At 46.6% G+C, this 72,089-nt stretch overlaps 1 protein-coding gene and 1 pseudogene across 1 annotated transcript; one reads left to right on the top strand and one right to left on the bottom strand.

Annotated features, from left to right (window-relative positions):
- The first annotated feature begins 32,143 nt into the window (after positions 1–32,143).
- On the top strand, positions 32,144–35,987 carry LOC136543799 (uncharacterized; annotated as a pseudogene).
- LOC136543798 (uncharacterized) lies at positions 35,709–59,840 on the bottom strand. The gene is made up of 8 exons (XM_066536151.1): positions 59,650–59,840; positions 58,681–59,005; positions 58,221–58,419; positions 58,047–58,146; positions 47,487–47,811; positions 47,027–47,225; positions 46,864–46,952; positions 35,709–35,753 (listed from the first exon to the last, which is right to left on the bottom strand). The coding sequence occupies exons 1-8, from the start codon at positions 59,838–59,840 to the stop codon at positions 35,709–35,711; spliced, it is 1,473 nt and encodes a 490-aa protein (XP_066392248.1).
- Between the last annotated feature and the right edge of the window lie 12,249 nt (positions 59,841–72,089).

Genomic DNA, 72,089 nt, shown 5'->3' with positions numbered 1-72,089 from the left:
GGACTTTCCAGACTGGGGTTCACATCTAATGACTTGGCCTGATGGGTGGGTCACTTGGACGTATCTAGGTGAACATGATATGATACCTTGGTGAATAGTTAACCAATCCATACCTAGGATCACACCTAGGCTAGTGGAAGGTAAAAGGGTTAGGTTGGCTTTAAAGACAAGACCCTCAATGGTAAGACTCACTCCCTTACAGATGTGGGTGCATTTTAGGTCTCCTAACGGTGAACTAGTGATGATAGGCTTTTCACGTGGGGTTATAGGTAGGTCTTGATCTTGTGCAAACTTGGATGATATGTATGAACAAGTTGCTCCAGAGTCAAATAGAACTGATGCAGTGTTGCCATTAACTAAAAACATATTGTACACCACGTCAGGGGTAGCTTGTGCTTCCTCGGCGTCCAGATGGTTGAGACGTCCACAAGTAGCAGATCCCTTGAGCTGAGACTTCTGAGCAGCTGAGTTCTGAGGGCATTCAGTGGCCTTGTGACCTGGTTGGCCATAAGCAAAGTAGGTGAAGGGCATACCGCCTATAGGGGTTGGCGCGGGTGCCTTCTAGTTTCCAGTGCCTAGTGCGGAGCAGTTCTGTGCTGGGCATTCATTTGCTGAGCGGGGACGGTTGAAATGGTCCTGAGCATAATGGTCCTGGGTGTAACGATCCTGAGCAGGGCAGGAGTATTTGGTGGTGTAGCCTCCACTACCCCTACTCGATCTAGGGTTGTCATCCCTGTTGTGGTGAGAGTGTTCCCTGGATGGTGTAGCTCTGCGGAACCTCTTGCGATCACGACCGCAGAGAGACTTAGGCTTACGCTTCCTCTCCCTATACTCTTCTCCAGCTTCAGCATGGTCCTTCTCAATCTAGATGCAGCGATCCACCAGAGCATGCAACGTGTTACTCTCAATACCGCCAAACTTCAGCTTGATGTGCGGGTTAAGTCCCTTGTGATAATAGTACAACTTCTCTTTCTCAGAGTTTACAACATAGGGAGGTGCATAGCAAAGAAGGTTGGTGAAACGAGTAGTGTACTCAGTCACCCTGTCCTTTCCCATCTTGATGTTGCGGAACTCCTCAGCTTTGGCCTCCATGACACCCTTGGGAATGTGATACTTAGTGAATGCTTCAGCGAACTCATCCCATGAGATGTTGGTAGGGTCCTCATGGGAGTCACTGAAACTGTCCTGTCGCAGAACCAACCAATTTATAAGAGTACAAGTACAATGGTAGCCCGCAAGCGGTCGCACTATCATACTTGAACCCATATAAACCCGATAGTCCGTCGAGTACCACGACTGGTCTCGATAAACGATTTACAACAACCAAGATCGTACAGGATTCAACATACATGCCACATATATAAAGTTCACAGATACATTTCATCATCAGAGTGTGAATAAAAGTTATTACAAACCAAATTTGATAGATAAAGCGGAAGCAATTCAGTTTGAAAATAAAATTTCCAACATAGTTTAATACAGTGCCAGGTAGGATCACGGTCCACAAAAGCAAGGATAGGAATTAATAAAGAAGCCTGCCCAAGGCTTACTCCTCATCCATAGCGGGATAGAAGCAACTCTTGCAATAACCATGATACACAGTGCCATCTGCAACAATGGGAAAATAAACCCTGAGTACGAGAAGGTACTCAGCTAGACTTACCCGTCATGAACCAGAAATAAATGACTCCAAGGATTATGCAAGGCTGTATAAGTGGATGTAACTTGACAACATTTTTGCGTAAAAGGCAATTGACTCATTGTACAATTATGATTCCTTTATCAAGTTAATTATAACTATCCATTTCTAGATTAGCAACTATCCTGTGCCAAACATGTAGTATATCAATTTTAAAAGCATACAATAGTAACCATAGCAGGTATTGTAATTCCATATTCATCCGAACCATCATATTTCATAACACAGTTACTACGATGTTGGGACTAGCCAAGTTTCTCACTATCCGGGAGAGACGGTGATTCGAATCGATTTTCAACCAGCTGGGAATTTATTCCTAACATAAACCCAGGTCTACCAGCGACGATAGCCTTAGGTCACCTTTGGTACAACTCAGGTACATATTTCGCAGGTCCGTACCACGCCGCACAATCTAGAACACCAGATGCCAGGATGTTTAGGCCTAGCCTGCCCTTGGGCTCAGTCTGATCGTTCCCCGGAAGGAGCGCACAACAGAACGGTTCCCGGACTGAGTTGAATTACTCGGCTTCGTGGTCGGAACGAGTTATCCGGCTAGCTAAGTGAGAGGCATGCATTCAATCTTGTTAGAAGCGCCAACAATAGTATGGTCCTTAATCGACACAGACGGGGATAGATCCACACCCAAGACCTCCATGTCTTGTTGCTTCTCTATCGACTTCCCGTTCGGTCTCGATTTTCTTTTACCCCATGGTTCTGTTCCACGATAGCAAATATAGCCAACCGTGCTCTGGTATCCACCTATATCTCGCAGGTGACAGGACATCACCCGACTTCTACCGGTCTAAGCATTGCTAAGCATTTATTCAATCCTGGACCTATACCGGTTAAAGGTTTAATATCTAGACAAGGAATTTATATGCATCAAGTGGTTCCATTCAACTCTTATAACCTAATGCATCAATCATAAGTACTTAAGTAAACATTTGTAAATTACTAGGAGACTTAGAATGCTTTGGGGCTTGCCTCGCAGAAAGGAAGTAGGGCAGTGGTCAGGACACTCTGGAAGCTCTTCAAGGTTTTGCTCTACGCCTTCGAGAGCTGCGGCTTGCGGATTCTCCTGCTGGTCCCCTTCCTCTGCTTCTTCGAATTCCAGCAACGTGATCTCTCCCTCCGATCCTAGATGCATGAATATGGCATAAGTATTATGAATGCATATATGTTAACAAGTGCATCATGTTTATTGAGTAGGTGCATATCTCTTCTCGATTATTTAATTAACTACTTCCATAATGCATCGACTATACCACAAAACAACAGCTACTTGTTTCACTCATAACTCGAGTTCTACTAATCCAAATACAGTGATCCTAGACTTTCTGGAAAGCTTATCAAATTCTCTACAACTTTGTTATTAACCATTTTTACAGTACACATCATTTTTAACATACAACTCATCAAACTCCAGAATCTGTCCGGAAACTATTCAATTTGCAATACAAAGTAACAATACTTCTACTTCATGTAATCAGTCAAAATTTGACAACATAAAACTTACCAATAGTTTAAGCATACCAAATACATTTAAGATAATATAATGGTGAAGCCCAAACTATTTATTTAAATGCCTTTATTATTTTACTGAGATATTTAGGTTAAATAATAAACATATACCAGATGTGCTTCATAAATCCTGAAACATTTACAGTGCCTTCCTAATGCTATCAAAGGTCTACTGTAAAAGTTTCATGCCATTTTGCCAAGTAGAACATCCTATACAAAAATGACAAGGCAGCAATGCTTGAAATAGCATAATTAGAAACCCCTATTGAAAAGTGTCAAGCAACAGATTTCCTATTTTTCTTAGCATCCATATACTACTAGTATACCCTCCAACAAATTTCATGAGTATTGGATTCCTAAATAATTTATAAACATTTACACAAGGATCTCCTAATTATAAAAGAAAAATCTATAACTACAAATCTACACATGCACTCATCTTCCAATTTTTACCAGCGCTCATATATGCTAAGACTAGCTTACCACAAAAATTTCATAATTTTTGGAGCAAAGGAACTCTAGATATAAAATAAACAAATTTGAATGCATTCAAAAGCACCTTTCAAATCTCTATTTAAATCTCCAACAAATTCTACTGTAAATATTAAGAACATATTTTCCCTAAATACTACACTTCCTAAGGAACACTAACAAATTTATTTCACAATTTTTGAAGCTGCCAAACTGAAGATACAAAAATTACAAAACATATGAAATCTGCATTCAAAATGAACTAGCTTTAATACATGGAGTCGCTGACACGCGGGACCTACTGGTCAGTTGACCCCACCTATCATTGAGACGAAAACAGGGCCGGCGGCGCTACTCTACGGATGCGGCCAGAGCTCACCGACGGTGAACTTGCCGGCGGTAACATCTTCATGGCGTGACCTACTTGACCTAGCGCATCTATCGAACCACTTGGCTGGCCCTATCGTCGATGCTAGTGACGACGGCGGCGGCCATGGTGGAGCGGAGGTGCGAGCCAACGGCGAGACACCGGTGGAAGCTACGGTGGCTCAATCAAACGCTACACCGAGCATCACCAAGCTACGGTGGACCTAGCTAGCGCCTTATCGTGGCTTGGGATGGTCGGTGGCGATGTGGCCACGGCGATGGGGCTAGCGGCAGAGCTCCGGTGAGGCTTTGCACGGCGCGGTGGCTTACCAAGTGCTATCAGCGGGCATGGGAGGAGGCAGTGGGTTGCTGGGGAGCTGGTGGTGCTGTTGCGGTGATGATTGGGTGGCTCGGCGCGAGCTTGCGCACAGCTATGGCGACGGTGGAGGCGAGGAGATGCTCGACTATTGCTGCGGGCGCTGCCAGTGACAAAGGAGAGCCGAGAAATGTGAAATGAGGGCGCAGACAGGAGCGGGCGGGTGCTGGCGTGATAATGCCGCGCTCAGGCGTGTCATGGCCTACGCGGTCAGGGCAACGGTGACGCGCGGCCATCGTGACCTCCACGCAACGTGCGGTTCCTACCGGTGTCGGCCACTGAAGATTTCGATTCAGTCGGTTCAGTTAAGCAAGGCCGAGCCTAACGACGAGTTTTGCAATAGAGTTAACTGAGAATCCGTGGCTCCGTTGTGCAAACATCCTAAACCGAATTGGTAGACCTATGTACCAGCTTCAACTATTGTTCAATAATCATGTTCTAATTCCCAACCAACATCGAGTAAAATCAATCCAAAGTCGGGCTGACAGCACTGTCAGTGATCAAGACTTAGAAAAATTTTGTTAAGTGTTGAAATCTTGATTCTTCTAACTTTTGTGGGACCAATTCAAGCATGTTAGAAGCTAAATCAGTCAATGACCCAAAAATAAAAGTGGTTCCTTATGTCAAATACTACAACTTTGCTTTAGTGATCTCCTCCATGCAAGGTCTCTAACACCTAGTTCAAACTTGGTCAAACAAGCTACATTCAAAAGATGGTACATACTTAAACTATGACATAATGACCTAATTAGCCCTAGCCATAAATACCAAAGTTGTTCATGATGATATACTAAACATGTTTAAGCAATTTGCAAGGTCATTCCATCATTTCATGTAGTAGTCACTCATAGGGCTAGTTAGTGTAATCACATAAAGCTTAAGTGTTGGTTCATGAAATGTGACCATGAACAAGGTCCTATTTGCTAACCTAGGTGTTGCTACATGTTTGTGTAACTCACATCCACCAAGTACATGTGTCCACTCATGATCATAGGCATAGCTACATGGAGACATGAAATAACAAGAAAAGTTGCATATGTTTAAGAAACATGCGATAATAAGCAAATGTTGCAGATGTTTCAATCCAATGTTTCAAGTGTCAAAGCTTATATATGAATGCTTTATGATCATGCTCATGCTATGCAAGTCAAGTTATGCAAGGCTAACACCTGAGGTGTTACAGCCCCTCCCCCTTATAAAAATCTCATCCCGAGATTTACAAGACCTACCATTCTTGGAAAAAGGCGGGATAAACTTCTCGTAGATAATCTTCTCTTTCCCACGTAGCATCTTGTTCACTGTGATTGTTCCATACCACCTTATAGAACTTAATAATCTTACTCCTTGTCACTCTCTCCATCTCCTCTAATACTCGAATTGGCTTTTCTTCATAGGTTAAATCCGATTGAAGCTGCACGTTGGTGGGTGCAATAGCTTCTTCAGGTACTCGAAGACATTTCTTCAACTGAGAAACATGGAACACATCAAATATTGCACTCATCTCTAGTGGAAGTTGTAACTTATACGCAACATTTCCTTTTCATTCCAAAATTTTGTATGGCCCTACATATCTTGGTGAAAGCTTCTTTTTCATCCCAAATCTCTTCACACCTTTCATGGGTGATACTCTCAAGTATACATAGTCACTCACTTCAAAAGTCAGTGGTCTTCTTCTTCTGTCAGCATAACTCTTCTGTCTTGATTGAGCTTCCTTCATATGTTGTTGGATGATACGTACTTGCTCTTCGGCTTCATTGACAAAATCAATACCAAAGTATCTCCTTTCACTGAGCTCAATCCAATTCAATGGAGTTCTGCATTTTCTGCCATACAAGGCTTCAAATGGAGCCATTTTGATACTCGCTTGATAACTGTTGTTATAGGAGAACTCAGCTAAAGGTAACCATTTCTCCCATGAACCTTTTGAAGATATGACACAAGCTCTAAGTAAATCTTCTAGGATTTGGTTCACTCGCTCTGTCTGTCCTAAAGTTTGCGGATGATAAGCTGAACTTCTGATTAGCTTGGTTCCTAAAGCCTGGTGTAAGTGCTCCTAGAAATGAGCTATGAATTGTGGTCCTCGATCTGAGATTATAGTTCTAGGTACTCCATGCAGTCTCATGATTTGGGAAACATATATCTCAGCGTATTTTCCAACTATATACCGTGTGTTCACAGGTATAAAGTGTGCTGACTTGGTGAGACAATCAACAATAACCCATATTCAATCATGACCTTGTGGCGTCATTGGAAGGCCTATGATAAAGTCCATGCTGATTTCCTCCCATTTCCATCCTAGAATAGGCAATGGCTGAAGTAGTCTGGTAGATTTCATATGGACAGCTTTTACTCTACTGCAGTTATCACACCTAGCAACATAGGCTGCGATCTCTTTCTTCATCTTAGTCCACCAAAAATGGGTTTTCAAATCTTGATACATCTTACTACTACCCGGATGGATGGACAATTTGGACGAGTGAGCTTCATCTAAAATTTGATTCCTCAGCTCATGGTCTTTTGGTACCACTAGTCGGTCCTCAAACCATAATACACCTCTTTCGTCCAATCTAAAATGTTTGTTTTCTTGCTCTTGCATTTTTCTCTTGATGTGACTTATTCCTACATCAGTCTGCTGTAGCTCTATGATTTTGCTCTCAAGTGAACAACTAAAATTGATATTGTGTAGTACAGCAGGATGTAACAAGTTGAATCCATCTTCCAACAATGCTTCCACAGTGTTGCAATGGGACTTTTGACTAAGTGCATCGGCTACTACATTTGCTTTACCCGGATGGTAATGCACTTCTAAATTGTAGTCCTTAATCAATTCCAACCATCTTCATTGTCTCATGTTCAGTTCTGGCTGGGTAAAGATATAGACTTTTGTGGTCAATATAGATATGACATACATTGCCCAACAAGTAATGTCTCCATATCTTTAATGCATGAACAACGGCTGCAAGTTCCAAATCATGTGTAGGGTAGTTGACTTCATGTTTTCTCAATTGCCAAGAAGCATATGCAATAACTCTCCCTTCTTGCATAAGCACACATCCCAAACCTATGCCTGATGCATCACAAAATACATCGAAAGGCTTTTCAATGTCTGGTTGTGCTAGCACAGGTGTTGTAGTCAACAAAGTTCTGAGGGTGTGAAAAGCTACTTCACATTCTGGTGTCCAATTGTACTTCTCATCTTTCTAAAGTAGTCTGGTCATAGGCTTAGCTATTTTTGAGAAATCTAGAATGAAACGACGATAATATCCTGCTAACCCTAGAAAACTTCGAACTTCATGAACCAAAGTTGGGGCTTTCCAATCTATGACCTCTTGTACTTTTGATGGGTCTACTAAGATTCCATCTCTTGATAAAATGTGACCTAAGAAAGGTACTTTGCTCAACCAAAATTCACATTTGCTAAACTTGGCATATAGCTTATGCTCCCTCAATCTAGATAGGACTATCCTCAGATGCTCTTCATGGTCCGACTCATTTTCCGAATAAATCAATATGTCATCGATAAACACGACCACGAACTTGTCGAGTTCGAGCATGAATACCGAGTTCATCAGGTACATGAAGTAGGCTAGAGCATTTGTTAGTCCGAAAGACATAACCAAATACTCGTATAAGCCATACCTAGTAGAGAAAGCAGTTTTAGGTATATCCTCCGGTCTGATCTTTATCTGATGGTAGCCTGATCTCAAGTCAATTTTGGAGAATACCTTTGCCTTCGCTAGCTGATCGAACGAGATGTCGATGCAGGGCAACGGATATTTGTTCTTGATTGTCACAGCATTGAGTGGTCTATAATCTACACACATTCTCAGTGACTTGTCCTTCTTTTTCACAAACAAGGCTGGACATCCCCATGGAGATGAGCTAGGTTGGATAAGACCCTTGTCCAACAGATCTTGCAATTGAACCTTAAGTTCTACTACCTCATTGGGTGGCATTCTATAGGGCCTTCTTGATATGGGTGCCATACCTGGCACTAACTCATTCTTAAATTCCACATCCCTATCCGGTGGTAGACCTGGTAATTCCTCTGGAAACACATCCGGAAACTCACAAACCACTGGGATATCACAAAGTGTGGTGGTTTGGATAGCACAAGCTAAATGTTGGAGTTCAAAATTGCGAGAGAGTGGTACTAGAAAAGCATTCCCTCTCGTAGGTTCTCTCAACATAATAGTACGGGTGCTAGTGTCAATAAGAACACCATGATCCTTCATCCAATTCATGCCTAAGATTACACTTATCGATAACCCGGGCAATATTATCAAATCCGTTGTGTACTCCCTCCCTTGTATAGAGATGAGTACATTTTTTACTATCTTTTTGGTAGTAACAGTACCCCCTGCTGAACTTATGTTATAACCCCCTTTACTTACTTTAATTATTTCTTAATCATGTCTAGATGCAAATGCTTGACTCATAAATGAATGAGAAGCTCCTGAATCAAATAAAACAACAGCGGGATGCTTGTTGACGAGAAACATACCAGCCGTGACAACTTCTCTGGTGGGCACTTCTTCAATAGCGGTATAATGCACGTGTCCCTAACGTGCCCTGGCATTCGCCTACCTCTGATTGTTCTGATTCTAGTTGCCATTCTTCTTGGGGTGGGGGCATTCCTTGGACCAATGACCCAGTTGGTTGCAGTTGAAACATGGTTGATTACTTCTGAATCTGGTGGAGCTGTCCTGACTACCATTTCCTTTTGGTAAGGCAATAGTGAATGCCTCACAGAATGGTTTCTGTGGCCTATTATTCTGAGCTTTAGGTGGTGGAGGCCTAAACTTGGGTGCAGGTGGACGGAATTGTGGCCTAGCTGTGATAGGCGCTTTTGACAGGAAAGATCCGGATGCACCGGCCTCATATGCCCTCTTGTGACCCTTGCCAACTGCATGCATGTTGTTGTGGTTTTCTTGGGTCAAGGCATCACTAATAAACTCATTGTACATGGCACACTTAGAATTTGCCATAGTCTTCAATAGTTTAGTACCCAGACCTTGCTTGAAACTCTCTATCTTTTTCTCTTCAGTATCCACGAAACTTGGAGCATATCTGGACAAGTTGTTGAATGCATGCATATATTCTATGAGTGACTTTGTTCCTTGAGTGAGCCTCATAAATTTGGCCACTTTCATGCGCATCAGGCCCAGGGGAATATAATGTCCCCTAAAAGCTAGCTTGAACTATTCCTAGGTAACTCGTGCGTTAGCAGGCAAAGATGATAGGAAATGTGTCTACCAGATCCCTGCTGGTCCTTGCAACTGATGAGAAGCATACTCAGCTTTCAGATGCTTGGTGACCCTTAGCAGACAAAATTTCTGCTCAATGGTATTTAGCCACTCATCAGCCTACAGTGGTTCCTTAGCCACCTTGAAGATTGGAGGCTTCGTGTCTAGAAACTCCTTGAATGTACTGTGCTGATTTAGCTCAGCCCCTGGTTGATGTGGGTGGCCACGAGCGGTGTTTTGTGCGATGAGGCGCAAAGCTTCCTCCATTGTCCTTTAGCTCCCCAGGAACTAGGTAAAGAACTCCTGAGCAGACGGTGGTGGTGGGGGTGGCAAGTCATCATGGTTGCCATCCTAGCTGCCACTAGCTCCAGCACGGGTGCACGTCATCTGTGAAGTTGCAACAATAAGCGATTATTGGTTGATGCCAAGAGATTGCAGATGAACCATAATCATGCCAAACTGAAATTACTGGGGAAAATTTCTCAAAATCACAATAAAAACAGAGGCATAACAATTCATTCTCGCAACATGACATCACCAATTTGACCACTTATTGCGCTCACAATGCATGCAAATTTAAATCGTGATTACCAACAAAGGACTGGAATTGCATTGATGTTCAACCAAACGTGCGATAGTCGTACGATTAACAACATTACATGATAGTCGGATTACTATTACCAAATTTGAACTATAGGTCCATTACATGAATAAAGGTGATACATTGGCCTTCCACTAAGTACTAAGCGATCTAATCCTCATCATGATCACTATCGAGGTCAGACATAGGATCATCTCCTTCCTCAGGCTCCGCTTCCTCTTCAGGCTCCACTTCTTCTTACCTGCTGCCATGAGTCAGTGGAGGGGTTGCCCCTCGGAAAGACTCCAACCAAAGCGGCTGCCAGCTCCTGAGGAAAACGATCCATGATATCCCTCAGGATCCCAAAGGCTGCCCTACCAGCTGCTTCTTCAGCAGTCTTGCCAGTTGACTCATAACACCAACTTGTCCACTCAGAATCATCACCTCGGGAACAAACAACGGCCTCCACAGTAACTAAGAGACCTTCTCCCAACTGCTCATTCGCCTAGAAGTAGCGGGGTTCCATTCCATTAGGATAGCCTACATAGCTGAGCACTCTCCACAAGAGTGTAGGCATCCCAAACTCTCCAAGAAATGTATGACGTTGACGGGTACATGGAGCAAGCTGACGGCTGGGAGCTCTGCCTCCGGTGGACTTGCGAGCGGTCTGCTTTGTGCGTGCCATCTGCACCATTAACATGTACCACTTGGTGAGACAATGCCAAAATGGATAAGAGTTACTTAACCAAGTAAGAATTTTATAAGGGGAGGAACAATGTAGTTATGTGAATGGTAATTATCATGATGCATGCTCGTTCCGTACGTCCTCACAAACTTAGGAAAAATTTGTTTCTAACTGGTAGACACGGTGGCATACATTCGTTCTCTCATATATAGCGTAACTAGTCGAGCTACATGTTTCGTTGTCAGTGTACCTGCACAAAATTCCATTTCAGCCCTAAACCCATAATGAAATATGCAGAATGTAATTGTAAATACTTCCATATATGTATACCCATACATATACTTCCAGTATCAATCTACCCGACTAATAATTTAAACCCACAATTAAATACGTACCATATACACATGCAAGCATGCATTCATAGCCATACCAAGGCTAACTCTCCCTGATCGCACGCTCACATCTTGCGGTCATACACTCATCATATTACCTTGGCGTAGAGGCATTTGATCCATACATTACCACTCAAGTGAATGGTATCCATACAATAGCACGCCGTATGGACGATGAAGTAAAAACCCCCATGTTAGTACTTAAATAGCCACCTAATAGTCCATTAATTTGGGCATAAGGAAAGTGATCATTGGCACACTTTAGGTTTCAAATACCTATTATATAACTATTAGTTGCTAGAGAAGGGTTTTTGGAAAACAAAAAATTTTGTTTTAAATACACTTGTGACAATTAACGTTGAATCTTGCTCCGATACCAGCTGTCGTAGAACCGACCAATTTATAAGAGTACAAGTACAATGGCAGCCCGCAAGCGGTCGCACTGTCATACTTGAACCCATATAAACCCGGTAGTCCGTCGAGTACCACGACTGGTCTCGATAAACGATTTACAACAACCAAGATCAGTACAGGATTCAACATACATGCCACATACATAAAGTTCACAGATACATTTCATCATCAGAGTATGAATAAAAGTTATTACAAACCGAGTTTGATAGATAAAGCGGAAGCAATTCAGTTTGAAAATAAAATTTCCAACATAGTTTAATACAGTGCTAGGTAGGATCACGGTCCACAAAAGCAAGGATAGGAATTAATAAAGAAGCCTGCCCAAGGCTTACTCCTCATCCACAACGGGATAGAAGCAACTCTTGCAATAACCATGATACACAATGCCATCTGCAACAATGGGAAAATAAACCCTGAGTACGAGAAGGTACTCAGCTAGACTTACCCATCATGAACTAGAAATAAATGACTCCAAGGATTATACAAGGTTGTATAAGTGGACGTAACTTGACAACATTTTTGCGTAAAAGGCAATTGACTCATTGTATAATTATGATTCCTTTATCAAGTTAATTATAACTATCCATTTCTAGATTAGCAACTATCCTGTGCCAAACATGTAGTATATCAATTTTAAAAGCATACAATAGTAACCATAGCAGGTATTGTAATTCCATATTCATCCGAACCATCATATTTCATAACACAGTTACTATGATGTTGGGACTAGGCAAGTTTCTCACTATCCAGGAGAGACGGTGATTCGAATCGATTTTCAACCAGCTAGGAATTTATTCCTAACACAAACCCAGGTCTACCAGCCATGATAGCCTTAGGTCACCTTTGGTACAACTCAGGTACACATTTCACGGGTCTGTTCCATGCCGCACAATCTGGAACACCAGATGCCAGGACGTTCAGGCCTAGCCTGCCCTTGGGCTCAGTCTGATCGTTCCTCGGAAGGAGCGCACAACAGAACGGTTCCCGGCCTGAGTTGAATTACTTGGCTTCGCAGTCGGAACGAGTTATCCGGCCAGCTAAGTGAGAGACATGCATTCAATCTTGTCAGAAGCACCAACAATGGTACGGTCCTTAATCGACACAGATGGGGATAGATCCACACCCAAGACCTCCATGTCTTGTTGCTTCTCTATCGACTTCCTGTCCGGTCTTGATTTTCTTTTACCCCATGGTTCTGTTCTACGATAGCAAATATAGCCAACCGTGCTCCGGTATCCACCTATATCTCACAGGTGATAGGACATCACCCGACTTCTACCGGTCTAAGCATGGCTAAGCATTTATTCGATCTTGGACCTATACCGGTTAAAGGTTTAATATCTGGACAAGGAATTTATATGCATCAAGTGGTTCCATTCAACTCTTATAACCTAATGCATCAATCATAAGTACTTAAGTAAACATTTGTAAATTACTGGGAGACTTAGAATGCTTTGGGGCTTGCCTCGCAGAAAGGAAGTAGGGCGATGGTCAGGACACTCTGGAAGCTCTTCAGGGTTCTGCTCCATGCCTTCGGGAGCTGCGGCTTGCGGATTCTCCTACTGGTCCCCATCCTCTACTTCTTTGAATTCCAGCAACGTGATCTCTCCCTCCGATCCTAGATGCATGAATATGGCATAAGTATTATGAATGCATATATGTTAACAAGTGCATCATGTTTATTGAGTAGGTGCATATCTCTTCTCGATTATTTAATTAACTACTTCCACAATGCATCGACTATACCACAAAACAACAGCTACTTGTTTCGCTCATAACTGGAGTTCTACTAATCCAAATACAGTGATCCTAGACTTTCTGGAAAGCTTATCAAATTCTCTACAACTTTGTTATTAACCATTTTTACAGTACACATCATTTTTAACATACAACTCATCAAACTCCAGAATCTGTCCGGAAACTATTCAATTTGCAATACAAAGTAACAATACTTCTACTTCATGTAATCAGTCAAAATTTGACAACATAAAACTTACCAATAGTTTAAGCATACCAAATACATTTAAGATAATATAATGGTGAAGCCCAAACTATTTATTTAAATGCCTTTATTATTTTACTGAGATATTTAGGTTAAATAATAAACATATACCAGATGTGCTTCATAAATCCTCAAAAATTTACAGTTCCTTCCTAATGCTATCAAAGGACTACTGTAAAAGTTTTATGCCATTTTGCCAAGTAGAAAATCCTATACAAAAATGACAAGGCAGCAATGCTTGAAATAGCATAATTAGAAAACCCTATTGAAAAGTGTCAAGCAACATATTTCCTATTTTTCTTAGCATCCATATACTACTAGTATACCCTCCAACAAATTTCATGAGTATTGGATTCCTAAATAATTTATAAACATTTACACAAGGATCTCCTAATTATAAAAGAAAAATCTATAACTACAAATCTACACATGCACTCATCTTCAAATTTTTACCAGAGCTCATATATGCTAAGACTAGCTTACCACAAAAATTTCATAATTTTTGGAGCACAAGAACTCTAGATATAAAATAAACAAATTTGAATGCATTCAAAAGCACCTTTCAAATCTCTATTTAAATCTCCAAAAATTTCTACTATAAATGTCAAGAACATATTTTCCCTAAATACTACACTTTCTAAGGAACACTAATAAATTTATTTCACAATTTTTGAAGCTACCAAACTGAAGATACAAAAATTACAAAACATATGAAATCTGCATTCAAAATGAACTAGCTTTAATACATGGAGTCGCTGACACGCGGGACCCACTGGTCAGTTGACCCCACCTGTCATCGAGACGAAAACAAGGCCGGCGGTGCTACTCTACGGATGCGGCTAGAGCTCACCAACGGTGAACTTGCCGGCGGTAACATCTTCACGGCGTGACCTACTCGACCTAGCGCATCTATCAAACCACTTGGCTGGTCCTATCGTCGACGCTAGTGACGACGGTGGCGGCCATGGCGGAGCAGAGGTGTGAGCCAACGGCAAGACGCCGGTGGAAGCTACGGTGGCTCAATCAAACATTACGCCGAGCATCACCAAGCTACGGTGGACCTAGCTAGCGCCCTATCATGGCTTGGGATGGTCGGTGGCGACATGGCCACGGTGATGGGGCTAGCGGCGGAGCTCTGGCGAGGCTTTGCACGGCACGGTGGCTTACCAAGTGCTATCAGCGGGCACGGGAGGAGGCAGTGGGTTGCTTGGGAGCTGGTGGTGCTGCTACGGTGACGAATGGGCAGCTCGGCACGAGCTTGTGCATGGCTATGGCGATGGCGGAGGTGAGGAGATGCTCGGCTATTGCTGCGAGCACTACCAGTGACGAAGGAGAGCTGAGAAATGTGAAATGAGGGCACGGACAGGAGCGGGCGGGTGCTGGCGTGATAATGCCATGCTCAGGCGCGTCGTGGCCTGCGCGGTCAGGGCAATGGCGATGCGCGGCCATCGCGACCTCCACGTGGTGCGCGGTTCCTGCCGGTGTTGGCCACTGAAGATTTTGATTCAGTCGGTTCAGTTAAGCAAGGCCGAGCCTGACGACGAGTTTTGCAATAGAGTTAACTAAGAATCTGTGGCTCCGTTGTGCAAACATCCTAAACCGAATTGGTAGACCTATGTACCAGCTTCAACTATTGTTCAATAATCATGTTCTAATTCCCAACCAACATCGAGTAAAATCAATCCAAAGTCGGGCTGACGGCACTATCAGTGATCAAGACTTAGAAAATTTTTGTTAAGTGTTGAAATCTTGATTCTTTTGACTTTTGTGGGACCAATTCAAGCATGTTAGAAGCTAAATCAGTCAATGACCCAAAAATAAAAGTGGTTCCTTATGTCAAATACTACAACTTTGCTTTAGTGATCTCCTCCATGCAAGGTCTCTAACACCTAGTTCAAACTTGGTCAAACAAGCTACATTCAAAAGATGGTACATACTTAAACTATGACATAATGACCTAATTAGCCCTAGCCATAAATACCAAAGTTGTTCATGATGATATACTAAACATATTTAAGCAATTTGCAAGGTCATTCCATCATTTCATGTAGTAGTCACTCATAGGGCTAGTTAGTGTAATCACATAAAGCTTAAGTGTTGGTTCATGAAATGTGACCATGAACAAGGTCCTATTTGCTAACCTAGGTGTTGCTACATGTTTGTGTAACTCACATCCACCAAGTACATGTGTCCACTCATGATCATAGGCATAGCTACATGGAGACATGAAATAACGAGAAAAGTTGCATATGTTTAAGAAACATGCGATAATAAGCAAACGTTGTAGATGTTTCAATCCAATGTTTCAAGTGTCAAAGCTTATATATGAATGCTTTATGATCATGCTCATGCTATGCAAGTCAAGTTATGCAAGGCTAACACTCGAGGTGTTACATGTCCCACTAGGTGCGTGCTGCACCTATGAGCTGGTGTGTGGCAGCTCCAACACACTCATCATCGGTGAAAGTAGTGAGGTCAAGCTTCTTCTCCATTTCCTTGAGCCAGTCATCAGCTACAAGTGGGTTAGGGTCGGTGCCATCATAGGTAGGTGGCCTTAGCTTCAGGAATCCCTCCAGCTTCCTTTGGAAGTCATTCTGTTGACCTCCCTAGCGACGGTTTGCTCCTTCAATAAGAGCTGCAAGAAGCTGGGTCTGCTATGCCATCACTTCTTCCAGGTTTGGTGGTGGTGGTGGAGGAATGTTCTCCTCAGGTGGCAGAGTATTCTCTAGGTGGAAGGGTATCCCTCCACATCCACGGCCATAGCCACGGCCACGGTTGTTGCCACCACATCCCCCATTTGGTTCAACTGGTTTAGGGGTGGGCACACGTCCACGGTTCATTAGGCGATTAGATCAGTGGTTCAGCATCTGCAACACGGATCATAGAGAATTTAGTGCTTGTGCCATTAGTGCTTATAATTTCATATGATTACATGATTTTGATGATTTAAAGAAAAACATTTATGCTATCCAACACTCATTACAAAGAAGCAATAAGATTCATAAAGATGCAATAAGATCCGAAACATTCATTACATGGGTTTTATTACATAGCATCATCTCTAGTAGCTACACTTGAAGACGTGCGAGAATCATTCTATGCATAGTGTCTCATAATACATCTCATAAGGGGTACATCATGGGGTACAACTTACGGAAGCTACTGACGTGACTCATGACCACGCAGGGTCATTCTACTCTAACTCGTATACCGCAGCTGGGAAATGACTGTTCTCGATCTCGATCTCCTCGATAGACTTGTGAAGTCAAGATACGTACTTTAAGGCCTCGGCGAGCTCCTCAATAGGCTTGGCTCTAGGTAGGGTAGGGCAGGTGTCTAGGTTGAGGTGAGTCAGGGCTAACTCAAACTCCTCTATCCTAGGCTTCGTCTTGCTGTGAATCTCCTTGGGTAGCTGATCCCACATACCCTTCATCTCCCTGAGGCGCTTCCTATCTGACTTCTACAAGGCCTATCGAGTCCTCTCACATTTGTCCTGTAGGTACTCATTCTGCCTGAGTGCCTCGATCAGGTGACCTTGGTTGTGAATGGCCTTCTTTCTGAACTCTTCTAGATCTTGAGTCATGGTCTTGTTTTGAGACTGGATCTTCAACATGTCAATCCCCTTGGATCTCTCTCTGTCTCCTCTATGGTTGAACTCGGCCTTCTTGTCATCCAACTCTCTCTGCAACTCCAAGACCTTACTGTCGAGGTAGCAGTTCCTGTTGCCTAGGTTAGCGTCTTTGTCCTGTAAGTCGTTGACCTCAGCTCTGTGGATTTCTTCATGGTAGTTGAGCTCGTCCTACAACTTGGCAACTGTCTCAAGTAGACTAGCTCGCTCCTATGCTCTCTGTGAGTCTCACTCTTGTTACTCCCATCGGAGGGCCTGGTCCTAACGTCTCCTCTGCTCTAGCTAGGTCACGTACCTATCCTGCTCCAGCAGGTGGATAGCTGAGACGCGAAGGCATCTGTCCTCCTCAGCAAGGATAACTCTGCTGGCTGCAAAACTCTGCTCACTAGGGGTAAGGCTGAGGTTCGAGGGCCTAGGGAAGTAGACTGGAACTCTATCGTCTTTCAGGTGCTCGTAGTGGTCCCTCATCACTCTGTGAAGTGCCTTGTATGGAGATAGCTCGCAGTCCCTCCTCGACGGTGTCCTCTATAGTCAACTCGGTGGAAGCTGGGACAGAAGGTAAGGTAGTGCTAGCTAGGGAACTTCGACTGAGGTGACAATCAGGTCCTTCGATTCCTCCTTCTTGAGCTGGCTTCCTAGTGCAGGTGACCTTGGCAAGCTCATCGGGGACACCTAACATGATGAGAACTCAGCAGAGGGTCTGTGTAAAACCCCCGAGCTCACGTAAGTCGAAGGTAAGCTTGGCATGGTCCAGAGGTAGTGGTCCTAGAGGTAGCCAGTCGACGTTCGTTACCATCTGCATGTTTTTAAGGAATAGGTGTTAGCAGGTCATTAATAGATAAGCCTTGCATAAAAGTAAATGCAGGGTCGGTATATAACCAAAAGAAGGGATGTTCACGTCCTATTCTATCAGTCCATTTCTAAGGGTTTCGTCCTATGGTCAAGTATGGCTCTGATACCAACTAAAACAACCCCAATTTCCACGGAAGGGAAAACCACAGAGTTGAAGTGTAATAAGACCAGTGGTAGATTCATGTTACCCAAATTCTAGTCGAATATCACATCCATACAACGATATTATCAGAGTATAAATAGTGCAGAATTATATAAATTATTACATCACCGCATTGGCGGAATCAAAAGTAGCATTCATTCAGAACAGCTTGAAGATAAGATCGCCAAACTCGAGCATAGGAACGAACCCCTCAACCGTCAAACTCCTCGGAGCTATACTCCTCAGCAGAACCTGTGTGCCAAAATTTATCAGTATGATTTGTACTGGCCACTCCCAACCCTATGAGCATTGCTTTGTGGAAATTGGATGCAAGTTGGATATAATCAAAAGGAACCTATAAGGCTGGGGTTTCCTATGTATTAGCATATTAGTATTTATTAATAGTTGGTCAAGTTTTAACACCATTCACACACCCATCCCACCCCATTTCCATTCCAGAGCCAGGTTTCGATCCCTGGGGATCGATATACCACCATCTCCACACCATCACCATACCATCGCTCAGTTGACAGACCAACTCCCTCTCGGCACTGTCTCAAGGCCCATAGCCCCTGGCTATGACCGAACACTCACTTCTAGGGGGAAGAAAAGGACTCATCTCTCTATCTAGTTTAAGCGAAACCTAGGAAAGGTCCATTGTCGACGAGTCAGCATATGTATCGATCGATCAACCATACACTCTGTAGAGGTTTTACATAACCACAAGATCTGCCTTCCTCGCTGACCGTCGTCAACTAGGCTGATTCCGGCCGCTTGCTAGCCTAGGATAATGCCACTCTACCATTCAGCCCTGGTACACCCCAAGTCTAGTCCGGGGTGGCTAAAACTGTGAGTCATGAGCTGGGTCCACAAGGTCTCCATGAAGTCTCGGAAGGGTGTGGGGGAAATCCTCCGCGCCCCGTACCTCCTTACACTATTCGCTATCAACCTAGCAGTAGTGGCAATATCCTACCAAGTAGTCCGGCTGTCCCGCACCATATAGGGCGAGTGGTACGTAAGGCTTCTCGGTGAATCTGAGTACTAGTAAGTCCTTAGGGGTGACCAAGCCAGAAGGTCTCCATCAGGGTTTCCATTTACCGTGCCACCACAGCACCTCCACCCTGGGCTCCTCCCATCATAGGTTCACACCTAGGGCCACCTCATATACCATTTACCCACCATAGGTATCCATTCCTAGGGGTGCCCAGGTAGCACCCCACTGGCAAGACTTGCCCTAGGCTTGTCAGTATACTCCAACTTGGTCGACACAACCCTCACCCTCCATGCACCCAAGTCACACACGTAGCACTCTCCCCATAGTTCAATTATCACTAGTTTCCAACACGCATCAATGTAGTGTAAGCGTAGTAGAAGTAATAAGCATTGAAATATAATAGCAAGCGTGTGACTAGCCTAACCGTAGGGTGAGCAGGGGTAAGGTTGCATCAAGGTAAAGGCCATCAAGAAAGCATACTACCCTGCAATTCCTATCATAATATAACTGTAGCAGTAAAGTAAAGCAATAGCAGTTCTATATTAGCCATGCGTAATAGGTACTACGAGATTGGGTGAGATGTGGCACCTTCGGTGTAGTTGTCTCTGTACTCCTCACGGTACTCATGATCCTCGTCCGTTCGGTTCTCCTCCGAGTCTGCAAACGATCGCATTATAGTCACGTTAGCGACGTCTATAGAGTAGCACAAAGAAGCAATGAAAATTCAAAAGAGCCAAATGCACTCAAACATGGGTTCATTGCATAGAGCTTGATTTTAGATGAATTTTGGTCCTAGTTTCATATTTTTCTAAGGTCGTATGATTTAGTTATGAATTTCCGAAGTTTAAATTATTTCTAAAAATGGAAAAAGGCTGAATTAATCCTGGGCTGACACGTGTCATGCTGTGGTTGGTCCACGTGGCTTACTGACATTGGCATGACATCAACATCACGGTTCCAAGCTGATAGGTGGGGGTCTAGCTGATGTCAGCATGACATCAGCATGACATCATCAACGTCATCCACACCGACAGGTGGGGCCAAAGGCTATTGGGTCTCTAACAGGTGGGTCTAGTCAAAGTCAACATCGGTCAACGGTGAGTCAACGGTCAATGGTCAACAGTCAGGGTCACTGACAAGTGGGGCCTAGGCTGCTGATGTCAGCAGCTGATGTCAGTGTGACGTCAGCATGACGTCACCTTGGCTGTGCTGGCTTTTGACATGTGGGTCCCGCATGACGTCATCATGACATCAGCATCTGATGTGTGGGTCCAGAGTGTCTGTGCTACTGACAGGTGGGTCTAGGTCAATGGTCAATGTTGACCAGTCAACGGTCAATATGGTTGGGTCCAAACTAGGCATGGACAGGGCTCGGGTTGGGCCGGACTGACCCGGACACGTGGCACGCTGTGGTACAGCCACGTCACGTCCATGGGCTCTTATTGGGCTGTGGTCTATGGCTTGCGATCTACGGTGGACCGAGTGATGCTGGTCCATGGATCGCAGACTGGTCTATGGTGGACCGAGTCCACCCTTCGTCTCCCAGGCGTGGTCCATGTACTCCGGGTGCACACGTAGGTGGCCGGTGAGGGGGGGGTGTTCCCCTATTTTTCTCGTGGTGGTGCTCCTACCGACGGCGAGCTCACTGTGAGCCCCTGTGGTGGCGCTGGTGTCCGTTTGGGGAGGGGAATAGTTCCCTCACACCGTGGCGACTACGACGGTGGGGTCAAAGTGGCGGCCAAGGCTTCCCAAGGTGCTGGCCATGGCAAATGGTGGCTCAAGCTCCACTGGCGTGCGGGAATGGTGCGGTGCTACGGCATAGGCCGATTCTGTGGTGTGCATGGGTGACACAATGCTCCAACGGGCATGTTGGGCATGTCGTGGGGTCCTCCAGGGCCTCCGGTGGCTTTGGCCACGGCGGTGGCTTCCTAAGCACGACGGCGGCGTCGATGAGGCAGCTACGACCCCGGAGAAGTGTTGCGGTGGGGGCGTGTAAGTTTCTACGGGTTCATGGGGCCATGGCGAGGACATTTAGGCTCAAAGGCGAGGCTCGGATTCTCATGTGGCTGGTAGGGGCTTCCCGGTGGCCACACGGTCATGAAGACGACGGCGAGGTGCACGGGTGAACCACGGGGCTCCAACAAGGTGATCACGGTGCGGTCACGGATGTGTGCGTGGGTGCGTGTGTTCCCAGCGGCCGAAGATGACCCTAGCCTACACGCTCCCGGTGTGGAGTGTCATGGCAGGTGTGACAGAGTCCAGCGGCGAGCAGGGGAAGAACTGGGTGCTCATCGATGCTGTTGTGGAAGAGGGGATGGTGATGTAGTGGTGAGTCATGGTAGTGTAGCTCCGAAAGCCATGCAGTGCAGTGTTGCCCGCGTCAGTGATGAAGATGACGACGTCGTCTTCAGCTCTGATGACCTCCTCCTCCGCGACGGCTTTGGCGTTTTCTCCCCTTCCCTTTCTTCCCCTTCTCCCCCTTCTCTCTTGGTTCGGATGCGCTGTGGACAGCCACCAGGTGGTGGTGGGCAATGGGACGAGCGCTAGGGCTCTAGGGCTGGGGCTTTTATAGCCAAGCTTAGCCATGGAGCTTGGTGATCAACAGATGGAGGCCGAGAGGTGATCAGAGGCGCACGCTTGCATCCAACGGCGCACGCGTGGTTGCGTGGGCGTGGCGCAAAGGAGACAGGGGCATGCCTCGGGCGTGACTCCCTGGCCCGCCCCCTGCCAGTGCTGTCGGTGTTTGGTCACGCGGTGGTTGAGCACGACGTGGGGAAGAAGAACAGTAGGGCTGACATGCGGGGTCCAGCGGGCAGCGGCTACAAGCGGAGGTGGGGAGACGTGCGGGCATGGGCAACGTGCTGGGCCACGAGCTGGGCTGTTGCGCGTGAGTTGGGGCCAGCCTGCTACTACGCACATGTGGGCCAGCAGAGAGGAGATGTAAAAGGGCTAGGCCAGTCGGTTGGGCTGGTTGGCGCAGGCCGAGCCTGCGAGGCCTTCTTCTTCTTTTCTTCTTTCTTTTTTCATTTCTTCTTCATTGTTTGATTTCAAGTTTGGTTTAGGATTTGAATTCAAAACTAAGGTAACTTATTCGTTGGAGTTTAGGGAATTTTGTTTAATAATAACTTTATGGTTTATTACTTTAATGGATTTGTTAAGCATAACATAAAGCAAATGGAAGTCCAAATCACAACTTGAATTAACAATGTATGTAACACTTTATTTGTTAGAAATTAAATAACATAATCAACAAATGGCATGCCATGCTTATGTGTTGTCTTGGTTGGGTCAGACCTAATGCATCTCTTAGGTTGGGTTTCTATACATGACACTCATCATCACATGGGAGTTCTTGAGAAATTTTTTTTTGTAGTTGGTATTTTTGGTGTGTGGATTTTTGGGTTGTTACACATAATGTCCAAGGTAACATATGAATATTTATTTGGTGATGAACCTTTGTTCCCTACATACATGCAATTGTAGATGGTGGACCAATCAATTCGATTTCTGGAGGGAATAGCTAAAGATGTCATAGTGAGAATACATGATCACTATGCCCCTGCCGACTTCATGGTTCTGGACATGGGTGAAGAAGAAGATGATACACCTATCATCCTTGGAAGACCATTCCTCAACACTACCAATGCGATCATCTACATCAGATCTAGACAAGTCCACTTTCAATTCTCTAGAGAAAAGGTACACTACTATTTCAATAGTTATACCACTTATGAGCAGCCCAAGAAGTCCCGCTCTAGGAGGAGACGTCGATCATCCCAACGCTAGAGGAATCCACTCCCCAAGAGTGAAGAAGATGAGGAAGCTGTGAAAGATGAACCTACTCCATCAAAGTCAAGTCCACAGATCATGCAGGTATGAAAAGAAAAGGTGACATCATCAGAGTCACCATCACAAGAGGTGTAACCATCAAGGTCTTCATCTCTAGGACCGGATGATGCACCCGAAGAATAAAGGACTTTTCTCCAGTCAAGTCCTGTCCAGAGGACTTAAAAATCTGAACCCTCATCGGGAGGTAACATCGGTAGTTATCCATATTTACTTTTAGCATTGCATGAATTATCTTTCCTTTAGCATAGTTACTTTTTTGCATTCACATTGCATTTAGAAAAAAAATAAAATTTTTCATTACTGCATTATAAACTATAAGACCCATGTGAATACTTCCTAGGGTGAATAAAACCCCAGCAAGGAATATTTACTGTGGTGGCATAAAAATAAAAATACCATGCATACATTATATTTGGAAAATCCAAAAAATAGGTAAATATCCTGCTAAAATTCTGCCATTCCAAAGAAAAATATTCCCAACTTCAAGAACAACTGGTCTTCGGACAGCTGACCGCTAACCCCTTATCCTAATCCATTCCATGAGTTTCTGTTGTCCTTGTTGAAGTTTTTGCAGGATGGTCATGAGCAAGTTCACCCGGTCGTCTTGATCTCATCCCACTAGGAGTGCATCCTCTAGAGAAACTCAATTTGCTGATGAATGAGAAGGACATCCGCTGGGGAACCCACTCTAAAATGTACAAGTTGAACAACCACACCAACAACTAGTTTAGGGGAAGGGCATCCCCCATGTATCTAGATAAGTATTTCTTTCCCTTTTGATTTACTATTCCTAAGTCATAAAAAGATGCATAACTAGAAACAAAATAAAAATTTATCTTTGTCTTAGATATATATTAGTAAAGTGTGATCTAAAAAATGAAAACAAAATAAAAAGTGTGTCTAGTTTTCTTTATGTTTAATTTTAAGAGCTGAATAAATAAAAAGGACTAAGAAGGTAATCTCTTGAATGGAAATGATGAATAGTTCCTCTATTGTAATTCCTTTTAAGTACCTAGTTTTCAGCATTGAATTCTCCTGAGTTTTAGGATAAGACTATTTTGATATAAGAATTTACTCTGAATTTGAAACTCGTGGATAGCATATGCTTGATCTAAGTCTAGGTAATTGATGGATATGATATGAGAAGGTCTGAGCTATTGTTTATCTTGTTCCAAGTGATACTAAAGTTCTAGGAGATTTCTTTTGAAAAACATAAAAAATCTGCATGATGAGTTCCTGTATGACAAATCTTGAATTCATACCAAAGCCATATATGATATTTAGAATAGAAAAACTTCCACTCATATATGCTGCTTGTTTGCATTGAGTTTAGTCAAGCTTTGTTGACCCTTATGAGAGGTTTGTCATGCTCTTAAAATCAATATCACATACACACCACCCACATATGCACTACTCCTACACTGGGGGTAGGCACAAAAACATGCCATTCCCTCTAGATCCACCCAAAATATTTTACTCCTACACTGGGAGTGAGCATCAAAAATATGCTTGATAGGATATCACCAAATAAATGCTCTAAGTTCTTGTTGCTATCTCTCAAAAGTTTATTGTAGAAAAGAGGCATGTGCTATGCAAAAGTTATTCATAAAAAAAGAGTTGAGAAAAATATAGAAGTGCCCGAGATATTGAAGGCAATGGGTACTCAGATGCCCGCCTAAAAGAGAGAGAGAAAAAGAAATGAATAAGATAGCCCATGTTTTCTTGCAAAGTTATTTCTCAGTTCCAAAACTAGAGATAAGTTTTCAAGGAGCATAGTAGAATTAGGTTAGCCATCATATATATATCCACCATACATCCATACACATGCATATCTTGATTTGATTATATGACTCAACTCTATTTGGATCCGAAGTTTGACTAAGGTGGAGAAGATCAAGACAAGACTGGGCTTGATGGATTAGGTTGCAAGCATGAAGGGCAAGTTGGAGGCTTTGGACCAATGGACCGCGTGGTGGTGAAGCTTGAGCAAGACTTGGCGCCGATGGACAAAAGCAATGGTGAAAAGCAAGTGAGGTCAAGATCAATGAACCAACAAGGTCACGTGATGATATGAAGTGTATCATATTATTTGTGATATGATTGGTGCATGTGTTGCATCAACTTCGAAGGAGATCAAATGGAATGCGCAAGGCAAAGGTATAACCTATAGGGTATTTGATTTCACTAGTCATAGGTACATAGAGAAGTTTATGACTAGGTTTAGGATAGATGGCCGTACTAACAAGAGGGGCAAACTTGTTTGCATATCAATCATCTAGTGCCACTCGAGTGATCTAACTTTGCATCGTTGCTAGGATCGAGTGGGGTGGTGATTTGAGTGACTAATCCTTTGGAAAACATTTGTGAAAAGCTAACACACATGCACAAGATGGTGAACATATGGTGGGGTTGGCATATTTGCAAAGGAGAAGTTGAAGAAGTTGACTTGGATCAAGTTGCAAAGGAGAAGTTGAAGAAGTTGATTTGGACCAAGTTTGGGTTGTCTGAGGGTTCGAAAAAATGCAACCAAACTTGTACCCAATGTGTAGCCCTTCCTGGGAGTGGTACCACCCTTTCTGGTGTGCACCAGACAGCCTAGGGCGGTGGCACCACCACCCTAGGCAAGGTGCATCGTAGCACCCTAGTAGCGTGTCCAAATCAGCATAGCCACCCTTTCGTATTTCGGGCATAACTCTTGGCTCCGAACTCCGATTTGGATGATCTAGAACTTTTCAGAAAGCTAATGAAATGCTCTACAAGATTAAAGTTTTGGAAATTTATTTGGAGAAAGTTTTGGTTACCAGACTATCCGGTGACCATGGTAGTGTGGCACCGCCACTTTTTCTAGAGATGGGGAACTTCGTCAGAGCGCACTGATACCCCTAGGGTGGTGCACCGCCCCCCTATGTCTGGTGCCAAGGTTCCAATAGCTAGATTGAAATAGCCATTACAATTTGACCATTTGGCACCACCACCCTATGTCCAGTGCCCGCACAGTTGCTATCCGGTGACCACACAGAATTGTGCTACTTGGCTCCAATGGCTCTATTTGACTTGGGGCTATAAGTAGAGGTGGAGCTCGGGCTTGGCTTAGGTTGAGAACCTTGGGGATGTGTTGCCCTTGTGTTTGCTTGGTTTGAGAAGCCTCTAACCCACTTGTGTTTGCTGAGAAGTGTAAATCCATTGCAAGTGAGTGGTTATAATGCATTGCATTGCATCGAGTGGCACTAGGTGATCGAGTTGCAAGCCGATGTTGCTTATTACTCTTGGAGGTTGCCACCTCCTAGATGGCTTGGTGGTGGTCTCTATTGAAGCACAGCAAAGAAGATTGTGCGATGCTCTAGAGAAGTGATTGTGAGGGGGATTGTGGTCACCCTGCGGGAGCCACGAAGAGCAACTCTAGTAGAGCAAGATGCGAAGGGCAACAAGTGGTCTGATCGGGTCAAGTGCTAGAGCTTGTGGTAAGCACTCCATGTGGGAGAGTGTGACTTGTGGGTCACCACTAGCAAGATGATCGGCTGGCAACTTTGGAGCTTGTCTCAACGAGGATAGCATGTTGGTAAGCACGTGAACCTCAGAATAAAAATTATCCGTGTCATCCTTGTCTTCCTGTTGGTTTGCATCCTCGTTACACAAGATTGTATTTACTTCATTTACATTGTGCTTGTGTTGTTGCTCTTGTAATTAGTTAGCTTGAGTAGCTTGCTAGTTACCTTCTTGCTTGTGTAGCATAGAAGTAGCTCCCTTGGGTGACTAATTCAGTTTGAGTAACCTTGTTAATCACATTCTTAGTTTGTGTAGCTAAGTGTTGATGGTAGTTAACAAACATTATAAACCATCAATATAACATGTATAAGGGTATGAAAGTAATCACCAATATAGGTTTAGGGGTTTAAACTAGCAAATTCCACAAGTTTTAGTGAATCTGTGTTTTCTATAGGGTTTATCTAGAAAACCGGCAAGGTGGACCTATATGTCAGAATTAATCTCACTTAATTACAGCATAAACAACTCTTGAAGGTTTTAGAGGACATAAGAAGACACCACACCATGGCGGAGGGCGAGAGGCCGCCAGGTAGGGCCGACTGGCCCCACTTGTAGGGCGACAGGCCCCTAGGGTCCACCTGTCAGCCCCCTGTTGTTATGTTAGTTCTCCGCCGCCTCCTAGATTGCATCTACGCCATCCATTCAAGTCGGTTTGATCCGAGGGCTCTGGATTGATGCTCCAGCCAATATATACCAGTCCCTGCCACCCCCTAGAGATATCAAACCCTAATCAAGTCAGTTGAGAAGACAGAAACCCTAATCATTCTTAGAGCTCCACCATATTTTAGGGCATAGCTAGCTAGGCTAGGTCTAGAGGTAGGTAAGCTTTGCTTGGATTCCCGATCTTGTCAAGAGCGTGGCTTGTTATAGTCTTTGTACCCCTCTCTATTTTGTATCTCTTATTACTTTTATATGTTTGCTACAATTTTATAACAATGTTCTCCATATCATTCATGTTCCTAGTTATAATGTTCATTGTTTACTTTGATTATATGCTTAGTATAGTTAGATTAGCATTATGTTTGTGTGACCTTGCTCTAGAATTGTTATGACAATGTTCCCCGTGCTTGAAGTACTAGTTGCATAGGTTTGTGTGACCTTGCTCTAGAATTCATTAGGTGAGCTCTAGCTAGCCCGACACCTCTGTTGCCTAACTAGGATCTTTATAAGGTGCTTCTGAACTTAAATAGAGGGGTATAGTCTTGCCTAGATTGATAGTTATAATTCTGCTTTTGTTTCGGTTAGCCGGCGCGGTTAATTTTAGAAAGGACTATTCACCACCTGTAGTCTGCCATCTCGACCCTATAGTTTGAAGCTCTTATATTTTAAAATTCATTTTTTCAAATTATACAAACAATCTCAGATGAAAAAATGATTAAAAGAAATGTTATAGATCTTATTATGATCTACAACTTTGTAGTTGACAACTTTTTCATTAGAAATTATTTAGGGTCTTAAATTTGTATCTAAAGTTCAAAAATTTTGAAATTCAAATTTTGCAAATGACCTCGGATGGAAAATCAACCAAAACCAAAGTTGTAGATCTCAATGAGAAATACTACTTTGTAGTTGATGACTTTTTCATTTGAAATCATTTGATGTCCCAACAACATGGCTGAAATTTTAACTGATTTAAAATTCAAATTTTGCAAACGACCTCGGATGGCAAAACCACCAACATCAAAGTTGTAGATCTTGATCAGAACAACAACTTTGTAGTTGATGACTTTTTTATCTGAAGTCATTTAGGGTTCTAAATATTTATTTTGAAATTATGAAAAGTTAGTACAAAAGGAATATACATGCTGTATGCACACAAGTGACTTAGGGGCGGAGTGGTTAGAGTAGCTACACAGTGAGGGCATAGGTCTCAGGTTTGAATACTTGTGACTTGGGAGTGCAGCTGGCTGGTGGGGCCTTCCCGGGATTTAAAAAAAATACTATTTTTTTACTCGATTTTGGAATTTCTAAAAATCCTTATAACCACCTGGTTGGTAACACGAACTGGTGGTGTCGGGTTCATAAACCCAGGGTCCCTAATGGGCCTACTTCCCAGCAAAAAGCTTGGTCTAGCAAACAACGTTGCGAACGATACGCAACTTCTGGGCCAGCCTAGATACCTAACGATAGGCTGGAAGAGTGATCCAGTCTCCAACCGGAAGGCCTGGCCAAAGAGGGGCGATGCTCGCCTCTGACTCAGACCCGCCTCTCCGACCAGAAGGCCTGGCCAAGGATGAGCGATGCTTGTTTCCGACTCTGATCCGCCTCTCTGACCGAAAGGCCTAGCCAAAGAGGGGTGACACTCGCTTCTAACTCCGACCCGCGTCTCCGACCGAGAACACCAAACCTCTACCTGTGGCTCTTCTTCAGAGCGGCACGGTCAGAGCCAACTAGGAACGATCGAACGGGCACTGCCCGCTCGGTGAGGACCTAAGAAATCAGGCAGAGCAGATAAGGTAAGGCGCACAAATCAACCGCAATATAGCGGACCATACCCTGCACACCTACAGGACAATACTATCAGGCCATGTCAGAAGGGTACTTTGCAACCTTCCAGACATGTTAGGACATGAACAGTGTTGTGGGCGCTGACATTTGTCCTACAGTATGGTAGGCACCGACATTTGCCCTACCATAGAACACTGATAGAACCAACCACATGCATCAGGGCATCAACAGTATTGTAGGTGCCGACAAACCGTCTTGCACTCAATGGCATAGGCAATAAGACTAGGTAACACACACACACTCTCTCTCACACACTTGTAAGGCCGTCCCCTTCATCTATAAAAGGGGACGCGCTCTCTCCTAAAAGGGGAGATTCAGACAACGAACAACAAACAACAGATGGATCATTCCGACTCACTCTCTGCTAGCTTTAGACTTTCTAAAGCTACATAGAGCATACATTCCAATACTTAGCACACGTAGGACCTCCCATCACTCTCAGCCCTTTGGTCCAAAGTCCGACCAAACCTTTGACACCCCCATCTTACTCCCTCTCGTTTATAACCTCACAACAAACTTCGAGCACCTAGGCTCAGGAATAAAGTCACCAACTGACTCAAACTGGACTGTAGGGCATGTTGCCTTAACTAGTATAAACCCTATGTCATCAAGTCCTAGGCCACATCTAATCACAACGTACGGCAAAACAACAAATATTTACTAGTTGGTCAATTTTCGCACCGAACAGGTTGGCGTCGTCGGTGGGGAGAACGCTGTACGTTCATGCTTTTGGTCATCGGATGGCCCACCTTTCTACCATCTTTGGCATGGCAGCCTCAAGCGATATGACTCACTTCGACTTGCTAGGAGTTTCCTACACTCCCACATATTGGGATGTGGGTTCCTCCCATCTTTGAGCCGTCCCAGACCTTCCTCTTCGAAAGCCTAGACTTCGTCGTCGACTAGCTCGGTGTGCTTCGCCTTTGCGAGGAGGCACTTGTCCTAACAGCTCGTTGGAGGAGGAGTGCCCTCCTGTCAGCTCTAGAACACCCAGCGACCTCAACAACGAGGTGCCTACGCTTCGCCCCGAGCCTACGCTAGGCTCAAACCCCACAGTAAGTAACGTACATACTATTATTTACTCGCTATTTACTATCTTCCACCGATTCTCTAGAGGGACCTCGTTGTCCTCACCGCAACCGCCATGCAATAGGTTCCCCTATGGCCTCATGTCCCCCATGGATGCGTACGCATGGGGGCTCTAAAAGATGCTGACACTGCCCCCTCTCACATCTGAATTTGTGGGGATGGCAGGCTATGCTACCACCTCTTTCCATGACCTCATGGATGACAAGGTTGAGAGCGATGGCTCCAGCATCAGCGACATCATGGCACTTGGCCACCCTCTATCCTAGGAGTGCACTATGGTAGACACCTCAGGATAGCCACCAGTGGTAGCAATGTCCCTATAGACTCACACCCCTCTGGAGCCTCATGCGGAGGCCCTTGCAAGTGCGTAGGAGCACGATGAGGAGCTACAACAAAGGCGACAGAGCCAGCCACCACCTATGCCAGTGCACTCGACATAGCACTCTACACACCGCGTGCGTAACTCGGCAAGTGGTGCCTAGGGTCATGCCCGCTAGGTCCAGCGCAACATCATGGACGAGGGGAACGATCCCCCATAGTTCGCTTAGGTCGGCCAAAACATCGCCACTGTAGTGATGCTTCTACATGGCCTTCTAGAGCCTGTCGACCCCTAGGAGCAAGCGGTTCACTAGAACCTCTGAGCACTGGTGGAAACTACCACCATTCAATAGGCGGAGAGCTCCATGTCGTGACACTAATTCTTGGCCCCTCTCCCCACCGAGGGAATAGGGGCGCACCAGTCACACCGCTCCATTCGCTCACCTCTATAGTCACTAGGCATGAAATAGGAGGCCACAGCCGCACCATGGCCTGACCCCACACTCGCTCCACACCGACCACCTATGCGCGAACACCTTCGACCAAACCAAGATGCTTGCAGCATCATCAACAATCGGTGCCAGGCCTAGCATGATGATGACATCCATCAGGGGGCAGTGAGAGCAGGCAGCACGAGCCCCGGCCGGAACCATCGAGGGGAGCGGTGAAATGCACCCTAGGCATGGTCGCTGACCCGACGACCAAGGGACTAGCCCAGATGGCCCGGGACCATAGGGCCATTGGCCAACACATCTAGAGAGCGTCGTTCCCATAGTGCTTCCGACCACCTACCAACATCGCCAAATATACTAGGGGAGACAAATCCTGGTATATGGCTTGAAGACTTTCAGCTCGCCTGCCGAGCCAAAGGAGTGGATGATGATCACTTCATCATTCAATACCTCCCCATCTACATGGGGGAACATGTTTGAGCATGGCTCCAATTCCTTTCACATGACAGCATCCACGACTAGGTGGATCTCAAGAGGATCTTCATCGGGAACTTCTAGGGGATGTATGTTCATCCTAGGAATTCTTGGGACCTCAAGAGCTACCAACAGGAGCCCAATGAGTGCCTATGGGATTACTATTCGTAGGTTCTCAAAATGATGCAACTCCCTTCCTGATGTCATCGATGCAATGTCATTAGCACATTCCTCTCCAGGATAACCTACGAGTCCTTGATCCACAAACTCAGTTGTCTGAAGGCCCATACCACCCGTGACCTGCTCGACATCACCACGAACCACACCTCTAGTGAGGAGGCGATCAGAGCGATCTTTAGTGGAGGCCTAGGACAAGGGCAAGGCCAAGCATGAGGACCAAGATGAGGGCCCCTCCACACAGAGGGGCAAAAAGAACAAGAAGGATCGGCGCCGACTGGCCAACTCCACATTGGTCGCCGCGGCTGATCGCTGTAGGCAAGTAGCCCTAGCAGGGCTAGCCTGACTAGTTCAACAAGCTCATGGAGAGCCCATGCACCAACCATGCCAACCCCATTAAGCACCTCTACAAGGACTGTGAACTCCTCAAGCACTTTCTGCGACATGCCGGTGGGCCAAAAGAGGGAAAGGGCAAGGAGGCAGCAGCCAAGAAAGGAGGTGCGACGGGCAAGAATGGGGACGACTTTCCTAATCCTAAGGAATGCCTCATGATCTTCAAGGGATCTGATGCCTGTTGTTGCTTGTCTACTTTCTTCCTCTCCTGGTGCTTTGTTTTATAGATGCTATCCTCTCCTATGGTTCTTTCTCTGCCTCTCCTCTGTTTGTGATTTATCTATGGATATAGATGTGGAGTGAAAGTGCTATTGAGAGATGAGTGATTTCAGATTTGCTATTTTAGATGCATAGTGAAAGTGCTATTGAGAGATGAGAGATTCCAGATTTGCTATTTTGCTATTTTATGTGGTGCACTAGTACTCAAGTAGCACTACTTACTATGGTATCACATGCTAAGAATTGACCATATTAAGGTATGATTTGCTTCTAAATTTTAGTGGTGTTATATAGAGATTTTTATATTGCATCGCCTAGGTGATTGCCTTATTCCCCTAGGTGGCTGGAACGGGGCGATCACCTCGCCTCACCTTATTGCCTTTGAAACATTGCTAATCATGATGTTTAAATAGACTATTCACGGAAATGGCAGCGAGAGTGCACATCCCATTTTGGTTATGTTTAATTTATCCCTCTGAAAGTTTGTTGAATATGATGTATCCATTTCTCTCTGAGTGCTCAACTGGAACAGCTTCAAATTATGTATAAGCAATTTGGTGAATAGTCTTGACTATATTTTTCTTCACTGGTACAAGCCTACAAGGCTTGCATTTTTCCTACTATTTATCCATTGTGATTTTCCTACTATATCTCCATTTTCCTGCCAAACTATTTGAAGTAATATTTCCTTTTCATTGTGAATTTGCTATTGTAATGCATGCTCGTATCCATATATAATGAATATGCCTACATTGGTTTGTTTACTAAATGATTAGGTAACATTTATTTACTGGACATAAATTTCCAGATTAAGGGAAAAGCTTGTGGAATATGCAAGAACAGTGAAAACGAGACTCTTCATGTCCGAAATATATGCTTTGATTGGTCAAAGGATGATGTAAGGTTTCTTGCTTATTTGGTATAATGTATGTTATAAGTATGATTTTGGTTTATATAACAGGCGATCCCTTTTTGTTCAGTTAGCTGAGAAACTGGAACCTTTCAAGTTGGAAACTTGGATAGAATTAATCTAATTGAGCACCAGAAAAAAAAGGTAAAAACAGAGGCTATGCGTTTCTTGACTTCAGGACTCATGTAGATGCTGTGGCGGCTTTTGTGAAACTACAGAAAAGAGATCTGTATCAACTGATTTTAGAGCGCACATATCATTTTCAAACACTCTTTCACAAGATGATGAGATCATGGAAAAGGTACAGTAACAAAACATCTATACCTTGTAAGAACTTGTTGCCGGCACAGCATATATTGCATTATCCTTCTTTCCTTTTACAATGTCTTCAATTTTGTCATGCAATGCAGGTGAAATCTTTTCTTGGATGGCTTACCACCTCATTGGGATGAAGACAAAGTGAGAAATGTTCGGGAAATTTGGTGAAATTGATAGCATACAACTCGCTAGAAATATGTTCACAGCAAAACGAAAAGATTTTGGTTTCATTGGCTTTACAACAAGACAGTCAGCTTTAGACTGCATTAAGATGGTCAATAAAGATGGTGTTGGCGAAGGTAGTGGAAAGGTAACCACTTTAGTGAGCCATTTATTTGGTGTGTTGCCGTTTCTTACCATTTGATCCAAATGTCTAACCAGTAACCACTATGTTTGAATTTACAGGTTCTCATAAAAGCTAGTTTGCAAAGGCCAAGGCATGCTTTCAAAAAGAATTCCTGGCAAGGCTCTAGTTCCTTGTTAGGCGTCAGAAGAGGATTTGTGGAAAAAAGTTATAGTGGTAGAGGACACCACTCAGACAGATATAGGCATTATAGTCCTGAAAGGCGTTCGTATTCAGATAATCATTCTCGCCGTCACCGCTCTATTGATGTTGAAGAAAGGCATACTTCTGTGCGAGGATACGAGCTTACTATAGAAGGGATTCTCCAGTGCATGGTTCGTTTCCAAAGTATACAATCAAATTAACTTGTTTCCATCTCCTTTCTATCTCTGCATGAATTAACAGTTATTTTGTATGACTGGTGTAGCCCCAAACTATAAATATGGAAGAATCAGGGAAGAATATGCTGAGAGACGATACACTAGTAAATATCCAAACACAGGCAGGCAATGCATGAAACCATGGAGCGGGATGATGCATACCGCAGGAACAAATATGGACATTCATACCAGGAGAGGGCACATAGAACTTGCCCTTGCCCAGAATGTAACTTGAGTGGTCAAAATCGCAATTACCCCAATGGCGAGGAATTTTCCGCAATCAGCGGTTGTGAGCAGGCATACTACAAGACAGTAAGCGCAAAAGTTCCGTTGCTAGTATTTATTACCATCGGCTTGATGTTTATTGTAATATCGTTGCTGCTTCTGTTTCTTAGGACCGTGATCTGACGCCTTCAACTTCTCAAGTAGCATCTCATTGTGAGGATTCTTGCTGCAAGGTGGTATATAAGCATTACATCCTATAATTTCTACTTTGTTTTGGCTTATGCTAACTATTGGAGCTTACATTTCTTAGGGCCAGCAGTTGATGCCTAAAAGTTCTTCTGTGATGTGTGATTGTGATGAATGCTATATTGTAAGTTGGATATGGGCTCATCATTTTCTTTGACATTGAGTTTTGTTGAAGCATGGCATCTCAGCTTATAATCGAAACTTGAATTCTTCAGAATCAAGAGTCAACACCTAGTCCAAGTGAGCATGCCAGAACAAGATCCAATCTTCCAGTGCCGCTTCATCATCGGCTTGGTCAAACATTCTAATGAGCATGGGAAGGTATGTATCATGAAAGAAAGTGTGCATCTTTCCCTGCCGCTCTCTCCAATTCCTTCTAATTACCAAGCTGTAACAGTATTTCATGTTTGCTGGCAGGCATGTGGATGATGCACATTCTGCTTTTGAGGTGGAGTACACCATCAGGAAAGCGAAGCCGGTATCTCTCTTCCAAAGATGCTCAAGTACTCACTCCAGGAAGCACCATAGGTCAGCAAGATAAGCTGCTAGTCTCACAAAATAGAGAAAATCTAGTAGCGGCTCGCTTCTGATACTTCTTAGTATGATCGATAGCATTTTGTTACCGGCCCCGCTTGCGTGGCTGACACCCTGTTGCGGGGAGGAATCTGCTTGAAGGACAGCAGGATACCGTCCCAAGTTATAACCAGATATTTTGCCTTGTCTCGGTTCTATGTATTCGCGTTTCGATGCCTCGAAATGTGATGCTGAACTGGTTTTGGGTGACAAGCCTAGAAATTGATCTTACAGTAGACAAGTCTGGTTGTCTGGATATTTTAAAGCTCGGAGAGCAGCTGGCCTAACAAAACATGTGATGGAAACGTACCGAGCGGAGCTCATAAACAACCTTGCTCGAGCAGCGAAAATGTATCCTGAACAACCTGCAAAGAGTCGTTTAAACTTGGGAACAAGAACTTCCTACCCTTTGTTTAATGAGACAAATGTTGGTTTTTTGTTTTGAGGGGTGGGTGCTAGCAAGAGAGAATTGTTATAACCAGGAAAGTGTCTGGTCCAACTAGGGGTCGTGAAACATGGCGACAATTAGCCGCCGAGATGGATCAACGACGCGCATCTCCCTGCCGAGAGTCCAACACGTCCCTGTACTTGATAGTGGCTTCCTTAAATATGGAAAGTGATCCGGGATGCGACATCTAACCCCCATTTTTCTACTATCATCCAAATCCACCGAGAAGCAAACGGACCGATAGGAGAATGACGATCACATCCTGGATTAGTGATTAGGCTTAATATTAACCGTAGATCTAATTCTACGATTACTGTTTACTCATGTAAAACACTGACTGCCGTTGAAGAGGAGAGAATGGACTCGTCGTTGAACATGACCACCATCCTCTCCGGCGAACCGCGTACCGCAGCGGCCCTACTTCTTGTCGACGCTGTATGCCTAGCTGAGAACCGTGAGCAGTACCGGCACATCTTCAGTCGTCGTCTTATTCGTCGCGGCTGTCGTAACCGTGCCCAGTGCCTCATCGTCGCCGGTAGCCGCCAGGCCAGGCTTCTGGATCGGCCCTCGCACCACTAGCGACAGCCACGCCAATACGCCACTCGCTCCTCACTCCGCTGCCCACTTCGCCGCTTGCTGCCCGTCCGCCAGCAGTCGCCGACCCCGGGTCCTTCACCCTAGCGGCCGGACCACGTGAAGACTCACGCCATATAGGCTCCGTTTACGTGCCCTTAAATCCGTTTTGATTTCGTTTTTTTTTTCACCTGGAACAATATTTTTCCTCCTACAAATTTCTCCAGATGCCTCCAAAATTTCTCTAAGCGAACGGGGCCATAACTTATCGTAGCTGGCCAGACCTTGGTGGACCTCAACATCATCGAATCCGGCACCACCGCAGCAAACATGGCGGTATTGACCCTGACGGCCAACACAACTAGATCACACGTCATAAGGGAGGCTAACAGTACAGCCGGTTGCATAGCTGCAAGTTGCAAGAAACTTTCAGCCAATCTATCAGCCCACTTGTATAATAGTTAGCTAACTTATAGTCCACTTGTCTGTCTCACAGAAACTTCTAGGTTCTTGTGCATAATGTAGCTGTAAGCTTACGTCCGCTTCTCTTCTCTCTTTCCTCCATGTCAGCATATAGCTCACTTACAACCCCTTATTATACTTGCTCTAAGTGTAGCAACAATTCCTCCACGGCTTGGGGACGCCACGTGCTCCGCTGGACCACCACTGCAGTGATAAATCGTCACTCTGGTCTTCAACCCGTCGCCTCGATCTCTACGCTCCACACATTTGAAAACTCTAATTTAGTTTTTGTCAGGATCACCTCCCTCTTGTTGTTAATTACCTAACTAAATAGTCGTTCGTTGACTATAATTAGTTAGATAACCAACTCAATCAGTCTTCTCCATGCACTATCCATATAGTGTACTATACATCCGACATTTATCTAGGACCATTGAAAGGTACTTGTTTGGTTTTGGTAAATGAGTGATAATTTTAGGTGGACTAATATGTGTTTAATGTGAGGTACATAGGTGATTAGTCCATAGGTACACTTGTGTGAGCAACTCATGTCATAGAGGTGAAATGGCTTGGATATGTTGCAAAGCTCACACATATAATGAAGGAGCTAATTGCATATGAGACATGACATTGACTCATGTGACTAAGGTGGAGAAGATCAAGACAAGACTTGGCTCGACGGACTGGTTGCAAGTGTGAAGGGCAAGTTGAGTGATGACTGGCGCCAATGGACCGAAGAACGATGAAGAGCAAGTGAAGTCAAGATCGATGAAACAATACAGTCACGTGATGATATGAAGTGGGTCATATCATTTGTGATTGGTTGGTGCATGTGTTGCCATCAACACCGAAGGAGATGGATAGAATGCACAAGATAAGGTATATTTGTAGGGGCATTTCATTCCACCGATTATAGGTGCGTAGAGAAGTTTATGACCGAATTTAGGATAGATGGTCATACTATCAAAATGAGCAAACTTGTTTGCATACCGATCATCTATTGCCACTTAAGCGATCTAACTTTGCATATATGTTAGGATCGAGTGGCGTGGTGAAAAGAGTGCAAATCCTTTGGAAAATGTTTGTGAAAAGCTAACACACGTGCACAAGATGGTGAACACTTGGATGCGTTAGCACATTTGCAAAGGTAAAGTCGAAAGGTGAAGAAGGAGGCGAAACCGGACTCGGGGTGTGTTGGTATATTTTAAACGCATACAGATAAATCCGTAAGCTCACAGATATCGCTGTAGCTTTCACCCGAGAGTATTCCAAAGTATCGTATTTATCCACAGGGAAACAATGGTTAAAGAAGTTGATAGTTCACCATCATGTATCAACTAACTAGTATACCAACTAAACTAAAGTGAGAGTGAGTGATGATAATGATAAGAGTTATGAATAATGACTCACACTTAAGAGAATTACATAATGTGGGGGTATTAACCCCTATACCCTTACGGCTAAGCTTGGGCTGGCCTGGATCAATGGGTTCAGTCCACCCGAAAAACGACGTGTGGCTCCGGTCCATCTGATTGGAGTCCCGCACAAGGAATCAAGACGGATTTGGCGACCAAGCAGGATCCTGGTCGGTTAGAATAGGAATCCTTGTCCGGCCACATATGGCAATTATAACTGACTAGGATTAGTTTCCTAGATCTGTAACCCTGCCCCCCGGACTATATAAGGCGGGCAGGGGACCCCTCTAAAAAACATCTCTCATTGACATACAGCAATACAAATCAGACGCACGATGTAGGTATTACGCCTTCTTGGCGGCCGAACCTGGATAAAACCTCGTGTCTGTCTTGCGTCACCGTCTTGTTTGGGGCTTGCGCATCTGTCTGCCGATAATCTACTACCTTGGGCATACCCCTAGGTAGACTGCCGACCATATTTCGTCGACAGTGGCGCGCCAGGTAGGGGGTGTGCGTACTGCTCTCCAAGCAAACAAGATGGTCATCATCTCCGGCTCCATGGCTACGCCCAACGGCCTCACGTTCACCGTCGGCCAGATCACTTGGACTACCGGCCCTGGCGTCTCCATCGCCATGACCGCGGAGGAGGCGTGGATTCAACCCGCGTCGACGACTACTTCACCTGCATCGGCTACGGCTCCGACCACGGTGAACACGGCTCCGACCATGGTGAACACGGCTCCGACCACGACGAACACGGCTCCGACCACGATGGATCTGGCTCTGACCACGGTACATCTAGCTCCGACCACGCCCACAGCCACGCCGACAACCCGTCATCCGCTTCCCCGCTACAGAGGAAAGCAGATCGACGACACCAACCTGCACGACTCCATCGATCGGGTCGGCATCAAACTCGCTGAAACCCTAGCTCTGGTAAGTACGATTCAAAGCCAACCTAATGAGTAGGTAACAGCTCCCCACAACAGATCTATCCGACCAGCTCGGGCCAGTCGTCCTGCATGGCTTGGAATAGATCTTGTGGTCGTATCTACTCCTGAGGGGCGCTCCACTCGTCGCCAGCCAGCCTTCGCGACGGGTCTCCGACTCTGCGAGTACGAAGTCCCGACGGAGAACCACCAGGTCCAGCCCTACGGCCTGCGAAACGCTGCCTCCAGCTACGCGTACAACCTACGACGCCGCTCGGACTCTATGTTCTATCCACCGATCTCAGCCAAAGCCATGCAACATCGTAAACATGGTCTGGATTGAAGATTATCAAGAAGGATCCAGTCCACACAGTCCGAGAGGGTGACTCCAGCTCCTCATCCGGCATCGCATCCAACGCATCTGTCCACACCGAGCTTCAGCGTCACGAAGATGAAGGCGTCAAATACGATCTGGATCTACCAGACCACGCCCCGGGTTTCCCCCAATTTCCGTCTTTCCCGCCAAGACGAGGGGATTTGATCCATGTTGTCAGCAACGACGAGCCGCCAGCAGTTGGTGAAACAGAACAAGAAAAGACTGCACGCGAAGCACGCAATATCGACCGGTTTAATCACCAGGCAAATCGAAGCTGAAGCAGACCAGGAGGCACGACGCATAAGGGCTCCGACCTCGTGACCTCAACAATGCTTTCGACAGGGTGGGGGACAAACAAGTCTTCAAGACCCCAAGCGCCAACGTAGCCGTTCGCCATGGCGACAATGCAGCGGCTGCCCAACACTCCCGAGACCCAAGCAGTCCGTGATGACATACAAGCTTATCTGACGGCTGCTATGGCTCAGACCGCAGAGATGAATCAAGCCCGGGCTCCATCCGTTTCAGTTGAATCGAAGCCACAGCCGCCAATATCTCAAGTCGCTCACAGCCAGCTCAACCGAACGCTGGCTCGCACAACAACGACCCATCGGACAACCAGTCAAGGTCGGAAACGGTGGTCATGATGGTGGTCGGGACGACAACCGCCGTCGAGAGGATAACCGCCACTGATGTTCGAGGACGACAACCGCCGAGATAACCGCGACGATCGCCGTGATAACCACGGATCGCAGGGCTAATCCAGATGGCAATCGAGATCGCCGTGATGGCAATAACGATCTCCGCCATTACCTCAGTCGGACGTGATCTAGCGTGCTCGCATCAACCAGAGAGCCGACGATCGTGCATCCCATGAAAGCTATCGCCGTATGGAGTATGACACCGCCCACGGTCCTGCCGGGTCTGAAGCAGTTCACTCCACACCTTCGCCAAGTCATATGGCCCAAGAATTTCAAGCTCGAGAAGCTTCAGAAGTACGACGGCAAGGAAAACCCTGAATTATGGGTCATGCTCTACGAAACTGCGTGCCGCTCAGCCATGGCTGACGAGCACGTCATGTCTAACTACTTCCCAGTCGCTGTTGGTCATGCAGGTCACCAATGGCTGGTTAGCTTGCCAGCGAACTATTTTGACTCTTGGCAGGAGCTCAGGCAGGCCTTCATCGACAATTTCATCGCTACTTGTGAACAACCCGGCAACAAGTACGATCTGCAGTGGATCCGAGATCGGAAGGATGAACCACTGCGCGAGTACGTTTGGCGTTTCTCGGAGATGCGCATCAAGGTCCCATCAATCTCCGACAACGAAGCAATCGAGGCTTTCAGTCACCGGCCTCCGCTTCCACGACTGCCCTAAGAGACAAGCTCCTCCGGAAGAGACCCGAATCAGTCACAGCGCTTTTGGCCACCGCTAAGAAATACGCGGACGCTGACGACGCTAAAAAGATAATCGTTGAAGAAGCAGCAAGGGTTCCACGCTCCGACCACCCTCCACACCGCGACGATTACCGCAGGCAATCGTGGTCGGAACGACAATTTTGACCATCGCAACCAGCGCAACGACTCCCGCGACCACCGTGATCAACGTAATCAGCGGCGCAACCGCCGTGACGATTACAGGAAGCAAGCGCGCTCGGGAAGACGACGGCGAGGTCAATACCGTGAAAAAGGGCAGCGGACGTCGAAACTACGAGGACGACTACGCCAAAGCATTGAAGGGACCCTGCCAGCTCCATCCCAAGTCGAACCACACCATGGAGAATTGCCGCGTCCTCAAGACTATCTACATGCGTCAACAGGCTCCGGATACGTCCGACAAGCTTAACGACGCGGGGGAACAGCGCAACGAGGACAACGACGACGACGATGCAGATCCTCGTCATAAATACGTCAAGCCGACTGATCGCGTGCACACCATCATCGGCGGCAAGGTGTCCATTGAGACCAAACGAGAACGCAAGTTGCTCGCCCGCGCTTGCTTGAACGTGGCAAAGACCGACAACCTTCTCACCGATCTGCGGCTTTCTCCGTGGTCTCATCGTGAAATCTGCTTCAGCAGGAAGGACCAATGGGCCGCCATACCCGAGCCAGGGCGTTTTCCCCTGGTCCTCGATCCTTGTATCAACAAGGTTCAATTCGACAGGGTACTGATCGACGGCGGCAGCTCCATTGATATACTGTTCAAGAACAGCCTGCCCGCTCTGAAAATAGCCCAGGCGGACCTGAAGCCATACGAGGCACAGTTCTGGGGCGTCCTCCCCGGACAGAGCTCCACACCTCTCGGGCAGATCACGCTACCTGTGCAGTTTGGGACTCCGGACCACTTCCGCACTGACTACGTCAACTTCGGGGTCGCTGATTTCGATGGCACCTACCATGCTATTCTTGGTCGACTGTCGCTCACCAAGTTCATGGCCATACCTCATTACAGGTATCTGGTGCTCAAGATGCCCACTGAGAAAGGAGTTTTAACCCTCAGGGGCAATGTATACGCAGCTTATACCTGCGAGGACGACAGCTTCAAAATAGCAGAGGCCCACGACCTCTCTATTCGCATGGTCGAGACCATGCTCGACGCTAAGAAAACCCCGGCCGACCACTTGGAGATCCCAGAGCTCAAGGCTCCACGCAAGAACATCAGATCCAAGGAGCACAAGACGATCCAGCTGGTCGATAGGCGATCCCAGCAAAATGGCCCTCATCGGGGCCGACCTGGATCCCAAATAGGAAGACGCGCTCGTCAGGTTCTTGAGGGGCAACGTGGATGTGTTTGCATGGAAACCTTCTGACATGCCCGGTGTACCTCGGGACTTGATTGAGCACTCCTTAAATGTCAACAGCAAAGCCAAACCAATCAAGCAGAAGCTACGACGGTTCGCTCGTGACAAAAAGGAGGCGATTAGGGTAGAAGTTACATGGCTTTTGGCAGCCGGATTTATCAAAGAAGTGTATCATCCGGAATGGTTAGCCAACCCGGTTCTTGTACGCAAAAAGAATAATGAATGGAGAATGTGCGTTGATTACACTGATCTCAACAAACACTGCCCTAAGGACCCCTTTGGCTTACCTTGCATAGACGAGGTCGTAGATTCAACCGCCGGTTGCGAGCTGCTTTCCTTTCTCGATTGCTACTCTGGTTATCACCAGATCGCTCTCAAAAAGGACGACCAGATCAAGACATCTTTCATCACGCCTTTTGGCGCCTATTGCTACACGACTATGTCGTTCGGGCTCAAAAACGCCGGTGCTACCTACCAACGCGCTATACAGGCCTGCCTCAACGACGAGATAAAAGACGGCCTCGTCGAGGCTTACGTCGATGATGTAGTTGTCAAAACCAAGGAAGCACATACCCTTGTTGACAATCTGGAATGCACCTTCGCAGCCCTTAATACGTTCCAATGGAAATTAAACCCAAAGAAGTGCATCTTTGGTGTCCCTTCTGGCATACTGCTCGGCAACGTCGTCAGTTACGACGGCATACGCCCTAACCCGGAGAAAGTCAAAGCTGTCTTAGACATGAAGCCCCCAAAAAAGGTGAAGGATGTCCAGAAGCTCACCGGTTGCATGGCTGCTCTAAGCCGTTTCATATCAAGATTAGGAGAAAAAGGACTACCGTTCTTCAAACTGCTCAAATCGTCCGAGAAGTTTGAGTGGTCGGAGGAGGCAGACGCTGCCTTCACGCAGCTGAAACAATACCTCACTTCACCTCCGGTACTTACTGCTCCCAGAGAAGACGAAACTCTCCTACTTTACATTGCGGCAACCGATCGGGTGGTTTCCACTACAATAGTGGTCGAGCACGATGAGCCGGGCCACGCCTACAAGGTACAGCAGCCAATTTATTTCATTAGTGAGGTACTCAACGAATCCAAGACCAGGTACCCACAGATTCAGAAACTGCTCTACGCCATACTGATAACATCCCGAAAGTTGAGACATTACTTCGATGGATATCGTGTGGTGGTCATGACCGAGTATCCTTTGGGGGACATCATTCGCAATAAGGATGCGAACGGGCGCATCGTCAAATGGGCAATGGAGCTATGCCCCTTTTCCTTGGAATTTGCAAGCCGTACTACAATCAAGTCTCAGGCACTCGTCGATTTCATCGTCGAGTGGACAGACTTAAGCACGCCTGCCTCTCCGGGATCCGACGAATATTGGACGATGTACTTCGATGGTTCTCTCAACATTGACGGTGCGGGAGCAGGAGTTCTTTTCGTGTCACCATCCAAGGAGCAGCTCCGGTACGTCCTTAGGATTTATTTCCCAGCATCTAATAATGCCGCCGAGTACGAAGCATGCCTGCATGGTCTACGCATTGCGATCGAGCTTGGAGTTAAACGTCTCTATGTCTACGGAGATTCGGCTCTGGTCATCAACCAACTCAACAAGGACTGGGACACGACCAGTGAAAAGATGGACGCATATTGCAAATCGATAAGAAAGCTGGAAGGCAGGTTCTATGGCATCGAGTACATACACGTGGTCCAGGACAAGAACCAAGCAGCAGATGCGTTGTCAAAGTTAGGATCATCCCGAGCCAAAATCCCACATGGCGTATTCGTCCAAGACCTGCTCACGCCTTCCATTGAAGACGAAGATTCAACGACCAACAAAGTTTCAGACTAGCAATTAGTGGCTACGGTTCCGGCGCCAAGCACAATCGAGTCGCTTCCGACCACTCAGGAGCCGGACTGGAGAATGCCTTTCATCAAGTACTTGACAGATGGTAGCGGTTATATCGATCGAACAGAAAATGAGCGCCTGATGCGTCGTAGTAAGCAGTATTTGCTCGTCGATGGCAAGTTATGGCGCAAAAACGCTAAGGAGGAAGTCTTGATGAAATGTATAACCCAGGAGGAAGGCGAGCACCTCCTAGACCAAATCCACTCTGGCTCCTGCGGCAACCACGCGGCCTTGAGAACACTGGTCGGTAAGGCTTTCCGAGCAGGGTTCTATTGGCCGTCAGCAGTGGCCAACGCAGAGAAGCTAGTCCGCCGCTATGAGGGTTGTCAGTTCTTCTCCAAGAGAATCCATGTACCAGCACATGAGATCCAGACGATTCCAGCCTCTTGGCCCTTCGCATGTTGGGGACTAGACATGATCGGGCCTTTCAAACCAGCTCCTGGGAAATTTACGTGCGTCTTCGTGCTAATTGATAAGTTTTCTAAGTGGATAGAATACATGCCTCTGGTACAGGCATCATCAGAGAAAGCTGTCACATTCCTCGACCAGGTCATCCACCGTTTCGGCGTGCCCAACAGTATCATTACTGATCTGGGTACTCAGTTCACCGGGAACGCTTTTTGGGACTTCTGCGATGAAAGGAGCATAGTTGTAAAATACGTCTCGGTGGCGCATCCTAGAGCTAATGGACAAGTCGAGCGGGCAAATGGCATGATCTTGGATGCGTTGAAGAAGAGGATGTACAGAGAAAATGATAAAGCTCCTGGAAGATGGCTCAAGGAGTTACCAGCCGTTGTCTGGGGCCTCCGAACTCAGCCCAGTCATAACACCGGCGTCTCACCATACTTTATGGTTTACGGCGCTGAGGCAGTCCTTCCACCAGATATAGCTTTTAGATCAGCACGGGTAGAGAACTTCGACGAAGGCAAGGTCGACGAAGTACGGGAGCTAGAAGTCAACAGCGCAGAAGAGAAAAGGCTTGATTCCTGTGTACGCACGGCCAAATACCTTGCTGTTTTGCGTAGGTACTACAACAAGAACATTAAAGAGCGTTTCTTCGTGGTCGGGGACTTAGTCCTGAAGTGGAAGACGAACCAGGCTGGTGTCCACAAACTCGCAACCCCATGGGAGGGACCCTACATGATCAAGGAAGTCACACGTCCAACGTCTTACAGGTTAGCTCATCTAGACGGCACGGATGTACCGAACTCATGGCACATCGACAAGCTTAGATGATTCTATGCTTAACTACTGAGATATGTACTCTACTTACATTTTCGATTTATTTTAATAAAGCAATTATGATTTCTCCGACCACTCTAATGTGTCACTACGAATTTTATGGATATTCTGACTTAGCCAGTACAAGCCGACCACCACTCCTTCTACGGTTTTCGGAGCAGGTCCTGTCTCCGGTTCCTCCCAACACGTGCACGGGATCCGCTCTCTACGTTGCGGGTGATTGGCAGGTCCCCCCTGGTTTGACTTGTCCGTGTCCACGTGTGCATAGGTCATGTTACCTCACACTCCGACCACATGCCAACCAGGGCCGCACAAACCCCTCGGGATGATGTGTCGAGCAAAACGGTACAACTAAACCGAACGTTAACACGTTCCCACTTAGTTACACCAACAAAAAATTTCAAGCTTAAACGCGTTTTGTATAAAGCAAACAAGCTTGTAATGATATACAGTTACGTTATTACAAGCTTGCCTGAAGAGGCTCAAGTTTACAATAACACAACTATGTCCTCCTTCTACAGCTCTAAGCCTATTACATTGGCTGGTCGGCGAGCAGGGCATTTACTGCTCGTCGCCTCTGATACCCTACTCGAGTCTTGAGGACTCTTGAGCTAATCAAGCTGAAGGAGATGGCCCCGCCGGTGCCTGGCTGGTTGAGACCGCAGGCTTCGTCGGTTGGCTTGCAGCCGACGGCATTTCCAGCTGACTTGTCGATGGCATACCCTGCACAGGTGTTGTCCCACCTCCGCACAGGTTAATATCGCCAATTATCTTTGACGACAAGTCCAGCTGGGCCGTCCGAAGCTCTTCGGCCTTGTCTGGGTCTATCTCCTTCGGGTACCCAGCCTCCAAGCGTTTAAGATCGATCAGGGGGTAGTGAGCACGCACCATGCTTAGCACATGGGCACCCGTGTACTCACCCGCCTCCTTCACGAAGTCTTGGAACCATCCCCATGCTTGCTTGCATCTCTCGACCAGTCCGAGCTGAGGCGTCCTTAGCTCTTCCTCTGTGAGCGCCGGGTCGATAAGGTCGAGGACGGGCACAATGCCAGTTGCCATTTCTTGGCACCGCTTGCTCCACGTGTCCCGCTCCTTGGTGGCCTTAAGGCATTGTGCTTTCCAGTCGTCACGCTCCTTGATCACGGCCTCAAGGTGCCTCTTGGCATTGACTTTCAAAACTGAAAACAGTACAAGACATCAAACGTGATGATACGACAAGGCAATGTGGGCAATTGTATGAGAAAGGTGGTCTGGAGTGCTTACTTTTCAGGTCGTCCTTCATCCTGTTAGTGTGGTCTTGGAGTTCCGACTGGCGGCGTGCCAGTTTCTCGTTGTCCTCCTTCAGGCGACCACATTCTGCAAGCGCACAGCTGTTCTCTCCCTGGAGGCGGGTCACTTCAGCTTCTAAACCTGCATTACAGCTATTACTGTCAAAAACAAAACAACACAAGTCCCGCACTTGTTATGATACGGTGAACACTTACCTGTTTTCTCCTGTTCTTTGCTTTGGAGCTGGCCGACCAGGTTTTGGTTCTGTGCCTCTTGGTTTGTCCTCTCCTGGTCGGCGGCTTCAAGTTGGCGCCGTAGGCGTTCCACTTCAGCCATCAGCTCCTTGTTGGTCATCATGATTCCTTCTATCTGGTCGAAGCACCTTTTGCGGTATCTTGCAGTTTTCATCAAGTCCTGCACATAGACAAGCTACGTCAGACAGTTCGACTACACAACAGGGTCAAGGACTAAAGCCAAATATACCTGGACTTCAGTCACCAGACGCTTGGCCGCCCATTCGACTCTTAAGGTCTCTTCGACCTCTGGGATTTCCTCGTGCATGACCCATTCGTCGTTCTGATAGCGCGATACATATACATGTTGTCGCCTATCTTGGGGACGGCCCAGGACTTCTTCTACTTCGTCCTCTTCAGCCTCCTATTCGGGAGGCGGCACTGGTCCGGCGTTTGCAGACTCCACGACCACCACAGCTTTCCCACGAGCCGTCGCATCGGTAACCATGTTCCGGGCAACTTTTGGCTGCTGCCCCTCGGCTAGATCCAGCTCCCTTGGCGCCGTGGTAACCGCCTCATCAGGGTTCGTGCTTGGAGCACTTGTATTCTGCTCGGGGACCGGCGTCTGGTTGTCCGCCTGCTGAGACCCAGGCGGAGTCCCTGCCATGGGCTCCTCCACGGCTGGTTGCTGAGCAGTTGGTCCCGCCGTTGTTGGTGAGGACATTCCGCACCCAGCTAGCTGGTCGGGGTTTTCGGTGGACTGAGATCTAATGAATTCAGAGATAAATTTAGACGACAATAGCATCCAGTACAAAATGCAAAGCTTACATCAAAAATATGGATACTTACAGTTTCGATTTGCTGAAGGATGTGGCGAAGGAACGTCTCCTCGACCGTCCCTACTCAGCTTGCTCGGCAGTTCCCACTGGGATTTGATCAACCTCCGGTACGAGCGTCGGAGTATGACGCGGCATGTTCCCTTCGTCGGTCCTCTGTGCAGCAGTGGTCGGTGCTGTGACCACTGCTAGTCCAGAGGAGCCACCCTGCTCTGTCGGTCCCACCTGCCTTCTCCTCTTTCGGGGGACGAGCCGGAAGATGTCAGCATCCTCTGCTTCGTCGTCCGACAGGGGGAAGATGGCTTGACGCCGTTTGCTGGCAGCCGGACGCTTGCCAGCGGCTCTGGCCAAGGCGTCTTCTACGGTCTCGAGTACCGCCCAGTGAACGTCGTCGGTCCTGGTGCTGGTCTGGGCGGCTGGGCCGGTAGCTTGTGGCCATTCTACACCAGGGGGAGGCGACACGAACACTCCCGCCCGGTCACGGCCATTATACTATGACACAAAATGAAGGAAAAGACAGTTATTTTCTTGATACAACATGACTCTACAGTTAAAAGGAAGCGTCAATTACCTTTGGGGGAGGTCGAGCCAGCTTGAAAGCGTGCTCGATGGCGTTCAGTGCAACATAATTCGGATCGGCCAGATTGAACAGCTCTCCAATCCTGGCCTTGATCTCCGTCTTGTCGAGCGGCTCTTTCCTGGTCCTTGTCGGATCCGCGCCACCTTGGTATTCGAAGCCAGGATGAATCCTTTTCTGGCATGGCTGAATTCGTCGGCTAATGAAGTTGCCGACCACGCTCGGGCCATCAAGCCTTCCCCACGGGATCATCTCGAGCAGTTCGGCTATCTGTTCCAAGTTCTCGGGCTTCTCCGACCAGCTGTTCTTCTTCTCTGGAATTAGCCCCACGTCGCACAAAGTGATGGTGTTCGGCTCTTCACGGATGTAGAACCATTTCTTGTACCACTCGTCCAATGAGGTGTTCCAGGGACAGTGCAGGTATTGGGCTTTCATGCCATCACACAAGTTTAGATAGATGCCTCCGGCGATCTTCGAGCCACCACTCCCCTTTTTCCGAAGACAAAACAGGTGGCGAAAGAGGTCGAAATGGGGCTGGAAGCCACCATACGCCTCGTAGAGATGGATGAAGGTAGAGACGAGAAGAATCGAGTTGGGATGCAGATTGCAAATCCCAATCTCGTAGTACAAGCAGAGACCCTGAAGGAAAGGGTGCACTGGAATCCCAAAACCCCGTTTGAAGAAATCTTCAAAAACCACAATTTCACCTGGTTGTGGATCGGGGAAGCTTTCTCCTTCGGGTGCACGCCATCCCGCAAGTGCCTTGTTGTGGAGCACTCCCATGGCGACGAGGTCCTCGATGGTCTGCTCGTTGCTCCGTGACTTCCACCATTCCTTCGCCATGACCCCGCCTTTCTTCTGGGCGTCTCTCTTCGCCATTAGTTCGTCCTTACTAAGTGGGTGGATGCGGGAGACCGAGGGGATTGGTGATGATTTTTGGGGGAATAGGGTTCGGCAGGAGGAAGAAGAAGGTTGCGGCGGCGGATGACAATGGGGAATGGTGAGGGTAACTTACCAGACCTACATTATATAAAGCAAAAGGGCACCGTCGTTTCGTTCGCCCGAGAATATTGGGAGTCGTGCGCACGCGCCGCAGACGGTTGTTCACACAACCTCGAAATCTACGCCAATAAACACGCTCCTTCATTAACAGTGTACGCGCCTCTTCGTTGATGGTGTAAGAGGGCCCACACTAACACATCTCAATACAGGTGTCAACCGACTGTTTGCCAAAAAAAAATAAGAAGAAGACAGAATGACGTACTATACCTATTTACTTTTTCGACCAGACGTGTCAGACTGGTCAGACTGGACTTGGCAGAGAGTAGAGAAAAATAAATACACAAAATAATAGTACAAGCAGCGCATGCGATCGTGGATTTGTCCTGACCACTACTGTGCTCGGGGACTGCCCTGACCACTACTGTGCTCGGGGACTGCCCAGACCACTACCGTGCTCGGGTACTGTCTGGATCACTTTTGTGCTCGGGGACTGCTCCGACCACGGTTGTGCTCGGGGACTGCTCCGACTATTACCGTATTCAGGAGCTGCTATGACAACCGCTGTGCTCGGGGACTCTCCCGACCACTTCTTGGAGTTTTGCTCTCCTCGGCTACATGTGATTTGTACTCACATACAGTTGAGAGACATTTATTTGGACTTTGCTACAAGGCTCATACTTCGCCTTCCAGCAAGCTTGGCGACTACGTCGGTACGATGCACCTACCGGTGTGTCTTGTTTGGCATGTACGGCAATTGGATTCTTAACTTCAGCAGAGTTTCTTTTTTAGACCTTGGCACCACGTGCCTGTGTCACCTACTACCAGGCTCGGGGACTAAGTGGGCACACTTCATCTTGCGGTGAATGTGTTTGTTTAAATCGACCCCTGTGCTTTGAATGATTAAAAGGATTATTAATATGCTCGGGGACTGCCCCGACCACTGCTTGAATAATGGTTCTCCTTGGCTACATGTGATTTGTACTCACATACAGTTAAGAGACATTTCTTTAGACCTTGCTACAAGGCTCATACTTTGCCTTCCAGCAAGCTCAGGGACTACGTCGGTACGATGCACCTGCCGGTGCATCATGTTTGCCTATACGGCAATTCGGTTTTCAACTAAACTATGAATTCTTTTTAGACCCTGGCACCACGTGCCTACGTCACCTCCTACCAGGCTCGGGGACTAAGTGGGCACACTTCACCTTGCGGTGAGTGTGTTTGTTTTTCGACCCCTACGCTTCTGATGTTCAAGAATGCTATGCTTCAAGACCACTTACATTTCTTTTCAGAAATACAAGTGGGCACACTTCTCAGGATAGAAATCTTTTCTTTTTTTATAAGAGCACCATACATTCTTCGGACAACCTACTTCTCCGGTGATGACGGTGGTCGGAGGCGTCAAGGTTCCAAGCCTCGCTTGTCGGAGAAGGTGAAAATGGCATGTCGCAGCATAATACATGATGCTCGGGGACTAGCTGTGGGGGTATTAACCCCTATACCCTTACGGCTAAGCTTGGGCTGGCCCGGATCAATGGGTTCAGTCCACCCGAAAAACGACGTGCGGCTCGGTCCATCTGATCGGAGTCCCGCACAAGGAATCAAGACGGATTTGGCGACCAAGCAGGATCCTAGTCGGTTAGAATAGGAATCCTTGTCCGGCCACATATGGCAATTGTAACTGACTAGGATTAGTTTCTAGATCTGTAACCCTGCCCCCCGGACTATATAAGGCGGGCAGGGGACCCCTCTAAAAACATCTCTCATTGACATACAGCAATACAAATCAGACGCAGGACGTAGGTATTACGCCTTTTTGGCGGCCGAACCTGGATAAAACCTCGTGTCTGTCTTGCGTCACCGTCTTGTTTGGGGCTTGCGCATCTGTCTGCCGATAATCTACTACCTTGGGCATACCCCTAGGTAGACTGCCGACCATATTTTGTCGACACAACCATCAAGGTGGAAACGGTGGTCATGATGGTGGTCGGGACGACAACCGCCGTCGGGAGGATAACCGCCACGACGTTCGAGACGACAACCGCCGAGATAACCGCGACAATCGCCGTGATAACCACGGTCGCAGGGCTAATCCAGATGGCAATCGAGATCGCCGTGATGGCAATAACGATCTCCGCCATTACCTCAGCGGACGTGATCTACGTGCTCGCATCAACCAGAGAGCCGACGATCGTGCATCCCATGAAAGCTATCGCCGTATGGAGTATGACACCGCCCACGGTCTGCCGGGGCTGAAGCAGTTCACTCCACACCTGCGCCAAGTCATATGGCCCAAGAATTTCAAGCTCGAGAAGCTTCAGAAGTACGACGGCAAGGAAAACCCTGAATTATGGGTCATGCTCTACGAAACTGCGTGCCGCTCAGCCATGGCCGACGAGCACGTCATGTCTAACTACTTCCCAGTCGCTGTTGGTCATGCAGGTCACCAATGGCTGGTTAGCTTGCCAGCGAACTATTTTGACTCTTGGCAGGAGCTCAGGCAGGCCTTCATCGACAATTTCATCGCTACTTGTGAACAACCCGGCAACAAGTACGATCTGCAGTGGATCCGAGATCGGAAGGATGAACCAATGCGCGAGTACGTTTGGCGTTTCTCGGAGATGCGCATCAAGGTCCCATCAATCTCCGACAACGAAGCAATCGAGGCTTTCATCACCGGCCTCCGCTTCCACGATGCCCTAAGAGACAAGCTCCTCCGGAAGAGACCCGAATCAGTCACAGCGCTTTTGGCCACCGCTAAGAAATACGCGGACGCTGACGACGCTAAAAAGATAATCGTTGAAGAAGCAGCAAGGGTTCCACGCTCCGACCACCCTCCACACCGCGACGATTACCGCAGCAATCGTGGTCGGAACGACAATTTTGACCATCGCAACCAGCGCAACGACTCCCGCGACCACCGTGATCAACGTAATCAGCGGCGCAACCGCCGTGACGATTACAGAAGCAAGCGCGCTCGGGAAGACGACGGCGAGGTCAATACCGTGAAAAAGGGCAGCGGACGTCGAAACTACGAGGACGACTACGCCAAAGCATTGAAAGGACCCTGCCAGCTCCATCCCAAGTCGAACCACACCATGGAGAATTGCCGCGTCCTCAAGACTATCTACATGCGTCAACAGGCTCCGGATACGTCCGACAAGCTTAACGACGCGGGGGAACAGCGCAACGAGGACAACGACGACGACGATGCAGATCCTCGTCATAAATACGTCAAGCCGACTGATCGCGTGCACACCATCATCGGCGGCAAGGTGTCCATTGAGACCAAACGAGAACGCAAGTTGCTCGCCCGCGCTTGCTTGAACGTGGCAAAGACCGACAACCTTCTCACCGATCTGCGGCTTTCTCCGTGGTCTCATCGTGAAATCTGCTTCAGCAGGAAGGACCAATGGGCCGCCATACCCGAGCCAGGGCGTTTTCCCCTGGTCCTCGATCCTTGTATCAACAAGGTTCAATTCGACAGGGTACTGATCGACGGCGGCAGCTCCATTGATATACTGTTCAAGAACAGCCTGCCCGCTCTGAAAATAGCCCAGGCGGACCTGAAGCCATACGAGGCACAGTTCTGGGGCGTCCTCCCCGGACAGAGCTCCACACCTCTCGGGCAGATCACGCTACCTGTGCAGTTTGGGACTCCGGACCACTTCCGCACTGACTACGTCAACTTCGGGGTCGCTGATTTCGATGGCACCTACCATGCTATTCTTGGTCGACTGTCGCTCACCAAGTTCATGGCCATACCTCATTACAGGTATCTGGTGCTCAAGATGCCCACTGAGAAAGGAGTTTTAACCCTCAGGGGCAATGTATACGCAGCTTATACCTGCGAGGACGACAGCTTCAAAATAGCAGAGGCCCACGACCTCTCTATTCGCATGGTCGAGACCATGCTCGACGCTAAGAAAACCCCGGCCGACCACTTGGAGATCCCAGAGCTCAAGGCTCCACGCAAGAACATCAGATCCAAGGAGCACAAGACGATCCAGCTGGTCGAAGGCGATCCCAGCAAAATGGCCCTCATCGGGGCCGACCTGGATCCCAAATAGGAAGACGCGCTCGTCAGGTTCTTGAGGGGCAACGTGGATGTGTTTGCATGGAAACCTTCTGACATGCCCGGTGTACCTCGGGACTTGATTGAGCACTCCTTAAATGTCAACAGCAAAGCCAAACCAATCAAGCAGAAGCTACGACGGTTCGCTCGTGACAAAAAGGAGGCGATTAGGGTAGAAGTTACATGGCTTTTGGCAGCCGGATTTATCAAAGAAGTGTATCATCCGGAATGGTTAGCCAACCCGGTTCTTGTACGCAAAAAGAATAATGAATGGAGAATGTGCGTTGATTACACTGATCTCAACAAACACTGCCCTAAGGACCCCTTTGGCTTACCTTGCATAGACGAGGTCGTAGATTCAACCGCCGGTTGCGAGCTGCTTTCCTTTCTCGATTGCTACTCTGGTTATCACCAGATCGCTCTCAAAAAGGACGACCAGATCAAGACATCTTTCATCACGCCTTTTGGCGCCTATTGCTACACGACTATGTCGTTCGGGCTCAAAAACGCCGGTGCTACCTACCAACGCGCTATACAGGCCTGCCTCAACGACGAGATAAAAGACGGCCTCGTCGAGGCTTACGTCGATGATGTAGTTGTCAAAACCAAGGAAGCACATACCCTTGTTGACAATCTGGAATGCACCTTCGCAGCCCTTAATACGTTCCAATGGAAATTAAACCCAAAGAAGTGCATCTTTGGTGTCCCTTCTGGCATACTGCTCGGCAACGTCGTCAGTTACGACGGCATACGCCCTAACCCGGAGAAAGTCAAAGCTGTCTTAGACATGAAGCCCCCAAAAAAGGTGAAGGATGTCCAGAAGCTCACCGGTTGCATGGCTGCTCTAAGCCGTTTCATATCAAGATTAGGAGAAAAAGGACTACCGTTCTTCAAACTGCTCAAATCGTCCGAGAAGTTTGAGTGGTCGGAGGAGGCAGACGCTGCCTTCACGCAGCTGAAACAATACCTCACTTCACCTCCGGTACTTACTGCTCCCAGAGAAGACGAAACTCTCCTACTTTACATTGCGGCAACCGATCGGGTGGTTTCCACTACAATAGTGGTCGAGCACGATGAGCCGGGCCACGCCTACAAGGTACAGCAGCCAATTTATTTCATTAGTGAGGTACTCAACGAATCCAAGACCAGGTACCCACAGATTCAGAAACTGCTCTACGCCATACTGATAACATCCCGAAAGTTGAGACATTACTTCGATGGATATCGTGTGGTGGTCATGACCGAGTATCCTTTGGGGGACATCATTCGCAATAAGGATGCGAACGGGCGCATCGTCAAATGGGCAATGGAGCTATGCCCCTTTTCCTTGGAATTTGCAAGCCGTACTACAATCAAGTCTCAGGCACTCGTCGATTTCATCGTCGAGTGGACAGACTTAAGCACGCCTGCCTCTCCGGGATCCGACGAATATTGGACGATGTACTTCGATGGTTCTCTCAACATTGACGGTGCGGGAGCAGGAGTTCTTTTCGTGTCACCATCCAAGGAGCAGCTCCGGTACGTCCTTAGGATTTATTTCCCAGCATCTAATAATGCCGCCGAGTACGAAGCATGCCTGCATGGTCTACGCATTGCGATCGAGCTTGGAGTTAAACGTCTCTATGTCTACGGAGATTCGGCTCTGGTCATCAACCAACTCAACAAGGACTGGGACACGACCAGTGAAAAGATGGACGCATATTGCAAATCGATAAGAAAGCTGGAAGGCAGGTTCTATGGCATCGAGTACATACACGTGGTCCAGGACAAGAACCAAGCAGCAGATGCGTTGTCAAAGTTAGGATCATCCCGAGCCAAAATCCCACATGGCGTATTCGTCCAAGACCTGCTCACGCCTTCCATTGAAGACGAAGATTCAACGACCAACAAAGTTTCAGACTAGCAATTAGTGGCTACGGTTCCGGCGCCAAGCACAATCGAGTCGCTTCCGACCACTCAGGAGCCGGACTGGAGAATGCCTTTCATCAAGTACTTGACAGATGGTAGCGGTTATATCGATCGAACAGAAAATGAGCGCCTGATGCGTCGTAGTAAGCAGTATTTGCTCGTCGATGGCAAGTTATGGCGCAAAAACGCTAAGGAGGAAGTCTTGATGAAATGTATAACCCAGGAGGAAGGCGAGCACCTCCTAGACCAAATCCACTCTGGCTCCTGCGGCAACCACGCGGCCTTGAGAACACTGGTCGGTAAGGCTTTCCGAGCAGGGTTCTATTGGCCGTCAGCAGTGGCCAACGCAGAGAAGCTAGTCCGCCGCTATGAGGGTTGTCAGTTCTTCTCCAAGAGAATCCATGTACCAGCACATGAGATCCAGACGATTCCAGCCTCTTGGCCCTTCGCATGTTGGGGACTAGACATGATCGGGCCTTTCAAACCAGCTCCTGGGAAATTTACGTGCGTCTTCGTGCTAATTGATAAGTTTTCTAAGTGGATAGAATACATGCCTCTGGTACAGGCATCATCAGAGAAAGCTGTCACATTCCTCGACCAGGTCATCCACCGTTTCGGCGTGCCCAACAGTATCATTACTGATCTGGGTACTCAGTTCACCGGGAACGCTTTTTGGGACTTCTGCGATGAAAGGAGCATAGTTGTAAAATACGTCTCGGTGGCGCATCCTAGAGCTAATGGACAAGTCGAGCGGGCAAATGGCATGATCTTGGATGCGTTGAAGAAGAGGATGTACAGAGAAAATGATAAAGCTCCTGGAAGATGGCTCAAGGAGTTACCAGCCGTTGTCTGGGGCCTCCGAACTCAGCCCAGTCATAACACCGGCGTCTCACCATACTTTATGGTTTACGGCGCTGAGGCAGTCCTTCCACCAGATATAGCTTTTAGATCAGCACGGGTAGAGAACTTCGACGAAGGCAAGGTCGACGAAGTACGGGAGCTAGAAGTCAACAGCGCAGAAGAGAAAAGGCTTGATTCCTGTGTACGCACGGCCAAATACCTTGCTGTTTTGCGTAGGTACTACAACAAGAACATTAAAGAGCGTTTCTTCGTGGTCGGGGACTTAGTCCTGAAGTGGAAGACGAACCAGGCTGGTGTCCACAAACTCGCAACCCCATGGGAGGGACCCTACATGATCAAGGAAGTCACACGTCCAACGTCTTACAGGTTAGCTCATCTAGACGGCACGGATGTACCGAACTCATGGCACATCGACAAGCTTAGATGATTCTATGCTTAACTACTGAGATATGTACTCTACTTACATTTTCGATTTATTTTAATAAAGCAATTATGATTTCTCCGACCACTCTAATGTGTCACTACGAATTTTATGGATATTCTGACTTAGCCAGTACAAGCCGACCACCACTCCTTCTACGGTTTTCGGAGCAGGTCCTGTCTCCGGTTCCTCCCAACACGTGCACGGGATCCGCTCTCTACGTTGCGGGTGATTGGCAGGTCCCCCCTGGTTTGACTTGTCCGTGTCCACGTGTGCATAGGTCATGTTACCTCACACTCCGACCACATGCCAACCAGGGCCGCACAAACCCCTCGGGATGATGTGTCGAGCAAAACGGTACAACTAAACCGAACGTTAACACGTTCCCACTTAGTTACACCAACAAAAAATTTCAAGCTTAAACGCGTTTTGTATAAAGCAAACAAGCTTGTAATGATATACAGTTACGTTATTACAAGCTTGCCTGAAGAGGCTCAAGTTTACAATAACACAACTATGTCCTCCTTCTACAGCTCTAAGCCTATTACATTGGCTGGTCGGCGAGCAGGGCATTTACTGCTCGTCGCCTCTGATACCCTACTCGAGTCTTGAGGACTCTTGAGCTAATCAAGCTGAAGGAGATGGCCCCGCCGGTGCCTGGCTGGTTGAGACCGCAGGCTTCGTCGGTTGGCTTGCAGCCGACGGCATTTCCAGCTGACTTGTCGATGGCATACCCTGCACAGGTGTTGTCCCACCTCCGCACAGGTTAATATCGCCAATTATCTTTGACGACAAGTCCAGCTGGGCCGTCCGAAGCTCTTCGGCCTTGTCTGGGTCTATCTCCTTCGGGTACCCAGCCTCCAAGCGTTTAAGATCGATCAGGGGGTAGTGAGCACGCACCATGCTTAGCACATGGGCACCCGTGTACTCACCCGCCTCCTTCACGAAGTCTTGGAACCATCCCCATGCTTGCTTGCATCTCTCGACCAGTCCGAGCTGAGGCGTCCTTAGCTCTTCCTCTGTGAGCGCCGGGTCGATAAGGTCGAGGACGGGCACAATGCCAGTTGCCATTTCTTGGCACCGCTTGCTCCACGTGTCCCGCTCCTTGGTGGCCTTAAGGCATTGTGCTTTCCAGTCGTCACGCTCCTTGATCACGGCCTCAAGGTGCCTCTTGGCATTGACTTTCAAAACTGAAAACAGTACAAGACATCAAACGTGATGATACGACAAGGCAATGTGGGCAATTGTATGAGAAAGGTGGTCTGGAGTGCTTACTTTTCAGGTCGTCCTTCATCCTGTTAGTGTGGTCTTGGAGTTCCGACTGGCGGCGTGCCAGTTTCTCGTTGTCCTCCTTCAGGCGACCACATTCTGCAAGCGCACAGCTGTTCTCTCCCTGGAGGCGGGTCACTTCAGCTTCTAAACCTGCATTACAGCTATTACTGTCAAAAACAAAACAACACAAGTCCCGCACTTGTTATGATACGGTGAACACTTACCTGTTTTCTCCTGTTCTTTGCTTTGGAGCTGGCCGACCAGGTTTTGGTTCTGTGCCTCTTGGTTTGTCCTCTCCTGGTCGGCGGCTTCAAGTTGGCGCCGTAGGCGTTCCACTTCAGCCATCAGCTCCTTGTTGGTCATCATGATTCCTTCTATCTGGTCGAAGCACCTTTTGCGGTATCTTGCAGTTTTCATCAAGTCCTGCACATAGACAAGCTACGTCAGACAGTTCGACTACACAACAGGGTCAAGGACTAAAGCCAAATATACCTGGACTTCAGTCACCAGACGCTTGGCCGCCCATTCGACTCTTAAGGTCTCTTCGACCTCTGGGATTTCCTCGTGCATGACCCATTCGTCGTTCTGATAGCGCGATACATATACATGTTGTCGCCTATCTTGGGGACGGCCCAGGACTTCTTCTACTTCGTCCTCTTCAGCCTCCTATTCGGGAGGCGGCACTGGTCCGGCGTTTGCAGACTCCACGACCACCACAGCTTTCCCACGAGCCGTCGCATCGGTAACCATGTTCCGGGCAACTTTTGGCTGCTGCCCCTCGGCTAGATCCAGCTCCCTTGGCGCCGTGGTAACCGCCTCATCAGGGTTCGTGCTTGGAGCACTTGTATTCTGCTCGGGGACCGGCGTCTGGTTGTCCGCCTGCTGAGACCCAGGCGGAGTCCCTGCCATGGGCTCCTCCACGGCTGGTTGCTGAGCAGTTGGTCCCGCCGTTGTTGGTGAGGACATTCCGCACCCAGCTAGCTGGTCGGGGTTTTCGGTGGACTGAGATCTAATGAATTCAGAGATAAATTTAGACGACAATAGCATCCAGTACAAAATGCAAAGCTTACATCAAAAATATGGATACTTACAGTTTCGATTTGCTGAAGGATGTGGCGAAGGAACGTCTCCTCGACCGTCCCTACTCAGCTTGCTCGGCAGTTCCCACTGGGATTTGATCAACCTCCGGTACGAGCGTCGGAGTATGACGCGGCATGTTCCCTTCGTCGGTCCTCTGTGCAGCAGTGGTCGGTGCTGTGACCACTGCTAGTCCAGAGGAGCCACCCTGCTCTGTCGGTCCCACCTGCCTTCTCCTCTTTCGGGGGACGAGCCGGAAGATGTCAGCATCCTCTGCTTCGTCGTCCGACAGGGGGAAGATGGCTTGACGCCGTTTGCTGGCAGCCGGACGCTTGCCAGCGGCTCTGGTCCAAGGCGTCCTTCTACGGTCTCGAGTACCGCCCAGTGAACGTCGTCGGTCCTGGTGCTGGGTCTGGGCGGCTGGGCCGGTAGCTTGTGGCCATTCTACACCAGGGGGAGGCGACACGAACACTCCCGCCCGGTCACGGACCATTATACTATGACACAAAATGAAGGAAAAGACAGTTATTTTCTTGATACAACATGACTCTACAGTTAAAAGGAAGCGTCAATTACCTTTGGGGGAGGTCGAGCCAGCTTGAAGCGTGCTCGATGGCGTTCAGTGCAACATAATTCGGATCGGCCAGATTGAACAGCTCTCCAATCCTGGCCTTGATCTCCGTCTTGTTCGAGCGGCTCTTTCCTGGTCCTTGTTCGGATCCGCGCCACCTTGGTATTCGAAGCCAGGATGAATCCTTTTCTGGCATGGCTGAATTCGTCGGCTAATGAAGTTGCCGACCATGCTCGGGCCATCAAGCCTTCCCCACGGGATCATCTCGAGCAGTTCGGCTATCTGTTCCAAGTTCTCGGGCTTCTCCGACCAGCTAGTTCTTCTTCTCTGGAATTAGCCCCATGTCGCACAAAGTGATGGTGTTGGCTCTTCATGGATGTAGAACCATTTCTTGTACCACTCGTCCAATGAGGTGTTCCAGGGGTAGTGCAGGTATTGGGACTTTCATGCATGTCACGCAAGGTTCAGGTAGACGCCTCCGGCGATCTTCGAGCCACCACTTCCTTTTTTCCGAAGATAGAATAGGTGGCGAAAGAGGTCGAAATGGGGCTAGAAGCCACCATACGCCTCGCAGAGATGGATGAAGGTAGAGACGAGAAGAATCGAGTTGGGATGTAGATTGCAAATCCCAATCTCGTAGTACAAGCAGAGACCCTGAAGGAAAGGGTGCACTGGAATCCCAAAACCCCGTTTGAAGAAATCTTCGAAAACCACAATCTTCACCTGGTTGTGGATCGGGGAAGCTTTCTCCTTCCGGGTGCGACGCCATCCAGCAAGTGCCTTGTTGTGGAGCACTCCCATGGCGACGAGGTCCTCGATGGTCTGCTCGTTGCTCCGTGACTTCCACCATTCCTTCGCCATGACCCCGCCTTTCTTCTGGGCGTCTCTCTTCGCCATTAGTTCGTCCTTACTAAGTGGGTGGATGCGGGAGACCGAGGGGATTGGTGATGATTTTTGGGGGGAATAGGGTTCGGCAGGAGGAAGAAGAAGGTTGCGGCGGCGGATGACAATGGGGAATGGTGAGGGTAACTTACCAGACCTACATTATATAAAGCAAAAGGGCACCGTCGTTTCGTTCGCCCGAGAATATTGGGAGTCGTGCGCACGCGCCGCAGACGGTTGTTCACACAACCTCGAAATCTACGCCAATAAACACGCTCCTTCATTAACAGTGTACGCGCCTCTTCGTTGATGGTGTAAGAGGGCCCACACTAACACATCTCAATACAGGTGTCAACCGACTGTTTGCCAAAAAAAAATAAGAAGAAGACAGAATGACGTACTATACCTATTTACTTTTTCGACCAGACGTGTCAGACTGGTCAGACTGGACTTGGCAGAGAGTAGAGAAAAATAAATACACAAAATAATAGTACAAGCAGCGCATGCGATCGTGGATTTGTCCTGACCACTACTGTGCTCGGGGACTGCCCTGACCACTACTGTGCTCGGGGACTGCCCAGACCACTACCGTGCTCGGGTACTGTCTGGATCACTTTTGTGCTCGGGGACTGCTCCGACCACGGTTGTGCTCGGGGACTGCTCCGACTATTACCGTATTCAGGAGCTGCTATGACAACCGCTGTGCTCGGGGACTCTCCCGACCACTTCTTGGAGTTTTGCTCTCCTCGGCTACATGTGATTTGTACTCACATACAGTTGAGAGACATTTATTTGGACTTTGCTACAAGGCTCATACTTCGCCTTCCAGCAAGCTTGGCGACTACGTCGGTACGATGCACCTACCGGTGTGTCTTGTTTGGCATGTACGGCAATTGGATTCTTAACTTTAGCGGAATTTCTTTTTAGACCCTGGCACCACGTGCCTACATCACCTACTACTAGGCTCAGGGACTAAGTGGGCACACTTCACCTTGCGGTGAATGTGTTTGTTTAAATCGACCCCTGTGCTTTGAATGATTATAAGGATTATTAATATGCTCGGGGACTGCCCCGACCACTGCTTGAATAATGGTTCTCCTTGGCTACATGTGATTTGTACTCACATATAGTTAGGAGACATTTCTTTAGACCTTGCTACAAGGCTCATACCTTGCCTTCCAGCAAGCTCAGGGACTACATCGGTACGATGCACCTGCCGGTGCAACTTGTATCGCCTGTTCGACAGTTGGATTCTCAACTTAACTATGAATTCTTTTTAGACCCTGGCACCATGTGCCTACGTCACCTACTACCAGGCTCGGGGACTAAGTGGGCACACTTCACCTTGCGGTGAATGTGTTTGTTTTTCGACCCCTACGCTTCTGATGTTCAAGGACTGCTGTGCTTCAAGACCACTTACATTTCTTTTCAGAAATACAAGTGGGCACACTTCTCAGGACAGAAATCCTTTTCTTTTTTCTTAAGAGCACCATACATTCTTCGGACAACCTACTTCTCCGGTGATGATGGTGGTTGGAGGCGTCAAGGATTCAAGCCTCGCTTGTCGGAGAAGGTTAAAATGGCAGTGTCGTAGCATAATACATGATGCTCGGGGACTAGCTGTGGGGGTATTAACCCCTATACCCTTACGGCTAAGCTTGGGTTGGCCCGGATCGATGGGTTCAGTCCCACCCGAAAGACGATGTGCGGCCTAGGTACATCTGATCGGAGTCCCGCACAAGGAATCAAGACGGATTTGGCGACCAAGCAGGATCCTGAGTCGGTTAGGAATAGGAATCCTTATCCGGCTACATATGGCAATTGTAACTGACTAGGATTAGTTTCCAGATCTGTAACCCTGCCCCCCGGACTATATAAGGCGGGCAGGGGACCCCTCTAAAAGACATCTCTCATTAACATACATCAATACAAATTAGACGCAGGACGTAGGTATTACGCCTTCTTGGCGGCCAAACCTGGATAAAACCTCGTGTCTGTCTTGCATCACCATCTTGTTTGAGGCTTGCGCATCTGTCTGCCGATAATCTACTACCTTGGGCATACCCCTAGGTAGACTGCCGACCATATTTTGTCGACACATAATAAATGAGTAGTCTAGCTATGTTGAGAGGACAACGGGTGAGTTCAAGGTTTCTAAATACTTCTCTATTACTTTGGTTCTATAGGGTATAACTAATCATGGGTAAATATAGCGATCATACATAATAACACTTTGTAGCAATAGTACCTTTCCAACTCTCGAGGGGGACGAGAAAGCGTAGTTGGGGGAAGGCTGCCTAAAGCTCTACGAATATCAATCCAAGTGTGGTGGATTACAATGGCCTGACATCACCCTTGGGGCTACCACAACTAACCGTAGGATTGAGCACAATCTTAAGTAACCTATAGTCTAGACACCACGTCTATGCTATGGATTACTACTCTAGTCACATATGATAACTAAAGCACTCAATGCGAGTGGAGATCCCACACTAAGGTATGATAACTATACTAACCATACACATGAAAGGCATAAAAGTAGATAGAGAAGATAAATATATTAAAGCATAAGTCTTGCAAATGTGAGATATAAAGATATACCTGACCTCTAAAGATTTCTCCAGAACCTAAGCATGGCTCAACTCTCCCTAACTCTCAACTAGAGCTATTCCACTTCTATATATTGAGGGCTGGCTCTAATCCTGATGAGGAGGATATGAATTAGGGTTTTAGGGATGCCTCTAGGGAGGGGGTAGGGGATGCTATACATAGGCCGCGGTAGAGTAGGAGGCAAGGAATCGAGGTGGAGTAGGGGGCAAGGAATCGAGGTGGAGTAGGGGGCAAGGAATCACCACATCACCGATCCACATCAACTCCCTCGATCACCGCTAGATGAACGGACTTAAAACCACCTTAAAATCAAAGGTCTAGATCTTAGGAAGACGTACGAGGAGGTGAAGGGCGAGGGGCCTCCATAATGGGTCGGTCGGCCTCACCACTGGGCCGGCCAGCCTACTACTATGGCAGGTGGGCCTCCTCTTTGGATGGTGGGTCTTGGGCTCCGTCTTGAGTCAACTTCACAGGTTTCGCAAGCTGAATCACTTGTTGATGTCAGTTTGCCTATTTGGAGTGTATGACAGTGGTCCCAGGAGCTGTTTTCTGGATAAATCCTCCTGCATTCACATATTCACCAAAGCTTATGGAATTCATTAGTTTAAACCCCTAGACCTTTGTTTGGTGATAGAATTTAGCATATATGCAGGTTATATTGATGGTTTATGATTGACATTAACAACCGTCAACAAGTTCACCCACACTTACCCTTTGCTAGTCCCTGAGCAAAGCTAAACCCAGCAATGGATCATGAGTTGCTATAATGCTTTCACGCCTCAAAAGTACACAGACGTTCAATCAAGAACTCTCCTCCAGATTAGAATAAACTGATCTGACTTTCAAACTTACCCATATTACCTTCAACCATGGGGCTTCTTAGCCTTCACTTAGGTCTTAAGCAATTGAAAGACAGAACGATCAAGTCAAGCACTATGTCTCAAGTTCTTTGTTCCACCATTGTTCTGGAGTTTTTATAAGTTTTAAAATAAAACTCAGAGATTCCATTGTATGACACACTCAAGTCTCTCTATATGTGTGATATTTGTGGATCCTCACCAAGGCAATAAAGATGTTATGCCTTTTTCTTTTTCTACCACTAAGGCTTATGTGGAGTTCATAGGTAGAGAGAAAGCTAGAGCATACTTGCAATGCATATATTGTAAAGTAAAACAGATCCAAAGAGAGTTGAGTCATACAATCAAATCAAGATGTGCATGTGTGTGTATATATATATATACTACGGTGGCTAACCTAATTCTACTTTGCTCTTTGAAAACTTATCTCTCTTTTGAAACTTGGAAACATTTGCTACAGAGCAGGGGCTATCTTATTTATCTCCTCTTTTTTAGGCTGGTATCTAAGTACCCATTGTTTTAGATATCTCATACACTTTTGTGTCTATTTTTTTCTCTTCTCTTTCTTTTTTTATGAATAACTTTTGCATAGCCCTATGTCTCTTTTCTACAACAAAACTTTTGAGAGATAGCAATAAGAACTTGGAGCATTTATTTGGTGGATGGGAAACCTAACAAGCATGTTTTATGTTCTCTCCTAGTGTAGGAGTAAAATATTTTTGGGTGGATCTAGATAGAAGGCATGTTTTTGTGTACTCCCAGTGTAGGAGCAGCAAGTGTATATGTGGGTGGTGTGTATGTGATCTTGATTTTAAGAGCTTGACAAACCTCTCATAAGGGTCAATAAAGCTTGACAAAACTCAATGCAAAAGCAAGCAACAGATATGTGAAAGTTTTTCTAGCCTAAATAACATGTATGGCTCTAGTGGGAATTCAAGCTTTGCCATACAGGAACTCATCATGTAACATTTTTGTGTTTTTCAAAAGATAAATCTCTAGAACTTTAGTGTTACTTGGAACAAGATAAACAACAGCTCAGACCTTCTCAAATCATATCCATCAATTACCTAGACTTAGATCAAGCATATGCCACCACGAGTTTCAAGTTTAGAGTAAATCCTTATATCAAATAAGTTTTATCCAAAACTCGGGAGAATTCAAGGCTAAAAACTAGGTACTTGAAAGGAATTAAAATAGAGCAACTATTCATCATTTCCATTTAAGAGATTATTCTGAGTCCTCTTTATTTTATTCAGCTCTTAAAAATAAATTAAAGCAAACTAGACACATCTTTTTATTTTGTTTCCATCTTTAGATCACACATTATTACTACAAATGACGAATGCAAAGATAAATTTTTATTTTGTTTTTATTCACCATTTTTAGCTATTAAAAAGAGACTAAAAACTAAAATAAAGGGAAAGAATACTTACCTGGATACACGGGAGTACTTCTCCCCCAGGCTAGCTCTTTTAGTGAGGGTTCGGTGTCTTAAGTCCTTCGAATCGGACTTCTCTTTGTGAAGTTCATTGATCAAGTACCTCGATTTGCTCTTAAGTAGGGGCTACTATATATAGGCCGAGGTGGAGTAGGAGGCAAGAAATCAAGGTGGAGTAGGGGACAAGGAATCACCACATTATCGATCCGCGTCAACTCCCTTGATCACCGCTAGATGAACTAACTTAAAACCGTCTTAAAATCAAGGGTCCAGATCTTAGGAAGATGTACGAGGTGGCGGAGGGCGAGGGGCCTCTGTAATGGGCCGACCGGCCTCACCACTGGGCCTGGCGGCCTGCTACTATGGCAGGTGGGCCTCTTCTTTGGATGGTGGATCCTGGGCTTCGTCTTGAGTCGATTTTCATAGGTTTCGCGAGTTGAATCACTTGTTGATGTCGGTTTGCCTATTTGGAGTGTATGATAGTGGTCCCAGGAGCTGTTTTCTGGATAAATCCTCCTGCATTCACATATTCACCAAAGCTCATGGAATTCATTAGTTTAAACCCCTAGACCTATGTTTGATGATGGAATTTAACATATATGTAGGTTATATTGATGGTTTATGATGGACATAAAAAACTATCAATAGGGTGCTGCTAGGGTGGCACCGCCACCCCTAGGGCGGTGCCCACCTGGCCTCAGCTAAGAACAACAAAGAAGGGGGTGCACCACCATGTTCGGTGTACAGCGCCCTTGGGACGGTGGTGCACCACCGTGGTGTGTCCAGTGCCACCGCCCCTTTTTACCCGAGGTTGGTGATTTGGAGTTGGGGTAGAGGGGGTCACCGCCATGGTGATGGCGGTGCAACGCACTAATTCACCCAAGAGCGGCGCAAACGAAGGGGGCATCAACCGCCCTAATTTTCTAGAGGCTGGTGTTTTCGGGTGGCTAGCTGGGTGGTCACCACCACCCTTGTCCGGTGACATTCTAGCCATTGGAATTTGACCATTGGAGTCGACCATTGGAGGGCACTGCCCTACCCTATCTGGTGCCTACACCGCCGTGTCTGGTGCCCTTGTAGACAGCAGCCTAAAAGCTCCAATAGCTCTATTTGGCTTTGTAAGGAAAATGGACCCTAGGCCCATTTACTTTGGATTTTGGTGTTTGATGACCAACACAACCAAATTGGACTAATGAATTTGCAAGTGATTCTTTTGTAGTTCAATAGGATGCAAGATATGACTTGGACAAAGGCGACGTGATGATCCGATGATCAACACCTCAAAGAAGACCTTAGGAGCACAAGAGAAGACCTAAGATATCAAGCAAAGTCCAAGCACGAAGATAGGAACCAAGCCACACACAAGATCACAAAGAAACGATCTCACAAAGGTGACCGGACGCTGGAGAAAAGCGACTGGACGCTCCGATCAGGAGGCTCAGCAACAGCAGCAGCGACCGAACGCTAGACTAGACACTGGCGGCAAACCGACCGGACATAGGACAACAGCGTCCGATCAAGTATAGAGAGGTTCCAGAGCGGCGAATTTGTGACCGGATGCATCCAGTGGCATGTGACCAGATGCTAGCAGCGTCCGATCAGTGGATCGTGGCTCCAATGGTCGGGACGACCGGAGGTGTCCAGTCAGGATGTGATCAGCGTCCGGTCAGTAGCAGAAAAGCAAGATTTTGTCCCCAACGGCTACTTTCTCAGTGGGGCTTATAAATACAACCCTCAACTGGCCAAATGAGATGTGTGGAGTTGAGGAAACATATCTAGGGCGTTGATACACCATTTTAGTGATCTCCACTTGCAAAGTGCATAGTGTTTTATTAGGTAATTAGCGTAGGTGCTTTGTGAAGTGCTTAGGTTGATTAGACCACCGCTTATGCGCTTGCTCTAGGTTTAGGCCTAGTGTTTAGTGAGGTTTGCATACCTCTTACCACTCGGTGCCTGCACGCACCATTGTTGTACATCAGAGGGGCTTGTAGTCTTGTGAGATCACACCAACTGTGGTTGTGGTGTGGCCACCACCATGTACTGGAGGGAACAAGGCCCGTGGCATTTTGGTCGAAAGCTTGATAGTGAAGATGGCAGGGAGCATCCAGAAGAGGCTTGCTGGAAGGCACTTCGGAGACCCACTTGCGCATGGGGAAGGCCCGAGGCTATCCATAGAGTTATCCGACCGGGAGCTTGGCCCTTGCGAGGGATTCCTTGCAAGGGGCTCCAACGAGGACTAGGGGGAAGCTTGCGTGCTTCTCGATACCTCAGTAAAAATACCAGAGTCGTCGATGGGAGTTTGCATACTCTACCTTGCTCTTTAGCTTCCGCATTTACATTGATTATATTACTCCTTTTGTGGTAGAGATAGCAACACACTAGCAAAACCGTAGTTGCACATTTAGATAGTTTATCTTTTGCATAGGTTTTGCTAAGGTTAGAAAAAGAGGCAATAGTTTAGAATTAGAATTTTAAGTTGCCTAATTTACCCCCCCTCTTAGGCGTCATGGTCCCCTTCAATTGGTATCAGAGACGGTTGGCTCAATTTGGACCTTTGGCTTAACCGCCGTTGAGCCGACGCTATTTAGAGTGGTTGGGATGATACCTCTAGGCCTCCGCACTTTGATGGCACTAACTTTCCCTATTATAAAGCTAGAATGGCTTGCTACCTTGAGGTGGTTGATTTAGGTGTTTGGAGAGTCACTCATGATGGGATGAAACCCATTAAGAATCCTGAAAAACCCACAAAGAGTGATGAAAAAGAAATGCACTTCAATGCTAGAGCTAAAAATTGCTTGTTTGAATCTTTTAGTATGGATCTATTTAACCAAGTGTTCACTTTAAATATGGCACATGAAATTTGGTTAAAACTTCAAGAGCTCTATGACGGCACATCTAATATTCGTGAGCAAAAACATTGTCTAGCTAAACAAAATTATGATTCCTTTACAATGAATGATGATGAGCTTGTTCGTGATATGTATTCTCGTTTGAATCTAATTATCAATGAGCTCCATTCAATAGGACTAACAAAGCTAGATGATGCGGACATAGTAAGGAAGATCATCTCTGTGCTACCACAAAAGAAATATGCAAGCATCATCACCATCCTTCACAATATGGAGAACTTGAGCACCATGACCCCGGCCATAGTCATTGGAAGTTAGTGGCATTTGAAATGTCACGCAAGATGGGTCAAGAAGAAGCCTCTTCATCAAGCAAAGGCAAAGCTCTCGCATGTGGCAAGAAAAAGAAGATGAAGGGCAAGTAAGTTGAGACAAGCTCAAGCTCAAGCTCCTCAAGTGAAGATGAAGAAGATGAGGATGATGATGATGATGAAGACTCAAGTGATGATGATTAATCTTCCTCCTCCACCTCCGACCTTGATGAAGAATCAATCAAACTAATCAATAAGGTGGAGAAGATGATCCAAAAACTCAATGTCAAGGGTGTGCCCATCCAAATCCAAGATCTCATTTTCACAAATCAAAGAAATGAGCAAAGAAAAAGAGGATGCTATGGATGCAGCGAGTTGGGGCACTTTATGGAAGCTTGTCCAAATAAGCCCACACCCAAGAAAAAGAAGAAGGCATACAAGAAACAAGCCCTCACATCAATAAGGACATGGGATGATTCTTCAATTGAAGAAGAACACCATCACAAGAGGCGAGGGCGTAAGCACTCATCATCAAGCTCTTCTCGTGTGTGCCTTATGGCATGAGGTAATGAAAGCTCATCCTCTAGTGAGAGTGATAGTGATGATGATATGCCTTCTTATGAAGAAATTGTGCAACAAAACCTTAATTATGCTAAAGTTTGCACTAGTCAACAAAAGAAGCTTGGGAAAATAAAAGAAAAGCTAGATAGTTCACAAGAAGCATACAAAACTTTGCTTGAATAATATGAGAATTTTGCTAATCTTAATGTTCAACTATCTACTAAAATTGAGCAACTTGAGGCTAGTGCAACAACAAATGCATGCACAATCAATGATGAGCAACTTATAAAGAAAAATGAAAAATTAAAAGAAAAGTTAGCTAGCTCACAAGATACATATAAAAGCTTGCTTGCTAAAATGGAGACCATGTGCAAACATTGTGATGAGCTAACTAATAAAGTTGCTAATCTTGAAGCCGTTAGTACAACTCCCACTAAGGCATCTAAAAGGAAAAGTTCTAACATGTCTAAAAAGGATGCCTCTACTTCTTGTAATGATTTATGTTTAGACTCACCTTTGTACAACTAAGTTTGTGTTGAGAAAGTTATTGTAGATACATGCACACAAGAGGTTGCAAAGGAGAATGAGCAACTCAAGCAAGAAGTAGCTCGCCTCACCAAGGACTTGACTCAAGTGAAAGGCAAGGCGAAGCAAGCCTAACTTCATCAAGATAACACCATCAAGGGAGTGAAGAAGCTTGATGAAGGACAAACCATGGTTTGCTATGTGTGCCACAAGGAAGGTCACAAGTCCTATGAGTGTAAGGTGAAGAATGGGGGAGGAGCAAAGAAGAAAGAGAAGAAGCAAACAAGCAAGCTCTCCAACACCTACACCAACAAGGTGGACAAGAAGGCCTCCACACCTTATCTCTTGAAGAAGAAGAAAAATGACAAGGTGGTGGCCATCAAGGTGAACAAGCAAGCCAACAATGGGGCCAAACGCTTTTGGGTGCCAAAGGAAATCATTTCCAACATGAAGAGCACCAAGAAGGTTTGGATCCTGAAAGGGAAGTGAGAAGTCCTATGGACTTTGGGAATTTGGAGACTTGGCAAAGTGTGGATGCATTTCATGGGGTGCATCATGATGGACAAAGACATTGCTAAGTAGGTTAGTGAATACTATGGACCCAAATTCCCCTTCCCATGTTAGGTAACTAGATTCAATTTATTTCAATTGGTATTAGATTTGATTTTTCCTACAATTAGTATCTTTTAGCATCTAGTTACTCTTCATGCCTAGGTTTGTATTTGCATTCTTATATATTTTGTCATGCATACACTAGGTATTTCATATGGTAGGCTTGCTCGGTTTCATTCTTATTCCTTGGAGCAATCCTACATGGTTTAAAATTGTTTAGGAGCATGGCACATAGCTTGTCTTACAATTGTTCATCTAATATGTGCCAAAGTCCAAATTGTAGATAATCTCTCCCCGATATCACCTTTGAAAATGACTCTCACATTCATATGATGTCATCTTTCAAGTGGTATTTATTTTTCTAAAATCAATGTGCATGTTTCCTACAAGTATTCCACACTTGTGTGCACAAATTTAGGGGGAGGTTACTCTACAAGTTGGATACTTTGAGACTAACACCTTTTCAAGCTTATCATGTGTGTAGTAGTCTCATTGCAAGGAAAATGGAGTCCCCAGAGATAAGCATCATACTTCAAATATCCACCACCTATTGCAAGTGGTAGAAATCAAATTGGTTTTCACATGTGGTATTTCTAAACCGATATCATCATGTTGATTTCATTTTGATATTTATATGCTTTCTCCATGCATTATATAGACTAAATTTCCTTGTGCAATAATTTGCCAATTATGCATATGCTTTGCCTTCTACTATATGTATGCATATATTTAGGGGGAGCTTAATCTATATAATGTGAGAGTCAAATTTTGTGACCTATTCCACTCTACACATAAAGGATCACAAAGTTTGACCCTCCCTTGTGCTACTAATATCTTCCTTTTTGGTGTTTGATTCCAAAGGGGGAGAATTTAGAGGACCAAAAGCAAGCATTAATTTGTAATAATGGTCCGAGAAAGGGAGGATAGTGGATTATGGATTAGCCTATGTAATAGGGAGAATTTGTAGAAAGCAAAGCTTAAATCCATAATACCACATAGGGACATTTGCAAGGGCAAGATAAGTTTTTATGTAGTCTTACAAGTAGTATCTTTTAGCATCATATAACCTTGGCCCTTGCATTGCATCCTAGCAAGTAGATAGGTTTTAAATTCATTTTTTTATTATTTGTTTGCTTTGACCGTGTTGTCATCAATCACCAAAAAGGGGGAGATTGTAAGGAAAATGGACCCTAGGCCCATTTACTTTGGATTTTGGTGTTTGATGACCAACACAACCAAATTGGACTAATGAATTTGCAAGTGATTGTTTTGTAGTTCAATAGGATGCAAGATGTGACTTGGACAAAGGTGACATGATGATCCGATGATCAACACCTCAAAGAAGACCTTAGGAGCACAAGAGAGGACCTAAGATATCAAGCAAAGTCCAAGCACGAAGATAGGAACCAAGCCACACACAAGATCACGAAGAAACGAGCTCACAAAGGTGACCGAACGCTGGACCAGATGCTAGAGAAAAGCAACCGAACACTCCGATCAGGAGGCTCAGCAACAGCAGTAGTGACCGAACGCTAGTGGCAAATCGATCGGATGCAGGACAAGAGCGTCCGATCGAGTACAGAGAGGTTCCAGAGCGGCAAATTTGCGACCGAACACATCTGGTGGCATGTGACTAGACACTGGTAGTGTCTGATCAGTGGATCATGGCTCCAACGGTCAGGACGACCGGACGCATCCAGTCAGGACGTGATTAGCGTCCGGTCAGTAGCTGAAATGCGGGATTTCATCCCCAACGGCTACTTTCTCAGTGGGGCTTATAAATACAACCCCCAACCATCCAGT

Source organism: Miscanthus floridulus, chromosome 3 (genome assembly GCF_019320115.1).
Source record: "Miscanthus floridulus cultivar M001 chromosome 3, ASM1932011v1, whole genome shotgun sequence".
Lineage (NCBI taxonomy): Eukaryota > Viridiplantae > Streptophyta > Magnoliopsida > Poales > Poaceae > Miscanthus > Miscanthus floridulus.
Note: the sequence above shows the minus strand (reverse complement) of the source record. Positions and strands in the feature narration are given on the sequence as shown.

What these genes read in the sequence shown, in the direction of transcription:
- LOC136543798 (XM_066536151.1), bottom strand. Translation starts at nt 59,840, where the DNA reads ATGCCAGAAAAGGATTCATCCTGGCTTCGAATACCAAGGTGGCGCGGA. An exon ending in AGTCTGCAAACGCCGGACCA is followed by an intron (nt 47,226 to 47,486) that starts GTGCCGCCTCCC and finishes GTCTATGTGCAG; the next exon opens with GACTTGATGAAAACTGCAAG. An exon ending in AGGAGGACAACGAGAAACTG is followed by an intron (nt 35,754 to 46,863) that starts GCACGCCGCCAG and finishes GACTCTTTGCAG; the next exon opens with GTTGTTCAGGATACATTTTC.